This window comes from Sceloporus occidentalis, unplaced genomic scaffold (assembly GCF_023333645.1).
Source record: "Sceloporus occidentalis isolate IW3139 unplaced genomic scaffold, rSceOcc1.0.p SCAF_39, whole genome shotgun sequence".
NCBI classification, from domain to species: Eukaryota; Metazoa; Chordata; class Lepidosauria; order Squamata; family Phrynosomatidae; genus Sceloporus; species Sceloporus occidentalis.
The window spans coordinates 5,045,622-5,106,569 of NW_028317019.1; the positions used below are offsets into that span (position 1 = coordinate 5,045,622).

A 60,948-nucleotide genomic window follows, 5' to 3' on the forward strand; every position below is an offset into this window, starting at 1 on the left:
CTTATAAAAAATGGAAAATCAAGGTCTGATATTTGAAATTTATACTTTTTTTAACATTTTCAAACCATGTATGCTTTGAATCTGTGTATAAAATAATCCCTGTATAAGAAGCGCCGACTGTACCTTAAATACAAGGGCATACTAAAATAGTGTCCCTTAAATAAAATAAAAGGAGTTACTTTTTGGAACTGATACATTTTGAAAATATTTTCAAGGTCTGGATGCTTGAATCCATGGACAAACATCCGTGGAAATTAGCTGGGAAACAAAGCAGTTCCAGATTGTAAGCAGACCTCTAGAGATTCCCTCCACAGCTGGTCCAGAAACATTCTAATTTTATGTTATCTAAGCAGAAAGGCAGACTAGTCCATCTTCTGGGATTAAGCTGGAGCCACGTCTAGCCAGCAAGAAAGGTCTGAAAGAGAAACAGCGTGGTGCCATGGACTGAGGGCTGGACTAGGACCGGGAGACCAGTATTCGAATCCTCACTCAGCCTTGGAAATCCATGGGTGAGCTTGCATATATCGCACTCTCTCAGCCTCAAAGGAAGGCTCTTCTGAATAAATATGGACATAAAAGAGACCCCTACGACTAAGTATTATACAGTGGTTTGAGTATTGGCCTAGTACTCTGAGAAACCAAAGTTTAAATCCTCACTCGGCCATAGAAACTCAATGGCTGCCCTTGGGCAAGTTACACTTTCTCAGTCTCAGAAGAAGGCAATGGTAGCAAGGATTTTACCAGAGGACCTCAATGTGTGGGGCGGATTGTATGGGAGAAGGCGATCCTGTAAGTAAGGTTATAACCAAGACATTGTACTGTGCCCTGAAATTAATAGGCAGTCAATTAAGAGATTTTAATATAGGTGTGATAAGGTCATCTCTAGATCTTCCAGTGACCACTCTGGCAGCCATATTTTGGATTAGATGAATTTTCCAGACTTGGTACAAGGGTAGCTTAGGTAGAGCGCATTACAGAAGTCGTGAAGTTAACAGAGCATGCATGATAGTTTTCGGGTCTACAGGTTCCAGGAAGGGGCGCAGTTGGCATATCAACCAAAGCTGATAACAGGCACTCCTGGCCATCGCATCTATCTGAACTCACATCTGGAGCAACGGATTCAGGAGCACCCCCAAACTGCAAACACAGTCCTTTAGGGGGAAGTGTGACCCCATCCAGGACCGGTTGACAAACCTCCATACCTAGATTAGGATCTCCATCAAGTACCTCGGTCTTATCTGGATTCAGTTTTAATCTGTTTCTCCTCATCCAGCACATTACTGCCCCAAGACATTCATTCCTTAGTTGATGCAGAGGTCTGGGGCATAAAGAGATATAGTTGGGTGTCATCAGCATACTGATAGCACTCCACTCCATGTCTCCAGATGATCTCTCCCAGCAGTTTCATGTAGAAGTTAAACAGCATTAGTGACAGGATGATGCCCTGAGGAACACCAAATTTAAACTCCCTTTTAAAGGAACAACTGTCCCCAAGCATCTCTTTCTGGAATCTGCTTGAGAGATAGGACCAGACCCATTGCAGTGCATTGCCCCCGATCCCCAATTCCCTCAGGCTTTCCAGAACGATACCATGGTTGATGGTATTGAAAGCCACTGAGAGATCCAAAAGCTTCAACAGGGTCACACTTCATCTGTCGGTGTTCAAGCAAAGATCATCTACTAAGGCAACTATAGCATTCTCGGCTCCGTATCCCGTCTTGAAGTCAGTTTGAAATGGGTCTAGATAATCTGATTCTTCCAAGAATGCTTGGAGTTGAAAAGCAACTTCATTCTCAATCACCTTGCTTAGAAATGGAAGATGGATCTGTAATTGTTCATGTCAAGGGATCTAGTGAGGGCTTTTCCAGAAGACGCTGAACCACCGCTTCTTTTAAGCAAGATGGAAAATAGCCCTCCCTAAGAGATGCATCTATGATACATCTCAGGTGAGTCCTAAGTGCATCTCCTCCTTGGAACACTAGCCATGAAGGGCAAGGGTTGAGAGGGCAAGTTGTCTTCTTCACACTTCCAAGGAGCTTGTCCACATCCTCAGTACTCACAGATTCAAATTGATCCAGTATGATCTTATTCACTGAGTTACTGGGCACCTCACCTACAGCCTCTACGATAATGTCTGCCTCTGGAAGAAGGGAAGGAGTACACCCTTTCTTCCTTCCTTCCATCTTTCCTTCCGGAATGGAGCCCAAGCTGCAGAACTGGACTCAGGAGAGAAAGGCTGGATAGACTCTGCTTTGTACATATAGCTCTTTCTCTCTCAGTATATGTGTGTGTGTGTGTGTGTGTGTGTGTGTGTGTGTATGTGTTTGCCTCTGCTGTTCTTATGGCTGTGAATGGAGGTGAGGACTGGGGAGAGAAGAAAGTGTCAATTTTGTGCAAATGCAGAACTTCTGTGCATCAAAGAGTCCAGTGTGTTGAAATAGCAAAGAACTTTATTGAGAACACATAGAAGGAATTCAGTGTTTAAGCCCACTCCAAGCCAAACTATACATTAAAACCCCAAACCTAAAACGCCACCCTCTTCCCAACCTTGCCCCCACCTCCAATTCCTACAGTCTATGCCCCACAGGTAACAAGACCTCCTTTGCCACCCCCAGAAACTAACCCCCTTTCTGTTAATATCATTCCAATAACTATTTGAGCCAGCTGCAACAAATCCCACCCCTCTATTTCGCTAATCTATACTACAATCTCCAGTAAAATTTATAAACTATGATCTATACTAACAGCAATGAAAACCTAAACTTAACAAAATATAACTTTAAAACATAAACAGACTTATCCACAGACAAACCACAGAGATATGGATAGACAACGCTTACAAACAAAATCATAAGGGCCTTTTCACTGCTGGATTGAAAATATATTTTCTATATTAATTCTTGAAAAAATAATGTTAGTTCACTTCTGGGATTTGTGTGGCTTCTCTCCTGTATGGACTCTCTGATGTGTAACTAGGACTGACTTCTGAGCAAAACACTGTCCACAATGCTGGCATTTGTATGGCTTCTCTCCAGTGTGGACTCTCTGATGTGTCACTAGGTATGAATTCCGAGAAAAACATTTCCCACAATGCTGGCATTTGTATGGCTTCTGTCCGGTGTGGATTCTCTGGTGTCTCACTAGGTGTGATTTCAGAGAAAAACATTTCTCACAATGCTGGCATTTGTGTGGCTTCTCTCCAGTGTGGACTCTCTGATGTGTCACTAGGTTTGACTTGAAAGAAAAACATTTCCCACAATGTTGGCATTTGTATGGCTTTGCTCCAGTGTGGACTCTCTGATGTTTCACTAGGCTTGGCTTCTGAGAAAAACATTTCCCACAGTGCTGGCATTTGTATGGCTTCTCTCCGGTGTGGACTCTCTGATGTCCCACAAGGTTTGACTTCAAAGAAAAACATTTCCCACAATGCTGGCATTTGTATGGCTTCTCTCCTGTGTGAACTCTCTGATGTCTCACTAGGTCAGACTTCCAAGAAAAACATTTTCCACAATGCTGGCATTTGTATGGCTTCTCTCCTGTGTGGACTCTCTCATGACTGACATGTTCTTCTGTAAACAAGGACAATGACAGACAAGACAATCTCAGCGTTAAGAGAGGAAGGTGTTACCCCAAGATTTAGCTCTACATTCACCCCTCCCTATTTCAGGTTAAATTAATAAAGTTGGTGTGAGTGACTCGAGCATGACACTGTTCTGGATGCCCCCAAATCCATATAATGATTGTATCCTTACTCATAGGAGCTAGCAAAGAAGAGATTGTAGGGGAAGTGCCATGAGGAAATCAGTGGAAGCAGATATCAGGCCATTGAAAAATATTCCATTAAATTTGTGTAAAAATATTTTGATTGAAAAGTGGCATCATTTCCTGTGAGACTGCCATAGAGTGTTTAGTCAGAGCACATGGCATGATGCAAGCTAACTGCAGAGGATGCTTAATGCTGTGTGGCACTAAATGACTCACAACCAACACAGTAGACAGCTAAAAGGGCCAATGTCATTCTAGGTTGCATCAATACAAGTAAAGTTTCGAGATCAAGGGATGTAATAGTGCTACTCTATTCTGCTTTAGTCAGAATAATCCTGTGTCCAGTTCAGGGCCCCACAATTTAAAAAGGATGTTGTCAAGTTGGAACATGCCCAGAGGAAGGCAGCCAAAGTGGTGAAGGATCTTGAAACCATCAAGCCCTTTGAGGAACAACAGTAAGACCTCTTTGACAGTGCAACTCCCTTAGTTTCTTGGAGTCCTCTTCCTTGGTGGTCTTTAAATAGAGGCTGGATGGTGTTTGGAAATGATTCTATAATTCTAGTGGAATCATAACACCAGGATAATTAAGCATAAAAGGGACCTCAGTCTTCATAGAAAGGAGAATGGAGTCAGGTTCCTTACCCACAGAAGCCACATTCTCATAATTCTCCATCATTACACAATTGTACATAAGTCTCTGCTTCTTCGTCAACAGTTTCCATTCATCCTCAGTGAAATATACTGCCACATCCGCAAAGGTCACCTGCAACAGAAAACAGCCTTCATCCAGAGAGTGACTAAGGAAAAGGGGAGGAAATCGCATGGTGCATCCCAAATATTATTTCATCATTTCAGAATTCAGTGCAGGAAATAAACTTTAAATTATGTTAGCAAGCAAAAACCTGCTGCCTTTAAATCTAGTTTGTCTCGAATCCTTTCAATATAATATACTTAGGGAGCTGGACATGTTTAGCCTGGAGAAGGCAAGGTTAAGAGGTGATATAATAGCCCTGTTTAAATACTTGAAGGGATGTCATATTGAGGAGGGAGCAAGCTTGTTTTCTGCTGCTCCAGAGACTAGAACATGGAACAATGGATGCAAACTGCAGGAAAAGAGATTCCACCTGAACATTAGGAGGAATGTCCTGACAGTAAGTGCTGTTCGACAGTGGAACACGGCTTCCTTGGAATGCAGTGGCGTCTCCTTCCTTGGAGGTCTTTAAGATGAGGCTCGATGGCCATCTGATGTGTATGCTTTGATTGAGAGTTCCTGCATGGCAGGGGGTTGGACTGGATGGCCCTTGTGGTCTCTTCCAACTCTATGATTCTAATATCATAAACAATATTATTTAGGCCATTGCTGGGATATTGAGGATGTATTAGGATACTCACTATCCCAACACATACAGAACATTTAGCCAACAAAGAATTATTGTGCATTTAGACATTTCTTGCCACATTTCAGAGGCAAACATCATTTTTAATAATAGTTTTGGGGAGCACAGTGGGATTGAGGGCCACTGGGGCTACCCCATGTTTAGATCCAGAGAAGTTCCCCCATATCCTCCAACATTGCACAGATGGGAAAAGCAAGACACATGTGGACAAGCAATCCAGAAGGCAGTGAAGATGGCCAAAGTTGTTGATGAGGAAGGTCACACATATGGGGAAGGGCACAGCAGTTTGCTTTTGCTTCAGTCTCCTGGGAAGGGCAATATCCTGCCTCCTTCTTTCCTCTCTTCTCCCCACTTTTGAGTTGATGGGGGGCAAACTGAATGGCACTCAGGAACTGAAGTGAGCTGAGAAGGGGGAAAGTGGGAGGAGGAGAGAGCAACCGGGACATTTTTTAAAGCCCCCGAAAAAGTGGGGTGACAGAGGGTTAATCAGGACTGTCTCTGCCATATTGGGAGAATATGTTCTCCGCTTGCTTTCATGTTGTTGTGGGTTAAGGATTGGGTAACTCTAGAGGATGAAAGGCTTCTGGAATTGGAAGGGGATGGGTTGAAATTTGGTTGGCATGCTTACTTGGCATATGGGAAATCCCAACAAAATAAAAATTTTATGGATCATTGTATTAGGAAACCCCTGTTAAAAATTTGGAACTGTTACAAAGATAGAATCCTACCTAAATTGAACGGATGGGTCTCCCCTCATGAAGCCTTCTTTAGAAAGGAAATGGCCAAAGACTCAAAATGGTATAATTATAATGATTTGTTGGGATTTCAGAAAAGAAATTGGGTAATTAAAACGAGAAAAACCACTGGAAGAAGGATGGAAAGGAACAGACAGATCTATGAACGATTTAGGTTAGATGAGAAAACATATGGTTTTTTAAGAAAGGAGGATGCCCCTCATTTAGGAAAGATTTTGGCCCTTGAAGAAAATAAATTAATTAGCAAAACCTATAAAACACTATTACAGTATGGCACAGAAGAGGAGGTGGTAAAACACCAGATGATTAAATGGGCAAGGAGTGTTGGCCACCCTATATTACTTTCGTAATGGGAAAGAGTTTGGAAAAACGGATTTAGATATTAAGCTTCTCAAAACGAGGGAGAATTTTTACAAAATGTTTTATCAATGGTATCTCTCACCAGACAAACTAGTAAACATCTATAAAAAGAATAGCAACAGATGCTGGAAATGTAAAAAGAATATTGGTGGTGGACGTGTGATTGGGCTAAAAAATTTTGGGCAATGATTAAGGATTGCATCAGCGAAATTTTAAATATCAATTTACATTTAAAACCCGAATGTTATCTTTTGGGTATATTTGGAGATGAAATTCCCTCTAAATATGAAAAAATTGTTTTTTATATGGCTTCTCTTGCCCGGATATGTTATGCTCAAAAATGGAAATGTAGTGATATTCCAACAAATGAGGACTGGATGATAAAATTGTATGATGGAATAGAAATGGACAAATTAACTCAGACATTGAGGAATGAAAATAAGGGGAAATTAATGGAAGAATGGAGTGTGGTTATCAAATTTTTGAAAGAGAATTTGGGGAATTTAGCAGCTATTAATATAGCTTGATTTGGTAAGATAGAACCCATACTTCCTTCCTGTTAAATTTTAAGAAAGTCAATTAATCAAGTTAGTACATACTGGTAAGAAGGAAGCCAATTAGCGTGTAAGAATGAAGTGAGAATGAGATTTTGAAGAAGAGTGGAAGATAAGAACAGTATAATTTGAAAGCCTAGAATTTTAGTTTAGAGAGTGCTTAGAGTAAGAAATTGGGATCATAACGAAGGGAAGAAGAATCTATGGGTTGGGGAAGAAGGAGAGAAAGATTTAGATTAGTGTAGAAGAAGTGAAGAAGAGTTAAGTAAATTTAGGGTTAGATAGATAAGTTGATAGATAGATGGAATGGGGAGTTTTTACAAATATATAGCACAATTTTATAATGAGTATCTTTATTATGTAATATGATCTATGTAAAGGTATAAATGGATAGGTGTGAATGTTGTTTGTATGTTTATATATTTTGTATTGTTTTAATTTTAATAAATAAATAATAATTATAAAAAAAAGAAATAAATAGTCAAGAACTTCAACTCACCAAAGAATTCTTGTACCTCCGCAGCCTCTTTCTTTTGGAGCCCAACTCCTTCCGCTTGGCCTCTGTGTTGGCCATCAGGTGGGCAGGGGTCCTGGTGGTCTTGCACTTGGGTCACTTCCAGCAAGAGAGGCCCCAAAGCCGTGTACAAGGAAGCAGAGATGAGGTTCCTGAGAAAAGGGGCCAGGGTTAGGATTGACTTGGCAAGAAACCCTGCAGCACTCAAAGACACAGAGAACAGCATCCTCCTGGTGACATATGCCTCCTTTGGGCCAATACAGAGGTGGGCATCCCCTTGCTACCTTTGCTCCAACCAAAGCCTCCTGGACCTAGCATAGATTCATTGCAGCTCTCCTACACAACAGTTACTCCATGCCCTATTAGAGTGGTGAAGGATGAGGGGATGGGGAATTGGAAAGGGCCCTGGTTATGCCCCTGTAGCTAGATGTGAACTGACTGCATCATAAATAAATCATCTGCTGAAACCTCCAGAGGTCCCCAGTGCTTACCCCCAGCACCATCCCCTTTCCAAAGAAGGCTGCATCCACACGGCAGAAATAAGACACTTTGACACCGCTTTAACCGCACAGTGCTATGGAATCCTGGGATTTTACCTATGAGACACTTAGCCTTACCTGCCAGAGAGCCCTGGTGCCACAACGAACTACAAATCCCAGGATTCCACAGGACGGAGCCAGGAGAGTTAAAGTGGTTTTGAACTGGATTATTTCTGTAGAGCAGATACAGCATAAATCGGTTGTAAAAGGATAGAAGCACCCAAGTCTTGTTTTTACTCTCCAAATAATGGTTTTCCTTTAAAAAAATAAGTAGTTTGTTTTAGTCTGTAATCCTCATTTTTGTTGTTCTTGTTTCTTTCTATTTTTATTTGGTCATTTGAGATGGCTTCCTTCTTGAGTGAAAATCTCTTAATAAGAAACTGGGGAGACTTTAAAACCTCCCAAAGGGGCTACTTTTGGCCTTTTTTGAGGGACAAGCCTCCTCTTAGAAGCCAAAGCCCAATGTTTGTGAAGAAGAAGAATAAGGCTTATATTAAAACTATCCTCCCTATTTCTGATCCTTTTTAAAACCCAGGTTCCCCAGAACGAGCAGAGCTGTGTAAGAAAACCCTCTCAGAAAAGAGACACAAAAGACACACAAAGAGAAACCCTTCCTTCCTTTTGGCCCAAGGAGCCTGGCCTCCTTCTGACTCTGGAGCCTCAGGAGAGAAAGAGGAGCCTCGGTTCAACTGAGGCCTCAGAGAAAGTTCTGGAACATTATTCCCCACAGTCACAAGCAGCACAAAATGGCTGCCAGAACACAAAATGGCTGCCTCCGTCTCAGAGCTTGGCAGATGGCAGTCTGAGGCCTTCAGGGAACCCAAAATGGAGGACGAAAGAACCCCAACCAGGATTTCCAAACTTTAACAACACCTAAAATGTCAAACCAAAAGAACATTCCCAGGGTTCCATAGCACTGAGCCATGGCCATTATAGTGGTGCAGAGCAAGAAGGCCCAGCGATGGTGGCATTAATGATGATTAAGGTCTGGCAGCACCTCCATCCTCCCCCAAGGCCTGACATCATCATCATCATCATCATCATCATCATCATCATCGCTACAGCATGAAAGCCACCATTAATAGCATTGAAATCCCCTTTGGGGAGTCATACTCTCCCTCCTTCAGAGAGAGTGGGCCTTGCCTAGAAGGACTGCTGGGCCTCCTTCCTCCCCACCTTAATGGCAGTGGCCAAAGAGAAGCAGCACCAGCAGTAGACCCAAGCCAGGCCCAGGCAGCCCTCAGGGCAGCAGTGAAGCCTAGTGGTTCCAGGCCTTGTCTCTCTGCTGTAGCTTCACTCCCCCCCTCTCTTTCCTGTCTGTCTGTCTCCTTCTCCCTCTAAAACCCTGCTCCTTTCTCCTTACTCTCTCTTCTGTGCGCAGAGCTAAATAGAGAAGCAGAAGCTCCCCCTCTTTTTGAGGCTGGCTAATGGGGGCAGAGCAGCTGGAAGACCCCACACCCCTGCCCCAGACTTACATTTTGTGTTCCACCCTCTTCCAAACCTAGCCCCCACCTCCAATTCCCACAGTCTATGCCCCACAGGTAACAATCCCTCTGAGGCTGAGAGAGTGTGACTTGCCAAGGGTCACCTAAGTCCAAAACACACTGCAACAATAATCCAATCTGAGACCGCTTTAATTGAACTGGCTCAATGATAGGGAATTCTGGGAAATATAGTTTTGTGAGACATTGAGCCTTCTCTGTCAGAGGGCTCTGGTGCCACAATAAACTCCATTTCCCAGGATTCCCTAGCACTGGGCCAGGGCAGTTAAAGCGCTCTCAGACTGGACTATTGCTGCCGTGTCTTTTGGACCTTTCTTGGCCACAAACAGTCCATAGCCAGCAATGCATCTCCTAATTCTGTTGGCAGTCCCTCCCTCCCAACACTTTCTCATTTCCCCCTAAAACCAGCACAAAGCTGGCAGATGGAAAGAGGTTTCAAAGCAGCATTTAAATCTGCCATATTTGTTTTTAAAAGACTAAATGTCCCAAATGCTATTATCAGTTTTGTAGCTATTATTACAGAAAGACGTAGAGTGCAAACTCCTCAAGTACCTTTGTTTTCTGGAGTGAGATGGGCTTTTCCAACTGACTCTCTGTGATGATCTCCCGTGGTCCAAGCAGCCAAACTGCGACCCTGGAATAACAACAACAACAACAACAACAACAATAGTTTTATCCCCCTCTCTTCAGCCAAAAGGCTACCAGAGTGTCTTACAAATTGTTAATTAGACATTTAGACATTATGGCTCTTAGCCCAGAAGACCCTTAAACTCCTCAAATCTCGCTGCCATCATCCAGTGAATTATAAAAGGACTTCCCTTAACCTTCACTGGGACCAGTTAAGGAAACTTATTTTTACTTCTTTACTGATCTTCCCAAGCGTCAACCGAGCAAAAACACGTGTAAAAGGAGCGTCGAGTTGTAAATACTCCAAGGAGATATCTATTATAAATGACAAAATATAACTGAAATATAAGTCTTACAAGATATTAAGAATCTTGCAGGTACAATATTTGTAAGTATATAATATTCAATTCATACAAGCTGTTAAAATAATAAATAGACCTAAACGTCCAATTCTGAGACTAACTTCCAAGATCCGCTCTTTAACTCTCTCTCTCGATCTCCAACCGACACAATTCCCCCAACTGTCTCTTGGTCTCTCAGGCCTTATATCTCCTTCTCATGGAAGCTTCCAGAAGGACCTTCATCTTGCTCTCTGATTGGTCAAGAGAGCCTTCCGTAGCAGTGATGTCACTCTGCATTTGCATAAACCTCCCTTTTCTGCCTGAAGAAGACCTCCATTGACTGGAGCCCAGTCATTACACAAATACTTCAAGGGTTTCTGCCTAACTACGACTAAACCGCTTCTAAACTGCGTACAAACCGCTCCTAGTCTCCTGGACGCTCAGAAACGCCTCACAAACGAAGCCGGAAGTGGCGTACCGTAAGTGGAGAGACAAGATGCATGGCTTAAGGAAAGCTATAGCGTCGGGCAACAGCACCATAATGGAGTCAATGAGCGCTAGCTGTGAAGACAAAGAATGAGAAGCAATTTTGGGGCGATCTATTCTGCCTCATTTGGATTCTACTATTCTTTCAGAAATGCTTTTTCCTTTTTAATTTCCTGTCTGATTTTAACTCTTAAGGTTCCTCCTTTTTCCCTGGCAGCAATGAAGTTTGGGGCTAGATATATTGCCGATATTGCTGTTGATTGCTTTCAGGACGCCCTCATTTAGTTACAGTTTTGTTGTCTATATTTTTACTGAATTGAATTTTAAACCTTTTACATGCAAGATCATTATGTAATTTACTTGTCTTGTACTTTTATTATGCTGTTCCTACAGCTGTATTGTATTTTAACATTTTGTATGCAAATGGCCTTTGGTCTAAGTATGAATAACTGATTGATTGCTAATGTTCTAACTGCAAGGCTTAATTGATTTGTTGCTTCGACTGGCAAAGATTGCAGGGGAATCACTCTCTACTCTGCATCCTCCATCTGGCTAGAAACAAGGAGGCTAAATTACATCTTCTTCATCCTGTCTCTCTAAGGAAGTGGAAAAGAATATTCTTCTCAGTTCCCAATGATCTGGGAATAGACTGTTAAAAATGTCCATCTTCATTTCCACACAGGAAATATATATATATATATATATATATATATATATATATATATATATATACACTGGTACCCCGGGATACGAAAGAACCGGGTTACGAATTTTTCGGGATACGAAAAATGCGGCTTGGAAAAAGCTGTCCCGGGTTGCGAAAGATTCTTCGGGTTACGCAATCCTTTTCGGCGCGAAATTCAAAAAATGCAAACTGCAGCGATAGGATTTAAAGGGCTAACGGCTAACCCAGGGGGCTGGGTTAGGCGCGATTTTTGAATTTCGTTAGCAGCAGTGATTGGCTTGAGAAATCAAGCCAATCAATTGCATTGGCTAACGAAATTGGGGGGGGTGGCTTGCCTTGCGAAATAAAAGCCGGCTTCCATTGATCGGCTCCTTTGTCTGGCCCTGTGGACTGTGTGAGGAAGAGTTGATATTTGAGCTCTGACTCTTGGGTTCACTTGCGGTTCGGACTTTTCCTGGCTTTGGACTTTTGCTGCCTTTGCCAGGTGTATCTTCGGATCAAGACCGGCATCGGGAATTTCTCTACCGGTAGGTTGATGAATTTTTACCTTCTTCTTGTGGGGTGGGTTGGGCTGAGACAGTGTGACCATGCTTTTGCTCTGGGGTGCTGGGGTGCTGTTAATTTTTTTTAATTTTTTTTAATTTTTTTTTAATTTTTTTTTAATTTTTATTTTTTTTATTTTTATTTTTTTGGTGTTTTCAAAGTGTGGATTGTGGGTTTTGCTACTGGCATGTTCAGATTTGTGGATGATGGGCTAGAGCTGCTGGGTTGCATTTTTGGGGGTTTTTTGCTGTTTGGGTAACATGCTCTGATGTGTGGATGATGGGTTAGAGCTGCTGGGTTGCTTTTTTTGGGGTTTCTTGCTGTTTGGGTAACATGCTCTGATGTGTGGATGATGGGCTAGAGCTGCTGGGTTGCTTTTTTTGGGGTTTCTTGCTGTTTGGGTAACATGCTCTGATGTGTGGATGATGGGCTAGAGCTGCTGGGTTGCTTTTTTTGGGGTTTCTTGCTGTTTGGGTAACATGCTCTGATGTGTGGATGATGGGCTAGAGCTGCTGGGTTGCTTTTTTTGGGGTTTCTTGCTGTTTGGGTAACATGCTCTGATGTGTGGATGATGGGCTAGAGCTGCTGGGTTGCATTTTTGGGGGTTTTTTGCTGTTTGGGTAACATGCTCTGATGTGTGGATGATGGGCTAGAGCTGCTGGGTTGCTTTTTTTGGGGTTTCTTGCTGTTTGGGTAACATGCTCTGATGTGTGGATGATGGGCTAGAGCTGCTGGGTTGCATTTTTGGGGGTTTTTTGCTGTTTGGGTAACATGCTCTGATGTGTGGATGATGGGCTAGAGCTGCTGGGTTGCTTTTTTTGGGGTTTCTTGCTGTTTGGGTAACCTGCTCTGATGTGTGGATGATGGGCTAGAGCTGCTGGGTTGCTTTTTTGGGGTTTCTTGCTGTTTGGGTAACATGCTCTGATGTGTGGATGATGGGTTAGAGCTGCTGGGTTGCTTTTTTGGGGGTTTCTTGCTGTTTGGGTAACCTGCTCTGATGTGTGGATGATGGGCTAGAGCTGCTGGGTTGCTTTTTTGGGGGTTTCTTGCTGTTTGGGTAACATGCTCTGATGTGTGGATGATGGGTTAGAGCTGCTGGGTTGCTTTTTTTGGGGTTTCTTGCTGTTTGGGTAACATGCTCTGATGTGTGGATGATGGGCTAGAGCTGCTGGGTTGCTTTTTTTGGGGTTTCTTGCTGTTAGTGTGGCATGCTCTGATGTGTGGATGATGGGTTAGAGCTGCTGGGTTGCATTTTTGGGGGTTTTTTGCTGTTTGGGTAACATGCTCTGATGTGTGGATGATGGGCTAGAGCTGCTGGGTTGCTTTTTTGGGGGTTTCTTGCTGTTTGGGTAACCTGCTCTGATGTGTGGATGATGGGCTAGAGCTGCTGGGTTGCTTTTTTGGGGGTTTCTTGCTGTTTGGGTAACATGCTCTGATGTGTGGATGATGGGTTAGAGCTGCTGGGTTGCTTTTTTTGGGGTTTCTTGCTGTTTGGGTAACATGCTCTGATGTGTGGATGATGGGCTAGAGCTGCTGGGTTGCTTTTTTGGGGTTTCTTGCTGTTAGTGTGGCATGCTCTGATGTGTGGATGATGGGTTAGAGCTGCTGGGTTGCATTTTTGGGGGTTTTTTGCTGTTTGGGTAACATGCTCTGATGTGTGGATGATGGGCTAGAGCTGCTGGGTTGCTTTTTTTGGGGTTTCTTGCTGTTTGGGTAACATGCTCTGATGTGTGGATGATGGGCTAGAGCTGCTGGGTTGCATTTTTGGGGGTTTTTTGCTGTTTGGGTAACATGCTCTGATGTGTGGATGATGGGTTAGAGCTGCTGGGTTGCATTTTTGGGGTTTTTTTGCTGTTTGGGTAACATGCTCTGATGTGTGGATGATGGGCTAGAGCTGCTGGGTTGCTTTTTTTGGGGTTTCTTGCTGTTTGGGTAACATGCTCTGATGTGTGGATGATGGGTTAGAGCTGCTGGGTTGCATTTTTGGGGGTTTTTTGCTGTTTGGGTAACATGCTCTGATGTGTGGATGATGGGCTAGAGCTGCTGGGTTGCTTTTTTTGGGGTTTCTTGCTGTTTGGGTAACATGCTCTGATGTGTGGATGATGGGCTAGAGCTGCTGGGTTGCTTTTTTTGGGGTTTCTTGCTGTTAGTGTGGCATGCTCTGATGTGTGGATGATGGGTTAGAGCTGCTGGGTTGCATTTTTGGGGGTTTCTTGCTGTTAGTGTGGCATGCTCTGATGTGTGGATGATGGGTTAGAGCTGCTGGGTTGCTTTTTTGGGGGTTTCTTGCTGTTAGTGTGGCATGCTCTGATGTGTGGATGATGGGTTAGAGCTGCTGGGTTGCTTTTTTGGGGGTTTCTTGCTGTTTGGGTAACCTGCTCTGATGTGTGGATGATGGGCTAGAGCTGCTGGGTTGCTTTTTTGGGGGTTTCTTGCTGTTTGGGTAACCTGCTCTGATGTGTGGATGATGGGCTAGAGCTGCTGGGTTGCTTTTTTGGGGTTTCTTGCTGTTTGGGTAACATGCTCTGATGTGTGGATGATGGGTTAGAGCTGCTGGGTTGCTTTTTTGGGGGTTTCTTGCTGTTTGGGTAACCTGCTCTGATGTGTGGATGATGGGCTAGAGCTGCTGGGTTGCTTTTTTGGGGGTTTCTTGCTGTTTGGGTAACATGCTCTGATGTGTGGATGATGGGTTAGAGCTGCTGGGTTGCTTTTTTTGGGGTTTCTTGCTGTTTGGGTAACATGCTCTGATGTGTGGATGATGGGCTAGAGCTGCTGGGTTGCTTTTTTTGGGGTTTCTTGCTGTTAGTGTGGCATGCTCTGATGTGTGGATGATGGGTTAGAGCTGCTGGGTTGCATTTTTGGGGGTTTTTTGCTGTTTGGGTAACATGCTCTGATGTGTGGATGATGGGCTAGAGCTGCTGGGTTGCTTTTTTGGGGGTTTCTTGCTGTTTGGGTAACCTGCTCTGATGTGTGGATGATGGGCTAGAGCTGCTGGGTTGCTTTTTTGGGGGTTTCTTGCTGTTTGGGTAACATGCTCTGATGTGTGGATGATGGGTTAGAGCTGCTGGGTTGCTTTTTTTGGGGTTTCTTGCTGTTTGGGTAACATGCTCTGATGTGTGGATGATGGGCTAGAGCTGCTGGGTTGCTTTTTTGGGGTTTCTTGCTGTTAGTGTGGCATGCTCTGATGTGTGGATGATGGGTTAGAGCTGCTGGGTTGCATTTTTGGGGGTTTTTTGCTGTTTGGGTAACATGCTCTGATGTGTGGATGATGGGCTAGAGCTGCTGGGTTGCTTTTTTTGGGGTTTCTTGCTGTTTGGGTAACATGCTCTGATGTGTGGATGATGGGCTAGAGCTGCTGGGTTGCTTTTTTTGGGGTTTCTTGCTGTTAGTGTGGCATGCTCTGATGTGTGGATGATGGGCTAGAGCTGCTGGGTTGCTTTTTTGGGGTTTCTTGCTGTTTGGGTAACATGCTCTGATGTGTGGATGATGGGCTAGAGCTGCTGGGTTGCTTTTTTTGGGGTTTCTTGCTGTTAGTGTGGCATGCTCTGATGTGTGGATGATGGGTTAGAGCTGCTGGGTTGCATTTTTGGGGGTTTTTTGCTGTTTGGGTAACATGCTCTGATGTGTGGATGATGGGCTAGAGCTGCTGGGTTGCTTTTTTTGGGGTTTCTTGCTGTTAGTGTGGCATGCTCTGATGTGTGGATGATGGGTTAGAGCTGCTGGGTTGCTTTTTTGGGGGTTTCTTGCTGTTAGTGTGGCATGCTCTGATGTGTGGATGATGGGTTAGAGCTGCTGGGTTGCTTTTTTGGGGGTTTCTTGCTGTTAGTGTGGCATGCTCTGATGTGTGGATGATGGGCTTCATTTGCTGCTTTGATTTCTTCATGGCTGTGCTGTTTTCAAAGTGTGGTGTGAGACTTTTAACACTTTGGCTATGGTCACATGTGGCCAGAGACTCTCACCATAGGGTGGCATTTTCTGATTTGGGGGTTTTGGCCTTATGGGCTTGTGTTCTTGTGTGCTTTGGCCATGCCTGTGATGATTTGAGAGTGTGGGGTGGGACTTTTGCAAGTTTGGGCCAGAGAGTGTGACCATGGGGGTGGGGGTGGTTTCCAATTGTGGCTTTTGCTCATTGCCTGTGCCTTTTGTCCTTTTTAGGCTTGAGCTATGGCTCCCAAGCCAAGCGGTGAGAAGAAGAAGAGGGCTCCCTTGTCCTTGGAGGACAAGAAGGACATCATTGCCAAGCACGAGAGGGGCGTGCGCTTGGTGGACATTGCCAAGGAGTATGGACGCAACCCATCGACGATTGGCACTGTCCTCAAGCAGAAGGAGGCCATCAGAGCTGTTGTGGCTCCAGCGAAAGGCGTGACGACCATCGCCAAGCAGAGGACACCGAAGCATGAGGAGATGGAGCGCCTGCTTCTCCTCTGGATCAAGGAAAAGGAGCGAGTCGGGGACACTGTGACCACCTCGGTCATCTGCGAGAAGGCCACCGCCATCTACGAAGACCTGGCCAGCAAGGAGGCAGGCGAAGGAACTTCTTCGCAGGAGGAGCCAGCCACCCCGGACTTCAAAGCATCACGTGGCTGGTTCGACAGGTTCAAGAGGAGGACCGGGATCCACTCTGTCGTCCGTCACGGCGAGGCGTCCAGCGCAGACCACCAGGCCGCTGAAGCATTCGTCGTCGCGTTCAAGGCCATGGTGGAGGAGGAAGGCTACGTCCCGCAGCAAGTCTTCAACTGCGACGAGACGGGCCTCTTCTGGAAGAAGATGCCTCGCCGCACCTACATCACCCAGGAGGAGAGGAGACAGCCAGGCCACAAGCCAATGAAGGACCGCTTCACACTTGCGTTGTGTGCCAATGCCAGCGGGGACTGTAAGGTCAAGCCCCTGTTGGTGTACCACTCCGAGAATCCCAGGGCGTTCAAGGCACACAACATCCAGAAGGACAGGTTGCCAGTGATGTGGCGCTCCAATGGCCGCGCATGGGTGACACGCCTCCTTTTCGTCGAGTGGATCAACAGTGTCTTCGCCCCGACAGTGAAGCGGTACCTGGAGGAAGAAGATTTGCCCCTGAAGTGCCTCCTCCTCTTGGACAATGCTCCTGCGCACCCGCATGGCCTGGAGAAGGACATCCTCGCGGAGTTCTCCTTCATCAAGGTCCAGTTTCTGCCACCCAACACGACCTCCCTCTTGCAACCCATGGACCAGCAGGTGATCGCCAACTTCAAGAAGCTGTACACCAAGCACCTCTTCAAGCGTTGCTTCGATGTGACCGAGAGCACACAGCTGACCCTTCGTGAGTTCTGGAAGCAGCATTTTGACATCGTGGTGTGCATAAAGATGGTGGACTTGGCCTGGCAGGCGATCACCAGGCGCAACCTGATTGCTGCATGGAGGAAGCTGTGGCCTGATGCTTCTTCCTTGGAAGGGTCACAGTCCGAGGGTGCTGAGCCAGGTGAAGAGGAAGAGGTGCACGAGATCGTCTCCATCGCGAGGTCCCTGGGACTCGACGTGGACAACGAGGACGTGGAGGAACTCCTCGAGGAGCACAACGAGGACCTGACAACAGAGGACCTGAAGGCCTTGGCGGCGATGCAACACTCGGCCGTGGACGAGGACGTGCTCCACTTCGACAGGGGCCAGCAGGAGGAGGCTGCGGGGGCATCTTTGCCAACGGCAGACATTAAAGACATTCTGAGGCAATTCCACAATGTGGCTTCCTTTGTGGAGAAGCACCACCCTGAGCAGGTGCTCACCAGCCATGCCATTGCCCATTTTGATAATGTCTGCCTTAGCCATTTTAAGAACCTGCTTAAGGGCCGGCAAAAGCAGACATCCTTGGACCAGTTCTTCCCTAGAGCGGGAGAACCGTCTTCCAAGAAGGCAAAAGGTGACCCTTAAAAAAAAGGTGACCCTTAAAAAAAACACCAAATTCTTTTTTAAAAAATGGTTAACTTTGTTAAATTGGTGGCATTGGCTAAATTGGCTGAATTGGTTAAATTGCTTGAATTGGCTAAATTGGCTGAAGTGGTTAAATTGCTTGAATTGGCTGAAGTGGTTAAATTGCTTGAATTGGTTTAAATTTGGCTTTTTGGGCTGCCCCTCTCCTCCTCCTCCTCCTCCTGCCTCACTCCGAGATGCCAGGACCAGATGCCAAGACCAGCAAAGATAAGAAAAACACTTTTGTACTGTATGGTCATGGCTGTGATGTTTTCAAAGTGTGAGATGTGTTTGGCCTTGATTTGATGTGGGCCAGAGAGTGTGACCATGGGGTTGCTTTTTTAGATTTGGGGTTGCTTTGGTCATGGCTATGATGATTTGAGAGCTCCTCCTCCTCCTTCTCCTGCCTCACTCTGATGCCAAGACCAGCAAAGATAAGAAAAACACTTTTTTTCCTTTATCCTTTAGAATGGGCCTGACCTTGGGGTGGCATGTTCAGATTTGGGGTTTCTGGCCTTTGAGTTTGGGTTCTGGGGTGGCTTGGTCATGGCTGTGATGTTTTCAAAGTGTGAGATGTGTTTGGCCTTGATTTGATGTGGGCCAGAGAGTGTGACCTTGGGGTGGCATGTTCAGATTTGGGGTTTCTGGCCTTTGAGTTTGGGTTCTGGGGTGGCATGGTCATGGCTGTGATGTTTTCAAAGTGTGAGATGTGTTTGGCCTTGATTTGATGTGGGCCAGAGAGTGTGACCTTGGGGTGGCATGTTCAGATTTGGGGTTTCTGGCCTTTGAGTTTGGGTTCTGGGGTGGCATGGTCATGGCTGTGATGTTTTCAAAGTGTGAGATGTGAGGTTTGCATGTTTGGCCTTGATTTGATGTGGGCCAGAGAGTGTGACCTTGGGGTGGCATGTTCAGATTTGGGGTTTCTGGCCTTTGAGTTTGGGTTCTGGGGTGGCTTGGTCATGGCTGTGATGTTTTCAAAGTGTGAGATGTGTTTGGCCTTGATTTGATGTGGGCCAGAGAGTGTGACCTTGGGGTGGCATGTTCAGATTTGGGGTTTCTGGCCTTTGAGTTTGGGTTCTGGGGTGGCTTGGTCATGGCTGTGATGTTTCAAAGTGTGAGATGTGAGGTTTGCATGTTTGGCCTTGATTTGATGTGGGCCAGAGAGTGTGACCTTGGGGTGGCATGTTCAGATTTGGGGTTTCTGGCCTTTGAGTTTGGGTTCTGGGGTGGCATGGTCATGGCTGTGATGTTTTCAAAGTGTGAGATGTGTTTGGCCTTGATTTGATGTGGGCCAGAGAGTGTGACCTTGGGGTGGCATGTTCAGATTTGGGGTTTCTGGCCTTTGAGTTTGGGTTCTGGGGTGGCATGGTCATGGCTGTGATGTTTTCAAAGTGTGAGATGTGAGGTTTGCATGTTTGGCCTTGATTTGATGTGGGCCAGAGAGTGTGACCTTGGGGTGGCATGTTCAGATTTGGGGTTTCTGGCCTTTGAGTTTGGGTTCTGGGGTGGCATGGTCATGGCTGTGATGTTTTCAAAGTGTGAGATGTGTTTGGCCTTGATTTGATGTGGGCCAGAGAGTGTGACCTTGGGGTGGCATGTTCAGATTTGGGGTTTCTGGCCTTTGAGTTTGGGTTCTGGGGTGGCATGGTCATGGCTGTGATGTTTTCAAAGTGTGAGATGTGTTTGGCCTTGATTTGATGTGGGCCAGAGAGTGTGACCTTGGGGTGGCATGTTCAGATTTGGGGTTTCTGGCCTTTGAGTTTGGGTTCTGGGGTGGCATGGTCATGGCTGTGATGTTTTCAAAGTGTGAGATGTGAGGTTTGCATGTTTGGCCTTGATTTGATGTGGGCCAGAGAGTGTGACCTTGGGGTGGCATGTTCAGATTTGGGGTTTCTGGCCTTTGAGTTTGGGTTCTGGGGTGGCATGGTCATGGCTGTGATGTTTTCAAAGTGTGAGATGTGTTTGGCCTTGATTTGATGTGGGCCAGAGAGTGTGACCTTGGGGTGGCATGTTCAGATTTGGGGTTTCTGGCCTTTGAGTTTGGGTTCTGGGGTGGCATGGTCATGGCTGTGATGTTTTCAAAGTGTGAGATGTGAGGTTTGCATGTTTGGCCTTGATTTGATGTGGGCCAGAGAGTGTGACCTTGGGGTGGCATGTTCAGATTTGGGGTTTCTGGCCTTTGAGTTTGGGTTCTGGGGTGGCTTGGTCATGGCTGTGATGTTTTCAAAGTGTGAGATGTGTTTGGCCTTGATTTGATGTGGGCCAGAGAGTGTGACCTTGGGGTGGCATGTTCAGATTTGGGGTTTCTGGCCTTTGAGTTTGGGTTCTGGGGTGGCATGGTCATGGCTGTGATGTTTTCAAAGTGTGAGATGTGTTTGGCCTTGATTTGATGTGGGCCAGAGAGTGTGACCTTGGGGTGGCATGTTCAGATTTGGGGTTTCTGGCCTTTGAGTTTGGGTTCTGGGGTGGCATGGTCATGGCTGTGATGTTTTCAAAGTGTGAGATGTGAGGTTTGCATGTTTGGCCTTGATTTGATGTGGGCCAGAGAGTGTGACCTTGGGGTGGCATGTTCAGATTTGGGGTTTCTGGCCTTTGAGTTTGGGTTCTGGGGTGGCTTGGTCATGGCTGTGATGTTTTCAAAGTGTGAGATGTGTTTGGCCTTGATTTGATGTGGGCCAGAGAGTGTGACCTTGGGGTGGCATGTTCAGATTTGGGGTTTCTGGCCTTTGAGTTTGGGTTCTGGGGTGGCATGGTCATGGCTGTGATGTTTTCAAAGTGTGAGATGTGTTTGGCCTTGATTTGATGTGGGCCAGAGAGTGTGACCTTGGGGTGGCATGTTCAGATTTGGGGTTTCTGGCCTTTGAGTTTGGGTTCTGGGGTGGCATGGTCATGGCTGTGATGTTTTCAAAGTGTGAGATGTGAGGTTTGCATGTTTGGCCTTGATTTGATGTGGGCCAGAGAGTGTGACTTTGGGGTGGCATTTTCAGATTTTGGGTTTCTGGCCTATGGGCTTGAGTTCTTGTGTGCTTTGGCCATGGCTGTGATGATTTGAGAGTGTGGGGTGGGACTTTTGCACGTTTGGGCCAGAGAGTGTGACCATGGGGTTGCTTTTTTAGATTTGGGGTGCTTTGGTCATGGGTGTGATGATTTGAGAGCTCATCCTCCTCCTCCTGCCTGACTCTGAGATGCCAGAACCATCAAAGAGAGAAAAAAACTTTTTTTCTTTATCCTTTAGAAAGTTTAGAATGGACCTGTCAGTCATTGTTAAGATCATTAGAAAGTTTAGAATGGACCTGTCAGTCATTGTTAAGATCCTTAGAAAGTTTAGAATGGACCTGCCAGTCATTGTTAAGCTCTTTAGTGCCTCAGGCAACTTTGTATTACATTGTATTGTAGGGTACTTAGCTTAATAGGCCTCTATTGTGACTTTGTTTTGACTTGCAGGTTCAGTCTGAGGTCATGGAACGCATTAGTTATTTTCAATGGGAAAAGCGCTTCGGGTTACGAAATTTTCGGCTTACGAAAGGAATAGCGGAACGAATTAATTTCGTAACCCGGGGTACCAGTGTATATATATATAAAATAATGTTTATTAAAATTTTAAAACATATAAAAACAACATTTGACGATCATCCATAATATATCATAACACAAAACTACTACCTGTCATGTTTATGTTCTCAAACATTACTTCCTTACCCTCTGACTATATCTTTATCCCATCCTTTTCTAGTTTAAATGATCTATTAAACAATAATAATTATGCTTGTTCTAATTATGCTTGTTCCTACAATTACATTTCCCCCATCGTCTTCATTTCATATGTATAATTATCATAACGAGTCCTCTCTAAATTACATATCATTAGAGTTAACCAATATACGCATATACATTCTGTCAGCTGTTATCACCCTGAGAAACAAAACCTTTACTTCCACTTGAACTTAATCTCTACCCAGAACAGCATTTCCCCCCATTTATTTTGGAGAAAGAGCATAATGTCATTCCAATCTTCTTTATATACATTCTTGGATCCATTCCTGATTGCTCTTGAGAGCTTGTCCATCTCCATCGTGTCTAATAACTTGAACATCCAGTCATCCTTAGTATCGATTTCTTTCAGCTTCCATTTCTGGGCGTAGACTATTCTTGTCGCTGATAACATATAAATAATATTTTACCATATTTACTCTCTAAATGAAGATCAGTTATATTTAACACAAAGACTTCAAGTGAGAACTTCAGAGTTATGGCAGTTATTTTCTTGACTTCAAAGAAGATTGATTTCCAAGGTTTACATGCTTCCTGACAAGTCCACCGCATGTGAGAGATTCCGCCTTGCTCTTTCCCACATTTCCAACACAGATTGGGACAATTACTATACATTTTGCTGATCTTAAGGGGAGTTAGGTACCATCGGAAGTAGACTTTGCAATAGTTTTCTCTAAGGTTCTGGCTATAGGTATATTTCAGTCGCTTTATCCACCTATATTCCCATTGGTCCAAATCAATAGAAAAACCAAAGTTTTGGGACCACTTAATCATATTGTCTTTGACAACTTCTTCTTCCATATACATTTTAAGAATACATTTATACAGTCTTGACAATAAGGCATCTTTATTTAGCATTAACTCCTGCTCTAACTCAGAATCTACTTTACCAATCTCATACTGTTTTTGTCCATAAGAAACCGTTCCCTTAGCTGTCTGTAAAAGAACCACGATATTTGATGCCCTTCTTCAGTAAGGTTTCCCCATGTCTTTATCTCATATCCATTATTATTTATCACCATCAAATCTTCATAGATAATCCAACTCTCTTTCTTAGGGTTATATTTAAAAAGGGCTTCATGGGCAGATGCCCAAACAGGGATTTTAAGACATATTAGTTTTTGGTATTTTTTCCAAGTTCTGAGTAGAGCGTGTCTCACAATGTGATTATTAAAGTCCCGATTTACTTTATCCTTGTCATAAAGTAGGTAGGAGTGCCAGACAAATCTCAAATTCACGCTTTCCAGATTTAATAAATCCTCCTCTTTTAGAATGATCCAATCTTTTAACCACGAAAGACAGGCTGCATAGTAATATACTTTGAGATTTGGCATGGCAAGTCTCTCTTTTGAATCCTGAAGGTATTTCATTTTCACTCTTGCTTTCTTGCCCTTCCAGATAAACTTAGACAAGCCCTTTTGCCATTCTACAAATGGATTTTCATTTGCAATAATTGGGATAGATTGAAATAAAGAAAGAAATCTTGGCAATGTATTCATTTTGACCACAGCAATTCTTCCCAACAGTGATAGATTCAAGTTTTTCCAATTTCCTAAATCCTTTTTAACACTGGACCACAATCTTTCATATTTATTCAGGAATAAATCAGAGTTCTTACTTGAGACCCAAATTCCTAGATATTTAGTTCTTTTACTTGAGTTAAAACCTGTAATTGATTCTAACTCTTTTACTTCTGATATCGTCATATTTTTAGTTAGTATCGTTGTTTTATCTTTATTTAATTTCAGTCCTGAAATTAATTCAAAATCCTTGAATACCTTTATTAGTGCTTTAGAGTCATTAATAGGATCACGAATAGTTACCATGAGGTCATCTGCAAATTCCCGGGTTTTGTGTTCGGTTCCTTTAATCTTTATTCCCTTAATCTTCAAGTTATTCTTACATTTTGTCACAGCACTTCCATAATCAGCACAAAAAGCAAAGGGACAAAGGGCATCCCTGCCTGGTACCTTTGTAGATGTTTCAGATCTACATTTCAGATCTCTCTCCGTTCACATTAAGTCTTGCATGTTGTTTTTGATATATGGCTTGTACCCAACTTAAAATCCTATCCCCCAGTTCCAACTTTTGCATGACACCAAATAACAAATTCCATGAAACGTAATCAAAAGCCTTTTCAATATCAAAAAAAGGCAGCCAATTTCTTATCAATATTAATCTCGTGATACTCAATCAAATCTCTAAAATGCCTAATGTTATCTTTAATATATCTTTTGAGGATGAACCCTCTTTGATCTCTATGTATCACTAATGGTACTATTTCTTTAATTCTCTCTGCCAAGATACTTGCATACAGCTTATAGTCATTACTGAGTAGAGAAATCGGCCTATAGTTCTTTAGTTGTGTTGGGTCTCTTTCGTCTTTGGATATCAAGGAAATTACCGCTTCTTTCCAGGTTGGTGGAAAAGTGTCTTCTCTTATACTGTTCATCATGTTTCTTAGTGGATCTATTAGTTCTAACTGAAATGTCTTATAGTACAATGCAGGGAAACCCTCCGAACCAGGAGCACTGCCTGGTTTACTGCATTTAATAGCGTTTAGGACTTCGGTCGTGGTTACTGGTTGGTTCAAAAGGTTTCTTTGTTCTGTAGTTATTTTAGGCAATTCAGTGTTTTGTAAATAGGAATTCATCTTGTCCAAATCTTCTTCCTCTTGGTTATACAATTTCCCATAAAACTTATGAAAGGCCTTTTTTATTTTGCTTTGTTCTGTGACCATCCTCTTTCCAACTTGAATCTTCGTTATCATCTTCCTTTCTTTCTTTTCCCTAAGTTTATAAGATAACCGCTTCCCCGGTTTATTAGACTGTTGGAAATTATTTAATTTGAGATGTTTAAGCTTGTTCTCCATCTCTTCAATTAGCATAATAGAGAATTGTTTTTGTAGGAGTTAATCTCTTTATTTGTCTTTACATCAGTTGGGGTTTTTTGGAGAGCCTCTTCCTTCTTCTTCAGCTCTTCATGAATTTTCTGAGTCTTTTCTTGGCTTTTTCTCTTGTATTCCACATTAAGTTTTATTAAAAACCTCTTAACACGGCTTTCGATGCAATTTATTATATGATCAGTATCTTTCCCCATGTTTTCTTCAAAATACCATTTAAGAGTCTGTTTTGCTTTTGCTACATTTTTAGGAAACTGTAATAGTTTTTCATTCAGTGACCAATTAAATGACGTTTTAGCTTTCTTAACTTTCATGGTTATAGGATTTTGGTAAAATTTCCATTTCCAAAATTTGCCCAGCTAATGTTTTAGTAGCTAAAAGAAAGTCAATCCTAGAAAAAGTCTTATGTCTGTCAGAAAAAGGTGTAATCTTTGCCCCAAATAGAGATGTCCCCAAACATCTACTAGTTTTGGGTTGTCCATCAGTTTAAAAAAGGACATGGGGAGTTTTCCTTGGTTCTTTTTCCTGGCTTTACTACAAGATCTGTCCAGTAAAGGGTTAATTACAGCGTTCCAGTCCCCCATCATTATTATTTCTCTATAATCTAAGTCTGACATCAAATTATATATTGATTGAAAAGAATTATCTTTTTTCCCTGGGGGCCATATATTCCAACCAATAATACTTTTTTGCCCTGAAGGTTCACTTCAACCCCAAGATAATGGCCATTTACATCATTGAACACTTCCTTTGCTGTAATAGTCCCTTTTTTACATACATCACAATCCCCTTTTTCTTTTTTGTTGATTCCCTAATTTCTTGTTCTTTAATAATCTAACATCCTTTTGCCTTTTGTGGGTTTCTTTCTTAAGTTTCCCTGAATAGTGATATATTTTCTTTCTCTTTATAGGTGAGTTTACTCCTTTTATATTCCATGATAAAATGTCCATATTCAGATTTGGCTATTTGTTGGGGTTTCTAGTTTCCCTTCTTTTTCCCTTTATTAGGTCTAATATTATCATATTTACCTTTAACTCCTCTTCTATTCGTTCTCCCTCCTCTGTCGCATTCCTCATCATCTTTTATTTCTTCCTCTAGATTTGGATTAACGTCCTGTTCATCTTCTTCACTGTCAATCTGTCCTGGTTCCATGTAATCATTTAGATTCCCATTTTGTCCATTGTTTTGGTCTATATCATCACTTCTTTTGTCATTTCTTCTTCGAGGTCCTTTTTCAATCCTCTTGCCATATTTAATCCAGAAATCTTTCGCTTTTTGAACCGTGTTCAGTTTGAACCATTTTTGGTTCCACTTTACTGAGATTCCCTCCAGCTTTTCCCATTTATAAAGAATTTTATATTTATTCAGGTTCATTGTTATGAATTTGTAATTCCCCCTTTTTTGAAGAACTCTTTTTGGGATGTCTTTAAAGATTTTTATCGCACAACCTTCTGTTTCCAAAGGGCTTTCATAGCTCAAAAATAAAAGTTCATCCCGTATTTTTTCCTCACAAAAGAAATGACAATGTCCCTGGAGAGGCTTTTGCCTTTTGCAATCTGAGAGTTAATCCTGAAAGTTTTGTTGACATCGTTAATGAAATCCTGATAGGGGATCTCCATATAATCAGCTAACGCTGGAACAAGATATTCATAGAGGTTTTCATGTTGGATTTCCTTTAGTCCTCTTATTTTCAATGAGTTTCCCTTTGCTTTAAATCATCCAATGCTTTAGCATCCAGTTGCATTTCCTGTTGTTGCATTAAAAAAGCAGATTTTTCTTCTAATATTTGAGACTTTTCTTCCAATTTGTCAATTCTTGTGGTAACTTGACTTATTTCTTTAGCGACTTCCTCCAGAAATAGTTTGATTTCTCTTAATTCTGTCTTCAATTCAGATTTCACATCCTGTTTCAGATCTCTCCTTAAACTATGAGTCTATGGCCCGTTACAGACCGCCCAAAAGGGGCGGTCTTGGGCTGCTGCCGGTTGCAGTGCGGAGGAGCCGCAGCAGCCAAACCGCGCGACTCCTCCGCACTGCAAAAAAGGAGTGCAGAAATCGCACTCCTTCCAGCAACCCGGAAGAGCCGCCGCAAGTGCCAAAGCACGCACTCGCAACGGCTCTTCCAGGTTTAGACATCCGGACGCTGCGCGTCTGTTACGTCAAGATGGCCGCGCCCGTCTGTATAGGGCGCCGCCATCTTGCCGTACAGAATATGCGCGAGGGGCAAGGCGCGTCCGGAAGCGCTGCCCCTCGTGCGTATTCCTGGAGCAACGACGGCACCGCTTAGGCCCGTCTGTAAGGCGCCTATGATTCTGAGATCATAATAGGACAGTCTCAATGCTTCTGGTAAGGAAAACAATAGTCCTGTCTCAATCCTTCAGGTAAAGAGCCTGAACTCATAATAGTCCTGTCTCAATCCTTCAGGTAAAGAGCACCAGCCTGAACTCATAATAGTCCCATCACAATCTTTCAGGAAAGGCACCTCAGGCTGAGATCACAATGGGACAGTCTCAGTGCTTCAGGCAATGATCATAACTCTGAGGTTGCTATGGGCCAGGCTCAATCCTTCAGGTAAGGAACACCTGCCTGAAGTCAATAAGCCCATCTTAATCCTTCAGGGATGGAACATCAGCCCGAAGTCACAATGGGACAGTCTCAGTGCTTCAGGTAAGGGGCATCAGCCTGAGATCACAATAGTCCTCTCTGAATCCTTGAGGTAAAGAGCATGAGCCTGAAGTCATAATAGTCCCATCTCAGTCTTTCAGGCAAGGAACCTCAGGGGGAAATTGCAATAGTCCTCTCTCAATCCTTCAGGTAAGGAACACCTGCCTGAACTCAATAAGTCCATCTTAATCCTTCAGGGAAGGAACATCAGCCCAAAGTCACAATGAGTTAGTGTCAATGCTTCAGATAAGGAGCATCAGTCTGAGATCGCAATGGGCCCGTCTCAATCTCAGGCAACAAGAATCAGCCTGAGGTCACAATGAGCCATTTCCAGTCTTTCAGGAAAGAAGCATCAGCCTGAAGTCACAATAGTCCTTTCTCAATCTATCAGAAAAGGAGCAACAGCCTGAAGTCACATTGCGCCAGTCTCAATCTCTCTGGCAATGAGCATCAGCCTGAGGTCATAATGGACCAGTATCAATCCTCCAGGTCTGAAGTAACAATAGTCCCATCTCATTCCTGCACGTAAGGAACATCAGACTGAGATCACAATGGGCCAGTCTCAATGCTTCAGGTAAAGAGCATGAGCCTGAAGTCATAATAGTCCCATCTCAGTCTTTCAGGCAAGGAACCTCAGGGTGAGATCACAACAGTCCTGTCTCAATCCTTCAGGTAAGGAGCAGCAGACGGAGGTCACAATGGGACAGTCTCAATCTCTCAGGCAATGGGCATCAGCCTGCAGTTGCAATGTAAGATTGCAATGTCCTGTGCTCAAAAAAAACAAACTCATTTGAAACAAAAGAAGCTTTATTGATGAATCCAGGCAGAAACATCCATTATCATGTTTTTGCAAAGTATGAAGTCCAAAGGAACTTGCTCAACCCCTCCCTAAGCCAGTCCCCAATTCCCAAGCTAAAGCAACACAGGCGGAGGTTGCATAGATACCAAGATTGTCTATACTTCCCTTCCCTTCTCCCAGACAGCCTCACCTTGAAGAGCCAGCTTCACTCCTCCTTGATAACCAGTCTCCAGCTGCAACCTCAGCCCCTCTCCAAACGCCCCCCTTATCCTAAAAGCCACTCCATCTGTCTTTCTAACATTTCCCACTACATGCTTTCTATAACCCATCACTCTACACTACCTACTATGAACTACAACTATAACTCCTACTTGAGCCCTAATAACCAAACCCTAATATTTTTACTCTTTATGACAGAACCCTTATACACTGTTTCTGACACGCAATGGGCCAGTCCCAATCCTTCAGGTATACAGCACCAGTCTGAAGTGACAATACTCCCGTCTCAACCTTTCAGGCAAGGAGCATCAAACTGAGGTTGCAATGGCCCAGTCTCAATTCTTCGGGTAAAGAGCACCACCCTGAAGTCACAATATCTGATGAATCTCTTTATTCATGCATTTATTCATTTATTCATTTGAAATGAAATGCTGTTACAAGTATGCAACCTGTCCATCTCTGATGCAGTAACTAAGGATAGTGTCTCTCCTCTGAATGCCTGCCTTAATGAGGTAATGGAGTGGATGAGGGAAAACAAACTCCAATTGAATCCAGGTAAAATGGAGGTACTTGTAAAAGGGACCCCTAATCCAGGAATAGAGTTAATGTCAGCCAGTTCTGGATGGGATCACACTTCCCCTGAAAGACTCTGTCCACAGTTTGGGAGTCTCCTGGATTCATCGCTTCATCTGACGGCTCAGGTGGATGCAAAGATCAGGAGCACTTGTTATCAGCTTCGGCTGATAGGCCAACTGCACCACTTCCTAGAGCAGGGAGACCTTGAAACAGTAGTACATGTGCTGGTCACCTCTCGGCTTGACTTCTGTAACGCACTCTACATGGGGCTACCCTCGTGTCAAGTTTGGAAACTTCATTTGGTACAGAATATGGCAGCCAGGTTGGTTATGGGCTCATCTAGAACTGCCCACATTACAACGGTTCTTAAATCCCTCCACTGGCTGCCCATTAATTTCCAGGCAAGATACAAGGTGTTGGTTTTAACCTTTAAAGCCCTACATGACTTGGGTCCTGACTACTTGAGGGAGCGTCTCCTCCCATACAATCCACCCGCAGACTCAGGTCCTCTGGTAAGAACCTGCTACAACTCAAGAAGACAAGACTTTCATCATTGACCCAGAGGTCCTTCTCATCATCTGCTCCCAGTCTCTGGAACGATGAGATCCGTCATATTTCCACCATGGAAGCCTTTAGAAAGGCTATTAAGATGGATCTCTTCCGGCAGGCCTTTCCAGACTAGATTAGATCTATTGACTTGCCTCTCCCTCTCCCTCCCCCTGACCCTTACCCTTGCCATCATTCCTGTTATGGAAATTGTTATTCATGTGTTGTTCCTGCCCTCCCCTCTCACCTTCAGAAAACTACCCATTTCTTGCCCGAAAAAACTCTTTTACTGTATTGTGTTTTGGATGTTTAAAATGTTCTTGCTGTTTAATAACTTTTTAAGGGTTGATTAATGTTTTTATAATTGGGAGGAGGGTTGGGGTTTTTGAAATATTATTTGTATTTCTTAAAATGTATGTTATTTTATTACTGTAATCCGCTTTGATTCCTTTGAGAAAAGGCGGAATATAAATAAATATCATCATCATTATTATAATTATTATTATTATTATTATTATTAATCCCTTCAAGGGGGTCCAAAGCCCTTTCAGTATGCTCCCAGAAACGGGGCAGGGGATGTTTCTGGGGCTGTGGGTCTCTCTGTTGGTCCTCCTCTGCAGGGTTGTTGTGAAGGAAAGGGTAAGTATTTGAGGGAAGTGCCTAATGCGGATCCTGTGGGCCTCTAAGCCTAGTTCCCAGGTCCCTCCGTCTACCTCCTCTTGGCTTTGGCCTAGATTTTGGCTCTTCTCTCCCTTCCAGAGCCCTCTCCCCCAGGACTCCAGAGAACCCCCCCCAAAAAAAAATGTTGCTTCCAATGCTATTGAACCCTATCCTGTGTGATGCTTTCTATTTGGCACTAAACCCTTTCCCAAATGAGGTATCAGAAGGGAGGGTCTCTCCTCTGCCCCACTTTCCAAGAGGGAGGGGGCTCCTCAAACCCTTTTTACCTTTGGTTCCCCCTCCCCTCCATGGCCATGCCTCTCTCCAAGGGTCTCTCTGCCCTCTTTTCTCATAATAACCCCCCAAGTACATGGGACGCAAGGAATCCCCCAAGGAGGGGGCAGGGAAGGAAAGAGGGAAAGGAGGCCTGGCAGGACCCCTGCCTTTCTTTGGGGGGAGAAGAGGGGCTTCCTTCCTTCTTATAACCCCACAAAGACCCCCCAGAAGACCCTCCAGCCATTCCTCTGAATGAACGAGGGCTCTCCCCACTTCCCTCCCTCCTCAGAACAGACTGTGAGGGCAGCAATGGCTTCAGGGGCTGAGACTATGCATGCATAGATCCCCCTAAAGGCCCCTCCTCAGCATGCGCAGGGATTGCCGGTCCTAGATGCTGCTGCTTATTCCGCTGGGGGCCTTTGGGGAAAAGGAAGGTATGTGCCGGGGGTTCAGCAGCCTCCCCTTCCTTCCCTCATTTCTTCCTTTGAGGAGATCGCAATGGAGTCCAAGGTGCAGAGCTGGACCAGGAGGGAAAGGCAGGAAAGGAAGGCTCTAGTTTGGAAATATAGCTGTCCCTGTGTATCCTGTGTGTTTGCCTCTGCTGTTCTTATGGCTGGGAATGGAGCTGAGGACTGAGGAGAGAAGAAAGGGTCAGTTTTGGGCAAATTCAGAACTTCTGTGCATCAAAGAGTCCAATATGTTGAAAAAGCAAAGATCTTTATTGAGAACAAAAAGAAATTCAGTGTTTAAGCCAGAACTGCCCACTCCAATCCAAACAATGCATCAAAATCCCCAAACCTAAAACTCCACCCTCTTCCAAACCTAGCCCCACCTCCAATTCCCACAGTCTATGCCCCACAGGTAGCAAGGACCCCTTTGCCATTGCCACAAACTAGCCCTTTCTGTCAATACCGGCACCCAACTTTCTTCAGCCAACATCCCAAATATTCCAAAAGCTATCATTGCCATAACTATTCTAGACAGCTGCAACAAATCCCAGCTCCACATCTAGCTAACCTATACCACGACCCACAATCCCCAGCCAAATTTACAACCCAAGGCAATAATCTGTACTATTAGCAATTAAAACCTAAACTTAACAAAACACAACCTTAAAACATAAACAGACATATTGACAGACAAATCTCACAAACAAAATCACAAGGGCCTCTTCTTTGCACTGCTGGATTGAAAATATGCTTTTTGAATTCGTTATTGACAAATATAATGTTAGTTCATTTCTGGGATTTGTGTGGCTTCTCTCCAGTGTGGACTCTCTGATGTCTTTCTAGGTTTGACTTCTGAGAAAAACCTTTCCCACAATGCTGACATTTGTATGGCTTCTCTCCTGTGTGGACTCTCTGATGTCTCACTAGGTCTGACTTTGAAGAAAAACCTTTCCCACAATGCTGGCATTTGTATGGCTTCTCTCCTGTGTGGACTCTCTGATGTCTCAGTAGATGTGACTTCGAATAAAAACATTTCCCACAATGCTGGCATTTGTATGGCTTCTCTCCTGTGTGGATTCTGCGATGTTCCAAAAGTTGTGACTTCTGAGAAAAACATTTCCCACAATGCTGGCATTTGTATGGCTTCTGCCCGGTGTGGACCCTCCAATGCGTGGCAAGGATTGACTTGTAAGCAAAACGTTTCCCACAATGCTGACATTTGTATGGCTTCTCTCCTGTGTGGACTCTCTGATGTGTCACTAGATTTGACTTCCGAGAAAAACCTTTACCACAATGCTGGCATTTGTATGGCTTCTCTCCTGTGTGGATTCTCTGATGTTTCACTAGGTCTGACTTCTGAGAAAAACATTTCCCACAATGCTGGCATTTGTATGGCTTCTCTCCTGTGTGGATTCTCTGATGTGTCACTAGGACTGACTTCCGAGAAAAACCTTTCCCACAATGCTGGCATTTGTATGGCTTCTTTCCTGTGTGGACTCTCTCATGACTCAAATGTTTTTCTGTAAAGAAGGACAATGACAGATAAGACTGAAAATCAGAGTTAAGAGTGGAGGGTGTTACCCCATGATTTAGCCCTCATTAACCCCTTCTTATTAGAGATTAAATTAAGAAAGTTTCTGTGAGTAACCCAAGCATGGCCCTGCTGCTTATGGCCCTAAATCCATGGAACGAGCGTATCCTTACTTATAGGAGCTAGCAAAGAATGGGGACTGCCTTGAGGGAATCAGTGGAAGCAGATAGTAAAAGGACTGTTGAAAAAAGTATTCCAATAAACATGTGCAAAAATACTTTGATTGACAGGTGGCATGATATCCTGTGAGACTGCCACTGAATGCTGAGTCAGAGCCCAAGGCATGATGCAAGCTAACTGCAGAGGATGCTTCATGCTGTTTGGCACCAGGAGATGACTCACAACCAATACAGTATACTGCTCACATGCAGATTGGTGTGGATTGGATTGGAACTGTGTGTACAAGAGATGGTGAAGTTGATGGAAGTCAGAGAGGAGAGTTTGCAAATATTTGTATTATTTTGCAACTCAAGAGAGAGAATCTCCAAGGATTTTGATGAAATCAACTGTGTCTGTGACTTATTTTTAAGTGTGAAAAGTGGTCAGTGCATTGCCAATATCTATATCTGGATATTTGCTTCCGTACTCTGCTATGTTATTATTGATCCAAGAAGGACCTGAGAGCCAGTGTGCTAATCCTGTTTGTCTGAGATATTTGCCCCAAGCACCCATTGCATTCAATTTGGTTTCAGACCATTCTTCCACCCAGGAAACATTCTAAAGCAATTTAAACCTTTTTGACCACTCGGTTTCTGCCCGCAAGTAACAATTACAGTATAAATATCTGCCCTGGGTGGCTGTTCCTTGATGTCAGTCCAATTACATATAGACAGTCTTTGGGTTTACATGGCTAAGCACCTCAATGCAGTCGCCAACCCCACTATTCGCAGGAGCTCCTGACTTCTCTTCCCATTTCGAACCCTCAGCAATTGGAATCAAGATCCACCTAGGTAAAGTATTACCATTATGAAAGTCTTACATCTCTTGACCACTCTCACTTGTTATCTAATTCTTGTGCATGTGTGTGAACACTTACGTGTGTGTGTGTTTTGCTTTTCAATATACAAATAACTCATGGGGAAAGGCAGAGCAAGGGGGATTGGGACCTGGACTCCAATTTTGGTGAGGTTCAAGTGCCAGAGAGCAGCCTTAAAACAGCCTTAAGACATCTCTAAGGCAGGGATGGGCTACTGTTGTTGATGGAGAGGGTCACATTGCCCCTCAGGAGATCTCTGGGGCACCCCCACATTGTATTCCCTGGGAGGGGGATAAATAATATTCCCCCCCCCTCAATATCTGACAGCATCCCTTTGGGGAAGTGGTGTCCATTTTGCCACTGTTATCTGAACCACTGCAGGGCCAAGGGAGTTTATCAGACATGGGAAATTGGAAGTATAAGCCAATGGCAATCCGAACGCAATTATGGGGTTTCACATTAATGCATGATAGCCTACTACATGAGAATTTGGGCAATGGGAAGTCAGTCCAAGTGCAATTTTGGGGTTTCACTTTATTGCATGATAGACTGCCACATGCAAATTCGGGCGATGGCATGCTATTTTCGGGCAGTGGGAAGCCAGTTTGAACACAATTCGCATTCACGTAAATTCGCTGAGCTAGCGAATTTCCGTGAATGTGTTCTGGCCCCTCTTTCTTTTCATTCAAAATTAAGAGAAATTCCTCACGTGTGATAAAGTCCATTGCACCCAAGAAGCCTCTCCAGAGTCTCAAAAGGCTGGAAGAGGGGCCAAAAAAGCCAGGAAACTTGGTCAGGGATAGGCTGAGGAGTATTTGGAGCCAAAAAGCATTTCTTTCCATGGTTCCTTCCCACAAAATCCTATAATTGACAGTTTAGGATATGATATTTAAAATCCCTAGAAAGTGGAGCGCAATAGTGCCTCACTAAACTACAACTTCAAATATTCTACAGGATGTTGCTATAACAATTAAACTACGCTTGAAAGGGATCTAGGACTCTTAGTAGACCACAAGTTGAACATGGGCCAACTGTGTGATGCAGCAGCTCTAAAGGCCAATGTGATCCTAGTCCACATCAATGCGAGTATAGTGTTATGGCGGGGGGTTGGACTGGATGGCCCTTCACATTTCTTTCAACTGTAGGATTTATGTTGTTGATTAAGGGAAGTAATAGTGCAACTCTATTTTGTTTTCATCAGGCCCTCACTTGGAATACTGTGTCCACTTCTGGTCACTACAATTCAAAACGGATGTTGAGAAGCTAGAGTGAATCCAAAGGTGAGCAATGAAAATGGTGAAGGGTCTGGAAACCATCAAGCCCTATGTGGAGTGCTTTAGGAAGCTGAGTATGTTTAGCCTGGAGAAGAAAAAGTTAAGAGTGGATATGATAGCCCTGTTCAAATATTTGAAGAGATGTCATATTGAGGAGGGAGCAAGCTTGTTTTCTGCTGCTCCAGAGACTAGGACCCGGAGCAATGGATGCAAGCTAGAGGAAAACAGATTCAACCTTAACATTAGGAAGAATTTCCTGAGAGTAAGGGCTGCTCGACAGTGGAACAAACTCCCTTGGAGTGTGGTGGAGTCTCCTTCCTTAGAGATCTTTAAGCAGAGGCTGGATGGCAATCTGTCTGGGTTGCTTTGATTTAGATTTCCTGCATGGCAGGTGGTTGGACTGGATGGCCCTTGCGGTCTCTTCCAACTCTAAGATTCTATGATTCTATGATTCTAAAGTGGAATCATAGTGCAATGATAATGTAGTATGAAAGGGCCCTCAGTCTTTATAGGAAGGGCAATGAATTCAGCTTCCTTACCCACATAGGCCACATTCTCGTAATTCTCCATCATGACATAATTGTACATAAATCTCTGCTTCTTTGTCAACATTTTCCATTCGTGCTCAGTGAAATATACTGCCACATCTGCAAAGGTCACCTACAATACAAAATAGCCCTCATTCAGAGAATGACTAATAATAAAAAAAGGGGGGGGGGCACATGATGCATCCTAAAAATTATTTGATCATCTCAAAATTTAGTCCAGGAAATAAACTTTAAATTCTGTTAGCAAGAAAAAAAGCTACTGCCTTTGAAATCCATTTTGTCTCAAATTCTTTTAATATAATATACAATATAATAATCAATATAATTTAGGCTGGGATACTGATGATGAATTAGGATACTGAATATCCTGACATGTATAGTACATTTAGCCTCCAAAGATTATAGTGGATTTAGCCATTTATTGCCAAATTTCAGAAGCAAATGTCATTTTAAAAAAGCAATTCTGGGGAGCACTGTGTCCAGAGACATTCTAGCATATCACCCAATGTTTCACAGTTGGGAAAAGCAACACACATGTGGACAAGCAACCCAAAAGGCAGTGAAGATGACCAAAGTTGTTTATGATGAAGATCACACATGCTAGGAAGGGCACAGAAGTTTGCTTTTGCTTCAGCCTCCTGGGAAGGTCATATACCCCTTCTTTCCTCTCCTCTCCCCACTTTTCAGATGATGGGGTGCAAACTCCTTTGCACTCCTTATGCAGAAATTGAAGTGAGAAGGGGAAAAGTGGGAGGAGGAGAGAGAAACCAGGACATTTTAATAGCCCCTGAAATAATGGGATGACAAGAGGATTAACCAGGACTGATTCTGCTAAACTCGGACGGTATTTTATTTACTGCCTTTCATAAATTGGCCCAGCAGTGACACCGATGAAGGTATTAGGATAGTGACTCACCAAAGAGCTGTTGTACCTTGGTAGCCTCTTTCTGTTGGACCCCAGCTCCCTCCGCTTGGCCTCTGTCTCGGCCATCAGGTGGACAGGGGCTTCTGTTGGCCCTGCACTTGGGTCACTTCCAGCAAGAGGGGCCCCAAAGGCGTGTACAAGGAGGCTGAGATGAAGTTCCTGAGAAAAGGGACCAGGGTTAGGATTGGCTTGGCAAAAAACACTGCAGCACTCAAAGACACAAAGAACAGCATCCTGCTGGTGACATACGCAGGTGACGAAAGCCTCCTTTGAGCCGATGGAGAGGTGGGCATCCCCTTCCTCCCTCTGCACCAAACAAAGCTCCCTAGACCTAGCACAGGTTCACTGCAGCTCCCCTACACAATAGATAATCCATGCATTCTTAGAGTGGTGGGGGATTAGGGGATGAGGAATTGGAGAGGGCCCTGGTTATGTTCCCATAGCTAGATGTGAAATGAGTGCATCGTTTGTTGAAACCTCCTCACCTCCCTAGTGGCCCTCAGAGAAAGATGTCTTCATTTTGCTTCTGGCTACATAAACACAGCTTCTCCAATACCTCCCACCCAATACTCTCACCAGGCATGGAATGGCCATACGGGATAGCTTCCACAACTCTATGGGAGGACCTGTGTCAGTGAATGGCCAGTTGTAGCCTTATTCCACCTGGAGCAACACTGGAGCATAAATGGTTCTGTTGTCAGGCTTTCTGGCCTGGTGGTCTCTCATTCTCCCAGTGGCCAAACTAGTTGCCCCCCATCCCCCAGGCAAGCAGAGCAGGAAAGGAGCGTTCTCTTCTCTGGCTGCCCCCCTTCCATGGGATCCAGCCCTCCTCCCAGGATCGGGGAGCACCAGAGGATTGAGCTGATGGCAAGAGAGCACCCAATTGCCATGGCAGCCTTCTGCATGCAGAGAAGTCATAATCCTGAGAGTCCCTCTTCCCATGTGACCATAAGTGACTGGTGAGTCAATCTATAGTTAAATCCAACTGATTCAGTGATTGTCATCTGATCAGGACTAAGAATAGGATAGGATAAGGCTAGGATTTAGGCCTGCATGTGGCTAGAACAAGAAATTCCCAAGCAAAGATGGACAGGTAACAGAGTGGAAAATAGGCACTCTCCACATAAAATCATAGATTTGTAAAGTTTGAAGAGACCACAAATGCCACCCAGTCCAACCCCCTGCCAAATTATCCCCAACGAATGGCCCCCTCCCCATTTAGACACTGGTCAAAATAATTATTTCATTTTTGCAAATGAGACTATTTCTCTAAGCTTAACTGCTGTGTTTGTATGTGCGTCATAGCAGGAGCAAGAAGTGTGCACCTCCTCCCTCTGCTTGCTAATGCCATACAGATATTGACGCATGTACATTTGTGTGCATTATTTCTGAATGGATCTATTGTCAAAATCACATTCATCTTAACTTCTCCTTGCGTATTTTTTTAAAGCATGCACACCGCTGAATGTGTTGCACTTGATACAAGTTTATAAATGTATAGGTTTATGCGTGAAGATTACTCCCTGGATTATACTCATTTTTGGGAAGTGAAGACGTAAGCAAATTCATTTTATAAACCCAGTGAAACAAATACCTCACAAAGTTCTAGTAAACACCACATACACACACAGTCCCCACACAAAGGACTCACTGGTGCATTGTGTGTCTGGGTCTGGAAATCTCACTTCCACCTTCTGGGAAGACAATGCTGCTAGAGACGGAATTGGGGACTTTATGCCTGCAAAGCATGGGATCACTCTCTCAGCTGCAACCTTTCCACACAATCCTGGACGGAAACATTTAAACCACGGTCCTCTTTCAGCTCCAGGAATAAAGGCCTACCTTCAATACTTATAGCCCCAGAAAGGGCTCTTCTGCAGTTCTTTATGGCCAGAGTTTCCCCAGGTCATCGGCCGTCTCCTGGGTCATAGAGAAGGGTTGCTCTGAGTGCGAAGGAGGAGGAGGTCCACAGGGCTGAGGGAGAGAAGGCAATGGGGAAAGGGTCAGTGCCAATGGCCATGGAGGGCAGAAGGTGACAATTGCCTAGGAAACTCCTCTGAGTCCCAGCCCTAGGAATGACTGGCAGGAGTGAGTCCAGGGGGCTGAGGGGGTCTCCTTTCCCAAAGGGGGAGGCAAGGACTGGTGGGACCCTCCCCAGCTAGGGCCCAAAGGGAGCGTCTCTTTCCCCACCTCTTTCTCCCAGCCCCCAAAGCCCAGCCTCCCCACTGGCCCTGAGTCCCTGCCTCCCCTTCCTCAGACCCCACAGGCCCCTTCCTTCCTTCCTTTTGGCCCAAGGAGCCTGGCCTCCTTCTCGCTCTGGAGCCTCAGGGAGAGAAAGAGGAGCCTCTCGGTTCAACTGAGGAGGCTTCAAAGAAGGTTATGGAGCATTATTCCCCAAAGTCACAAGCAGCACAAAATGGCCACTGGGACACAAAATGGCCGTTGGTATACAAAATGTCCGCCTCTACCTCAGCGCTTGGCAGTTGGCAGTTTGAGGCCTTCAGAGAACCCATAATGGAGGATGAAAGGGCCCCAAAGGCAGAAGGGATCCCAAAGAGGATTTCTAAACCTTAACAACACAGAAAGGTTTTCCTGATGCTTCTATGTAGACACCTGACCCCCCTCCCTTAATAGTGAAAAATATTGATGTTTTCTCCATTCAAACCACTCCCTTCAACACCTAGGCAGCACAGAATCAAAATAAAATGAGCAGATCAATATCTATGGGACTGACAGGAGTAGATTGGGTCCCTACTACAGCCCTACTACAGAGTCCTGACCGTTGAGGAACAACCTTGAGCAACTGGGGAACTGAGAGAGATACGGTTCCAGCTGCAGGACTGTTGGAGACTGCAGTTCCCAGAATGAGATGCATCTTTTTTGGTACAATTTATGTACAAGAGCTGATTGAAGGGAAATAAACTGAAGGCTCTATTGTTGACTGTTAAAATACACACTAAATAAAGTCATGGGGATATTAATAGTGTACATGCTAATATCTAGTCATCTATAGCGTCGCATTGCAAGCTTATAACTGTTGGGATCCTATGGATAAAGTTGCTCTTTCTTTGGTCCCAGGCAGACTGCCTTGTCCTGAGTCCTGGGGGGATGCCAAGGCTCCCCTGGAGCAGGAGAGTGGGGCTCCATAGGGGTCTGAGGGATGCTCTGGTGGGGGATGCTGGGAACTGCAGTCCAACAATCTCTGCAGGGCCTTGCTTTGCCTACTCCTCCTGAGCCAAACCGAAAGAGGAAATCTTGCTGGAGGACTTTGTGGAGCAGGAGAGGTGTTTTCAGGGGCAAGCAGAGAAGGCAGATTATATGCAGGGAGGTCCTTGAGGGCAGGTGGAGCAGATGTCCTCCTTTCCCAGGACATGTCCTACATTTCAGCCTTCTGTCCAGGAGGAGTTCCAAAAGGTCATCCATTTTGAGCATGACTAAGAAGCATGAATGTACATTTCTCTATGTGTTTTTAGCTCCATTTTCCTTGAACATCTTCCACTTTGCAGTGCCTTGTCCACCTTTGTGGGGAGGACATCTGGTCACCCTCCTCGAGGCTCTCTCCCCCGATAGAGCCATGGGTCCAGAGGGACGGCCAGCCGTGACTCTCCAGGGCTAGTTTAGGGTCAGGAGAAGGGAGAGGCTGGGATGCCAAAACCTCAGAGTTCCTCCATGCAAAGCAGCTGCTCCAACCACTGAGCTATATTCCCTTCCCAATGGGTGCAGGAGTACAAAGCGGCTGCTGGCATTTTGTCTCTTGAATCCCCCTGAATTAGTCTCCTCTCTTCTGGCACAGCCCCACTCCTTTCCCACCACAGTCTTACAGAGAGGGCCCAGTTCAAGGGAAATGGCAATGGAGGGCAGAAGGTGACAATGCCTAGGAAACTCCTCTGAGTCCCAGCCATTCTAGGAATGAGTGGCAGGAGTGAGTCCAGGGGGCTGAGGGGGTCTCCTTTCCCAAAGTGGGGTGGAAAGAACAGGTTCCCATGGGACTGTGGGCCCCATGACCTCTTAGCAAATCTATGGGAGACTCTGCCTCCAAGAGCATTGGAGGAGTCTCTGTCTGGATGTCCATCTCTTTGGAGGACTTGAAGGGCAGAATGGGGCTGACTGTTTGGCCTTGGGGCTCCCTTCCAGCCCCAGGAGCCTATGAAGCCTACCTTACAAGGCTGTTGTGGGAGTTAATCACAAGACAACTCCTACACAAGAATGGCCACCTTTTAGCAGCTTACAATAAAAAATACCCATACAATACAATAAAACCATGCTTCATGATCTCCTAAACCCTAACACTCCCATCCAAAATAAAATACCATTAAATTACTGGACAGTTATTAAAACAATTGTTAAAAACAGGGATAAGAGCCAAAACCCAATGTTTGTGAAGAATAAGAATAAGGCTTGTATTAAAACTATCTTCCCCATTTCTGATCCCTTTTAAAACCCATGTTCCCCAGAAGGAGCAGAGCTGTGTAATATAAAAACCCTCTCAGAAAAGAGACACAAAAGACACACAAAGAGACACCCTTCCTTCCTTTTGGCCCAAGGAGCCTGGCCTCCTTCTGACTCTGGAGCCTCAGGAGAGAAAGAGAAGCCTCTGTTCAACTGAGGCTCAGAGAAGGTTCTGGAACATTATTCCCCACAGTCACAAGCAGCACAAAATGGCTGCCAGAACACAAAATGGAATTCTGGGAAATGTAGTTTTGTGAGACATTGAGCCTTCTCTGTCAGAGAGCTCTGGTGCCACAACAAACTCCAATTCCCAGGATTCCCTAGCACTGGGCCAGGGCAGTTAAAGCGCTCTCAAAATGGACTATTGCTGCCGTGTCTTTTGGACCTTTCTTGGCCACAAACAGTCCATAGCCTGCAATGCATCTCCTAATTCTGTTGGCAGTCCCTCCCTCCCAACACTTTCTCATTTCCCCCCAAAACCAGCGCAAAGCTGGCAGATGGAAAGAGGTTTTGAAGCAGCATTTAAATCTGCCATATTTGTTTTTAAAAGACTAAATGTCCCAAATGCTATTATCAGTTTTGTAGCTATTATTACAGAAAGACGTAGAGTGCAAACTCCTGAAGTACCTTTATTTTCTGGAGTGAGATGCGTTTTTGCAGCCAAACTGCGGCCCTGATATAATAATAATAATAATAATAATAATAATAATAATAATAATAATATTTTTATACCCCTCACTTCAGCCAAAAGGCTATCAGAGTGTCTTACAAATTGTTAATTAGACATTTAGACATTATGGCTCTTAGCCCAGAAGACCCTTAACTTCCTTAAATCACGCTGCCTCCATCCAGTGAATTATAAAAGGGTTTCCCTTAACCTACACTGGGACCAGTTAAGGAACCTTATTTCCACTTCTTTACTGATCTTCCCAAGCATCAACCAATGCAAGACACATGTAAAAGGAGCGTCGAGTAGTAGATACTCCAAGGAGGTATTTATTATAGTTAACAAAATATAAGTAAAACATAAGTCACACAAGATATTAAGAATCTTGCAGGTACAATATTTGTAAGTATATAATATTCAATTCATACAAGCTATTAAAGAAATAAATAAACCTAAGCATCCAATTCTGAGACTAACTTCCAAGATCCGCTCTTTAACTCTCTCTCTCGATCTCCAACCGACACAATTCCCCCAACTGTCTCTTGGTCTCTCAGGCCTTATATCTCCTTCTCACGGAAGCTTCCAGAAGAACCTTCATCTTGCTCTCTGATTGGTCAAGAGAGCCTTCCGTAGCAGTGATGTCATTCTGCATTTGCATAAACCTCCCTTTTCTGCCTGAAGAAGACCTCCATTGACTGGAGCTCAGTCATTACAACAACAACAACAACAACCCCTCTTTTCCTTGGAAGAGATTCACAACTATTCCTTGTTTCCTGGCTGGGAAGAATAAGAGAGTTCCAGAAGTTCCCATTTCCACTAAGATTAGGAGCTCCCAAATTCCCATGGAACAGGTTTCCTAAGGCATGTGCCAGGACAGAGCAGGGAATGGGGGTTCCTCATGGGCGGATTACCGTTTGTCAGCTGAACTTGAGGCTCAGTGTCCCTAAGAAGAGGAGGTGACCAGCCCCCCCAGAATCCCCTCTGAGCCTCCAGGAGAGCAAGGCTCAGGGAAGGGACAGTCTTCGAGGGGCTGACAGCCGTTTGGACTAAACCTTGAGGGCCCTTTCCCAAAAGCTGGCCAAGATTGGTTTCAGGGGCTGGCATTTTCCTCTCAGAGGACCATCAGGATCTCAAAGACCACTCCCCATTTTGGATTTTGTTTTTTGACTGTGCTGCCCTCAGTGGAGACTTGCTTACTCCTAAGGTGCCATGGAGGTGAGCATGGAACGTATAGGGAAGATGGCTTTTGCAATCTTTTCCACCATTGAACTTACCTTGTGTTGTCTTCAAGCCTTTCAAAAGAGAGCTGGAAAGTAATCGGGGGGAGAAAGCAAAGTCCCACATTTGCTCCCATAAGCTCCCCTGAAGCTTTTCCCAGCATGCCCTAGTCCTCCGTCTCCCTCCCAGGTTCCAGCCTTTCCTAGAGAGATGGAAACCTTCAAGGGAGAGTCCTTGGGGGTCAAGCCAAGCTCTCCTCTGCTTCCCCAAGGCCTCCTTCTCCATCCACTGCTGGCCTTTGGAAGGGAGACCTAGACTGCTCTTGGGAAAGTTACTTTTGGAGGGACAGGGACTCCCAAAACCTTTCAGTCTGGCTCTAACATTAAGTATGTCAAATATCTGCAATGAACTGGGCCAGGTCTTAGGCCAGGAGTTGGGATCCTGTGACCCTCGCTCTGTATCCCCATTAAGAAAAAGACTGAATCTCCATGACTGGTGCTATGTTTCATACTCTTGGGATGGGCAGCCAGGAAAACAGAATGCTTGAAAGAATTCAAAGGTTTATTAGATGGAGATAGAAGTGCAAGATGTCTTAAAATCATATGTTCTGAATCAAAAACAGCATGAAAGGGGCTCTAATAGTTTTACAGGACTGAATCTGGAAAGACACTTCCTCCACACAAAAAGTATTTCACACTTCCACTTTCTCTCCATTCTGGAAATGCTGATGCCTCAAGGGCTGGATCTTAAGCAAAATGAGATATAAGGTTTGGACTGCTATGCAATTCAGAGATCAAGGTTTGTATATGGTTTTTGATACAATTTACTAATTTCAAGGTGCAACCTATATAAAAGGTTTAATTTTTTTCAAAAACATAATGTTAATCCCTTTGCATTGTTTTGAATTTGTACTGTATTAAATTTCCTGTTAGCCACCCTGAGTCCCTATATTGGGAGAAAGGATGGATGTATATAAATAAAATAAATAAACTGGAGATCCCTTGAAGATCCATGGGTTTCTTGGTGTAAATAGCCCTCCACCAATAGAGACAGAGACTGAATGAATCTGTCCAGAATTGCTAGGGGTCATTTTTGGCACCTGGGTTGTATCTCCATTGCCCAAACCTAGCACTTTGACACCATGAAACTTCCAGGACTCTGTCCAACAGAATCCTGGGATTTCATCTTTCAGGTACTTAGAATTATATAGCAACTCTCATGAAGGACTGCACTGGGGCTCTCTACCAAGCATCCAGTTCTAAGCACCCCATTCCCAGGTTTCTCTGGGGTGGATTCACAACCGTTAACATGGCACCAAACTGGTACAGTTGGATAATATGCATAGGACTTTGGTTGCCTACTTTCTGGTGTCCCTCCATCTCTCTTATAGGGCTGTGAATTCAGGTCCTGAGGTTTGTGAGCTAAAACGTAGGACCTGGGGCAGGGCCTCTAGCGATCTCATTCAGCCTAATGCATAAATTACAAACCACAGTCGCTCACAGTTTGTCATTCAAATCTACTCAATATACTTTCCTGTGTAGAAATGAAGAGAGAAAATTTTAAAGGTCTGTTCCCAGATCAAGGGGAAATGAGAGCATTATTCTTTCTCACTTGCTTGGAGAGACAGGATAAAAAGCGTGAAGTCGAAGGCTTTCATGGCTGGCTTCCATAGCTTTTTGTGGGTTTTTTGGGCTATGTGGCCACGTTCTAGAAGAGTTTCTTCTGACGTTTCGCCAGCATCTGTGTCTGGCATCTTCAGAGATGCCAGCCACAAATGTTGACGAAACGTCGGGAAGAAACTCTTCTAGAATATGGCCACATAGTCCCCAAAAATCCACAAAAAACTAAGGATAAAAGGCATTTAATTTAGCCTCCTTCTTTCTAGCCAGATGGCGAATGCAGAGTATAGTAGTGAGCCCTTGTACCACCACAACTGAGAGAAAGCAAGAAACTAAACCAATCCATAGACCCCTGCAATTTTTCTAGTTGAAGAAACCAATGAATTAAACCTTGCAAATTATAATAAGCTACTGCTCTCACATCTGATCTGGATGTTTGCACAGAGCCCTTTCCTCTTTCCTGGAATTGGGCTCCCTCCAAAATGGAGAAGAGGCAGCCTCATCTCCTGTCTGAAGATCATGCATGAAAACTGGAAGCTCAATGCCAGGCCCTGCTGTATCGTATCTTTACTGCCACGTGTAAAAAGGGCAAGGAAAAACACCTGTTACAGGAGAAGATAGCAAATAAAACCTGATCCTTTCTGGTCCAGGTTTAGGTCCTGGGCAAAAGAAGGGAAACCAGGATTTGACTTGGGAGTTAGCGAATGTTGTGTGGCCTGCCCTGCCTGCCCTGGGGCCTCCCTGGGGACCAAATCCATCACCCTTCTCTTCCCCCTCAGTCAGCATTCTCACAAAGGAACCAAATTTAGAGGTCTCCCATTGGCATCTTGAGGCACCCACCTTTCCTTTCCTTTCCTGCCAAGGAAACCCAGAAGGAGCCCTTCTTCCTAAGCAGCCAACGACCAAAGCCACCAGCCTTCTAGAACCCTATTCAGGCTCCAAGCCAACCGCTAACAATGGTCCAAGTTCAGGGCTGCTTTAACTGTCTGGCTGAATGCTAGGGAATTCTGGGAACTGTAGTTTTGGGAGATATTTAGTCTTCTCTGTCAGACAACTCAGATGCCATAATAAACTAAAATTCCCAGGATTCCTGAGTACTGAACTAGGGCAGTTGAAGTGGTTTATTTCTGCAAACTGGATTATTTCTGCAATGTGTTTTTGACCTCTGTTACTACTTGAGCGTCCACAAGGCTCTGTGGGTTTGAAGGGAAGATTCATCATCATCATCATCATCATCATCATCATCATCATAATTTCTGCAGTGTTTTTGAACCAAATTTGAGAGAGCCCTGCAGCCTGGATCTGACCAAATCCCAAATATTACCCTCTCAGCAAAGTCTGGAGATATTAACCTTTAAGGACCAGAACTCCTCAAAGGCTGACTTTCCCAATCTCTCCTGAGAGACCCTCCTGGACCTAGAGCAGCCTCAAAGAAAGGGGTCCCATTGAATGGAGGGCCCATGTCTTTCTGAGTCTGTGGGTCCAGAGGAAGAGGACTGTTTTCCAGGACCCTCTTCCTAATCCACAAGGCATCTCTTAGCATTTGCCCAACACTGCTCTTGAACATGCAAAGATCAGGCAAGCAAGATCTACTTTGCTGTTTGCAAAAAAAGATGGAAAAACAATGGGCCCTTGGTATCCTTTGGGATTTGGTTTGGATAGCAAAATCCATGGGTGCTCAAGACCCATTATATAAAATGGGTGACCTTGGGTAAGTCACACTCTCTCAGCCTCAGAGGAAGACCAATGGCCAACTGGAAGGCGGACAACACACACACACATCTACATGATGGGAAATGGCATTCATTCTGGGCCATGAAACCCACTGCAGAGGAACCTTGGGCAGCAGACACTCTCTCAGCCTCAGAGGAAGACAAAGGGCAAAGTGGAAGGCAAAATTGAACCCAAAGAAAGCCTAGGAATAGGGTCACTAGACAAGAGTTCAAGGCACGCAGCACACCCCCAGCCCCCAAGGCACACTCTCTCAGCCTCAAACGATGACAATGGTAAACACACTTTGACAAAACCTACAAAGAGACTCCTGTGACAGTGTTGCCTTAGGATCCCCAGAAAGGAATTGAAGGCACACAATTTTCCCCCAAAGTCTGGGAGGAAAAGAGGAGGAAGGCTTAGAGGAAGGGCCTGAGGAAGAGGAGGAGGAGGAGGAGGAGGAGGAGGAGGAGGAGGAGGAGGGCTTAGAGGAAGGGCTGGAGGAGGAGGAAGGCTTAGAGGAAGAGGATGAGGAGGAAGGCTTAGAGGAAAGGCCTAAGGAGGAGGAGGAGGAGGAGGAGGAGGAGGAGGAGGAGGAAGAAGGCTTAGAGGAAGGGCATGTGGAGGAGGAGGAGGAGGAGGAAGAGGAAGGGCTTGGGGCTTACAGGAAGGGTCTGCGGAAGAGGAGGAGGAAGAGCAGGAAGGCTTAGAAGAAGGACCCGAGGAGGAAGAGGAGGAGGAGAAAGGCTTAGAGGAAGGGCCTGAGGAGGAGGAGGAGAGGAGGAGGAAGAGGAAGGGCTTACAGGAAGGGTCTGAGGAAGAGGAGGAGGAAGACGAAGTCTTAGAAGGACCTGAGGAGGAGGAAGGCTTAGAGGAAGAGCCTAAGGAGGAGGAGGAGCAGAGAGGCGTCTGGAGGATTCTGTAGAGGAAGAAGAAGGGGAAGAAGAAGGAGCTCCTGAGCATACGCAGAGGCCTCTGGGGGAGAAGCCACAGGGAGAAATCTCCTGGTTGTAACTTATTATTACTATTATTAGTAGTAGCATTAGTATTATTTTATTTATTTATAAAGACATGGAAAGACGTATTTATAAACAGTATCTCAGTGAGTCTCTATATTATAGCATCAGGAAAGATTTTAGGTGTTGTTAAGGGTTGGAAATGCTGTTTGGGGTCCCTTCTGACTTTGGGGCCCTTTCATCCTCCATTTTGGGTTCCCTGAAGGCCTCAAACTGCCAACTGCCAAGCACTGAGACAGAGGCAGCCATTTTGAGTTCTGGCAGCCATTTTGTGCTGCTTGTAACTGTTGGGAATAATGTTCCAGAACCTTCTCTGAGGCCTCAGTTGAACAGAGGCTTCTCTTTCTCTCCTGAGGCTCCAGAGTCAGAAGGAGGCCAGGCTCCTTGGGCCAAAAGGAAGGAAGTGTGTGTCTTTTCTGAGAGGGTTTTCTTATTACACAGCTCTGCTCCTTCTGGGGAACATGGGTTTTAAAAGGGATCTGAAATGGGAGGATAGTTTTAATACAAGCCTTATTATTATTATTATTATTATTCACAAACATTGGGCTTTGGCTTCTAAGAGGAGGCTAGTCCCCCAAAAAAGGCCAAAAGTGGCTCCTTTGGGAGGTTTTAAAAGTCTCCCCAGTTTCCTTATTAATAGATTTTCAGGCAAGAAGGAAGGAGACAGACCAGAATAACTCATATTACCAAGAATGAAACAAACAAACATAGAAACAAACAAACAACAAGAAGAATAACAATTAGAGACTAAAACAAACTACTTATTTTTTTAAAGGAAAACCATTATTAGGAGGGTAAAAACAAGACATGAGTGCTTCTACCCTTTTACGACCAACTCAGGCTGTATCTGCACTGCGGAAATAATCCAGTTCTAAAGTCTGTTAACTCTCCTATTTCCATCCTATGGAATCCTGGGATTTGTAGTTTGTTGTGGCATGAGAGCTCTCTGGCAGAGAAGGCTAAGTGTCCCAAAGTTAAAATCCCAGGATTCCATAGCACTGAGCAGTTAAAGCGGTGTCAAAGTGCCTTATTTCTATAGTGCAGATGCAGCCTTCTTGGGAAAGGGGCTGATGATGGGAGAAAGCACTGGGGATCTCTGGAGGTTTCAGCAGGTTATTTATTTGTTTAATTATTTACGATGCACTCATTTCACATCTATCTATGGGGACATAACCAGGGCCCTCTCCAATTCCCCATCCCCTAATCACCCCTCCACTCTAAGAAGGCATGGAGTATCTGTTGTGTAGGGAAGCTGCAGTGAGTCTATGCTAGGTCCAGGGGCTTTGTTTGGTGCAGAGGGAGGAAGGGGGTGCCCACTTCTGCATAGGCCCAAAGGAGGAATATGGCACCTGCGTATGTCACCAGCAAGATGCTGTTCTCTGTGTCTTTGACTGCTGCAGGGTTTCTTGCCAAGCCAATTCTAACCCTGGTCCCTTTTCTCAGGAACTCCATCTCGGCCTCCTTGTACACGGCTTTGGGGCCTTTCTTGCTGGAAGTGACCAAGTGCAGGGCCACCAGGACCCCTGCCCACCTGATGGCCAACACAGAGGCCAAGCGGAGGGAGTTGGGCTCCAACAGAAAGAGGCTGCCAAGGTACAACAGCTCTTCGGTGAGTCACTATCCTAATAGCTTCATCTGTGTCACTGCTGGGCCAATTTATGAAAGGAAGTAAATAAAATAATGTTCAATTTTGGCAGAGACAGTCCGGGTTAATCCTCTGTCACCCCATTATTTCGGGGGCTTTTAAAAAGTCTTGGTTTCTTTCTCTTCCACCCACTTTCCCCCTTCAGCTCACTTCAGTTTCTGCATAATGAGTGCCAAGGAGTTTGCACCCCATCAACTCTTCCCATCAAGTGGGAAGAGGAGAAGAAAGAAGGGGGCAGGGACTTTCCTTTGCTAGGAGTCTGAGGCAAAAGCAAACTGCTGTGCCCTTTCCCACTTGTGTGATCTTCCTCATAAACAACTTTGACCATCTTCACCACTTTCTGGTGTTGCTTGCCCACATGTGTCTTGTTTTTCCCAGCTGTGAAACATTGGGTGATATGGGAGAACATCTCTGGATATAAAGTGGGGGTGGCCCTGTGGGTCTCAAACCCACAGTGCTCCCGAGATCTGCTTTTTAAAAATGACATTTGCCTCTGAAATTTGGCAACAAATGGCTACATGCACTATAATCTTTGGAGGCTCAATGTACAAAAGTGTCAGGATAGTCAATATCCTAATCCATCATCAATATCCCACCTATGGCCTAAATTATATTGTTTATTATATTGTATGTTATAGTGAAAGAATTTGAGACAAACTGGATTTCAACAGCAATAGCTTTTTTTCTTGCTAACAGAATTTAAAGTTTCTTTCCTGGACTAAATTCTGAGGTGATCAAATGATTTTGGGATGCATCATGCCCCCCCCCCTTTTTTTTTGTTAGTCATTCTGTGAATGAAGGCTATTTTATTTTGCAGGTGACCTTTGCGGATGTGGCGGTATATTTCACTGAAGATGAATGGAAAATGTTGACAAAGAAGCAGACATTTATGTACAATTATGTGATGATGGAGAATTACGAGAATGTGGCCTCTGTGGGTAAGGAAGCTGAATTCATTGCCCTTACTATGAAGACTGAGGGCCCTTTCATTCTACATTATCATGGCACTATGATTCCACTTTAGAATTAGAGAATCATAGAGCTGGAATAGAATCATAGAATCTTAGAGTTGGAAGAGACCATAAGGGACATCCACTCCAACCATCTGCCATGTAGGAAATCTAAATCAAAGCATCCCCGACAGATGGCCATCCAGCCATTTTAGTTGCCCTCATTTGGACGTGTTCCAGTTTCTCAACATACGTTTTGAATTGTGGTGCCCAAAACTGGACACGGTATTCCAGGTGAGGCCTGACCAAAGCAGAATAGAGTTACACTATTACTTCCCTTGATCTAGACACTATACTTCTATTGATGCAGCCTAAAATTGCATTGGCCTTGTTAGCTGCCGCATCGCACTGTTAACTCATGTTCAACTTGTGGTCTACTGGGACTCCTATATACCTTTCACAAGTAGTTTCATTCAGCCAGGTTTCCCCCATCCTATATCTATGCATTTCATATTTCCGCCCTACGTACAATAACTTATTTTTCTCCGTATTGAATTTCATTTTGTTAGCTTTGGCCCAGCTTTCTAGTCTATTCAAGTCATTTTGAATTATGATCCTGTCCTCTGGGGTATTAGCTAGGTATCCAGGCTAAACATTCCCAGCTCCCTATACCACTCCTCATAGGGCTTGATGGTTTCCAGACCCTTCACCATTTTCATTGCTCTCCTTTGGATACACTCCAGCTTATCAACATCCGTTTTGAATTGTGGTGACCAGAAGTGGACACAGTATTCCAAGTGAGGGCCTGAAGAAAGCAGAATAGAGTTGCACTATTACTTCCCTTAATCAATAACATAGAATCTTAGAGTTGAAAGAAACTAGAAGAGCTATCCAGTCCAACCCACTGACATAACACTATACTAGTATTGATGTCGCCTAGGATCACATTGGTTTTTTTAGTTGCTGCATCACACTGTTGACCCATGTTTGAATTGTGGTCTACCAGGACTCCTACATCCCTTTCACACATAGTTTAACTGTCATAGCAACTTTTTGTGAAATCTTGGAATTTGTAATTTAGAGAGACACTATTGCTCTCCACTATCTAAGGAATCTAAATATCCTAATTTAAACTGTCAATTCTAGGATTTTATGGGAAGGAACCATGGAGAGAAATGCTTCTTGGCTCCAAATGCTCCTTAGCCTATCCCTGACCAAGTTGCCTCGCTTTTTTGGCCCCTATTCCAGCCTTTTGAGACTCTGGAGAGGCTTCTTGGGTAAAATGCCTCCTTTGGCCCTGCAGTGGCTGAGAGAACAGTGGCAAAATGGATACCAGTTCCCCAAAGGAATGCTGTCGGATATTGAGGGGCAAAATATTATTTATCCCCCCCTCAAGGAAATACCATGTGGGGGTGCCCTGAGATCCCCTGGGGTCCAATATGACCACTTCCCCCCATCAACAACAGTAGTCCATCCCTGTCTTAGGAATTTATCAGACAAGGGGAATTGGAAGTATATTCCGATGGCAATCTGAATGCAATCATGTGGTTTCACGTTATTGCATGATAGACTGCCACACGCAAATTCGGGCCATGGCATGCTATTTTCGGGCAACGGGGAGCCAGTTCGAACGCAATGCACATTCACATAATTGCGCTAAACTAGCAACTTGATGTGAATGCGTTCTGGCCCTACTTTCTTTTCATTCGAAATTAAGAGAAATTCCTCATGTTCAATAAACTCCTTAGAGATGTCTTAAGGCTGTTTTATGGCTGCTCTCTGGCACTTGACCCTCACCAAAATTGGAGTCCAGGTCCCAATCCTCCTTGTTCTGCTTTTCCCAATGAGTTATTTGTATATTGATTATCCTGCCTTTCTCAACGAACGGGCCTCAAAGTGTCCCTTTTATGCATCACACACACTCTATGGGTGTGTTTCTGTCTGTGATAGAGAGATGGAGGGAATGTGAAAAAATAGAAAGGCAGGGAAGAGATGCTGAAGGTGAAATGGTAAAGCAGTGCAGATGGGCAAGAGGGAAGGTTGGGGAGCGGAGGGAGAAAGGGAAGGGGATCTGGGAGCCAGGAGGGGAAGGCAGGAGCAAAGCCAGGATCGCCTAGCTCTGTGCGGAGAGGAAGGGACCCTGGGAAGGGCCAGGAGAGAGGCCTTGGGGATTGGGAGGCAGCCATCAACCTGACAGATTTTAAGAACTGGATTGAGTGAACTGGTGAGAACACGGCTCAGGCTCTTGTTTTCAGGGATATTAAGGGGCCCCATATAGCAATTATCAGCAATGTCTATCAAGAGAGGAAAGGTGACACAAAAATTCCCTTTTCTCTAATGTTTTTCTCCAACCTGAGTTTGTTTAGCTCCATGGTTGATTCCAGAGGCCCTTTGTTATCCAAAATGCTGGAGTTTGGGAAGGACACTTGCAAGTGTGATGCTTTTAGGGGAATTTGGTACTTAGCTGAAAAGAGAGATATAGGCCTGTTACAGACAGCCAAAATAAAGCTGCTTCGAGTCACAGTGGAGGTATGGTGTTTCAATGATGCATGGGTCCTAAGAGTCCAGAAGTTGCACCAAAGCCACGCTCCAGCCCTAAGGACTGGAGCGTGGCTTTGGTGTGGCTTCTGGACTCTTAGGACGCATGCATCATTGAAACACCATACTTCCACTGTGACTCGAATCAGCTTTATTTTGGCTGTCTGTAACAGGCCATAGTTTGGTTGGGGCAATAGTGACCTCGGGATTCAAGCCCAACTATACTAGGCCCAGAAGCACACAGAACTCCAAAGGCATTTGAAATAGGTTTTTTGTTTTATTCAGGGGAAAAGCAAAACACACACACACATAAGGGTTCACACATGGACAACAACTAGATATCAGGTGGGAGTGGTCAAGAGATGTAAGACTTTCATAATGGTAATACTTTACCTAGGCGGATCTGGATTCCAATTGCTGAGGGTTCGAAATGGGAAGAGAAGTCAGGAGCTCCTGCGACAAATGGGGTTGGCGAGTGCATTGAGGTGCTTAGCCATGTAAACCGACAGACTGTCTGTCTGTAATTGGACTGACGTCAAAGAACAGCTATCCAGGACAGATATTTATACTGTAATTGTTGCTTGGGGGAAGAAACTGAGTGTTCAACAAGGATTAAATCGCTTCAGAATGTTTCCTGGGGGGAAGAATGGTCTGAAACCAAATTCAATGCAATGGGTGCTTGGTGCAAATATCACAGACAAAGGATTAGCACACTGGCTCTCAGGTGCATCTTGGCTCTGAATTCCAGTCGCGTTGAAAAACCAATATACAGCACAATCTGAGGGTGATACTCCCAGATGCGGCACAATAATAACATAGCAGAGTACAGAAGCAGATATCCAGATATAGATATTGGCAATGCACTGACCACTTTCCACAGTGAAAAATAAGTGACAGACACAGTTGATTTCATCAAAATCCTTGGAGGTTCTCTCTCTTGAGTTGCAAAATGATACAACTATTTGCAAGCTCTCCTCTCCGACTTCCATCAACTTCACCATCTCTTGTACACAGAACTCCAATCCACACCAATCTGCATGTGAGCTGCATACTATATTGGTTGTGAGTCATCTCCTGGTGCCAAACAGCATGAAATGACCTCTGCAGTTAGCTTCCATCATGCCTTGGGCTCTGACTCAGGACTCTATGGGAGTCTCACAGGATATGATTTCACCTGTCAATCAAAGTATTTTTGCACATGGTTAATGGAATATTTTTTTCAACAGTCCTTTGACTACCTGCTTCCACTGATTCCCTCAAGGCAGTCCCCATTCTTTGCTAGCTCCTATACGTAAGGATACAATCATACCATGGATTTAGGGACATAAGTAGCAGGGTCATGCTTGGGTTACTCACATAAACTTTCTTACTTTAATCTCTAATAAGGACGGGTTAATGAGGGCAAATCATGGGGTAACACCCTCCTCTCTTAACTCTGATTTTCACTCTCATCTGTCATTGTCTTTCTTTACAGAAAAACATTTGAGTCATGAGAGAGTCCACACAGGAAAGAAGTCACATAAATGCCAGCATTGTGGAAAATGTTTTCCTTACAAGTCAATGCTTGACATGCATCAGAGAGTCCACACAGGAGAGAAGCCATACAAATGCCAGCATTGTGGGAAATGTTTTTCTTCTAAGTCAGACCTAGTGACACATCATAGAGTCCACACAGGAGAGAAGCCACACAAATGCCAGCATTGTGGGAAATGTTTTTCTTCTAAGTCATACCTAGTGAAACATCATAGAGTCCACACAGGAGAGAAGCCATACAAATGCCGGCATTGTGTGAAATGTTTTTCTTCAAAGTCAAACCTAGTGAGACATCAGAGAGTCCACACAGGAGAGAAGCCATACAAATGCCAGCATTGTGTGAAATGTTTTTCTTCTAAGTCAGACCTAGTGACACATCATAGAGTCCACACAGGAGAGAAGCCATACAAATGCCAGCATTGTGGGAAATGTTTTTCTTCTAAGTCATACCTAGTGAAACATCATAGAGTCCACACAGGAGAGAAACCATACAAATGCCAGCATTGTGGGAAATGTTTTTCTGACAAGTCAGCCCAAGTGAAACATGAGAGAGGCCACACAGGAGAGAAGCTACAGAAATCCCAGTAATGAACTAACATTATATTTGTCAAGAAGGAGTACAAAGAATATATTTTTAATCCTGTGGTAATAAGAAAAAGCCCTTATGATTTTGTTTATTAGCTTTGTCTGTCCATATGTCTGTTTATGTTTTAAAGTCATATTTTGTTAAGTTTAGGTTTTAATTGGTAATAGTATAGGTAATTGCTTTGGGTTGTATATTTGTTGTGGATTGTGGTATAGATTAGGTAGATGAGGGGTGGGATTTGTTGCAGCTGGATAGAATAGTTATGGGATTGCAAAGTGTGAGATGTTGTCTGAAGAAAATTTTTGGGTATTAACAGAAAGGGCTAGTTTGTGGGAATGGCAAAGGGGGCCTTTTTACCTGTGGGGCATAGACTGTGGGAATTGGGGGTGAGGCTAGGTTTGGAAGAGGGTGATGTTGAACGTTTGGGGTTTTAGTGTATTGTATGGATTGGAGTGGGCAGTTCTGGCTTAAACACTGGGTTTCTGTGTGTTCTCAATAAAGTTCTTTGCTATTTCAACACACTGGACTCTTTGATGCACAGAAGTTCTGAATTTGCCCAAAATTGAGCCTTTCTTCTCTCCTCAGTCCTCAGCTCCATTCCCAGCCATAAGAACAGAAGGGGCACACACACACATATGTGCACAGAAACACACAAACATACAGGATACACAGAGACAGCTATATTTCAAAACTAGTGCCTTCCTTTCCTGGCTTTCCCTCCTGAGTCCAGCTCTGCACTTTGGCCTCCATTGCGATCTCCTCAAAGGAAGAAATGAGGGAAGGAAGGGGAGGCTGCTGAACCCCTGGCGCATACCTTCCTTTCCCACAAAGGCCGCCAGCAGAATAAGCAGCAGCATCTAGGACCTGGCAATTGCTGCGCATGCTCAGGAGGGTGCCTTTTGGCGCATGTGTGCATGCACAGTCTCAGCCCCTGAAGCCATGGCTACCCTCACAGTCTGTTCTTATGGAGGGAGGGAAGTGGGGAGAGCCCTTGTTCATTCAGAGGAATGGCTGGAGGGTCTTCTGGGGGGCCCTTGGGGGGTTATAAGAAGGAAGGAAACCCCTCTTCTTTTCCCAAAGAAAAGCAGGGGGCCTGCCAGGTCTTCTCTCCCTCTTTCATTCCCTGCCCCCTACTAGGAGGATTCCTTGGGTCCCAGGTACTTGGGGGGTTATTATGAGAATAGACGCTGTGGGAACCATTGGAGAGAGGCATGGCCATGGAGGGGAGGGGGTTTTGGACTTCATCTCCCAGAAGCCTCAGCCAATCACCACACACATGCAAATTTCCTTCCTACCTCAGTAGTCTACAGTCAATCTGAATAGACTTACAGAGCCCTACAAAGGCTCCTCCTTCCTCTTTGTCCCTCAGCCAATCACCATCCACATGCAAATTTCCTTCCTACCTCATAATGCCCTCCCTGACAGCTTGGCCAATGATCTGAGATTCTGGGAGCTGAAGTCCAAAACATCTGGAGGGCCGGACTTTGAGGACCCCTGCTTTAAATGCTAAGACCTGACTTGGATGCCAGCATTATTGCAGAGGCCATAGGTCAGGTGTCCAGTGACTCTGTGAATGAGATCATACTGGATCAATTTGAATCTGTGAGTACTAAGGAAATGAGAAGAAGACAACTTGCCCTCTGGATCCTTGCCCTTCATGGCTGGTCCTCCAAGGAGGAGATGCACTTAGGACTCACCTGAGATATATCACAGATGCATCTCTTAGGGAGGGCTATTTTCCATCTTGCTTCAAAGAAGCGGTGTTACGGCTGTTTATGGAAAAGCCCTCCCTAGATCCCTTGGAGATGAACAATTACAGACCGGTCTCCCATCTTCTATTTCTAAACAACATGATTGAGAGGGCAGTTGCTCTTCAACTCCAAGCGGTCTTGGATGATACGGATTATCTGGACCCATTTCAAACTGGCTTCAGGGTGGGATATGGAGTGGAAACTGTTATGGCCACCTTAGTAGATGATCTTTGCTTGAGCATCGACATGTGAAGTGTGACCCTGTTGATGCTTTTGGATCTCACAGAGGCCTTCGATACCATCGACCATGGCATCCTTATGGAAAGCCTGAGGGAACTGGGGATCAAGGGCAATGTGTTGCAGTGGTTCTGGTCCTCTCTCTCAGGCAGATTCCAGATGGAGATGTTTGGGGACAGTTGCTCCTCTAAAAGGGAGCATAAATCTGGCGTTCCTCGGGGCGTCGTCCTGTCACTAATTCTGTTTTTTCTTAAACCTTAAAAACCAACTTAAAAAATTCAAGGTCAGATGGGATGTAAAAGGGCAACATTACATAAAAACAGGGATGGACTCAGAAGACAAAGATACCTTCTTTGCACCAGTTCAGTCCTCGAAAGGGAATCATATTACAAAGAAAGGCCCACTTCTGCTCCAATGTGGCTGAGATCAGATATAAGTGGGACCATCGTTCTTCAAAAGGCAGAGGAAGGGGGGGAGGAGCCACGAGCGATGGTGTGAGCAGCTAAGATCGACCGCTCCTGAAAGAAAAGCCTAAAAAGCTTAAAAAATCTCTCCTAATGAGAAAAAAAACTGTGAGTAACTGCAAATAAATATATTGGAAAGGGAAGAGAGCAGATTGGAACTGGTTAATTAAAGTTTAAAGGGAAGGAAGAGAAATAAACAGCAATCTTACATACGGCATTGCCGGCTAGAGGTTTGTCAGCCGAGCGGACGCTTGGATTGCTGGTAGATGTCTAAAAGCCAAAAGGAAAATAAGGAACTCAAACAAACAGTGATAAACTGGGGAAGAGAGTCTAAACAACACCCTTCCGATAAAGCTTATAGTCGTTTGCAAAGAATAAGTTCACAAGAGAAGCTTGGAACTTGTAATAAAGAAATGAAAAAGACAACGTCTATGGAGGCGGTGGGAAAAAATGGAGCTAGACCTAAAGAACATGGCGAAGTTCCGGGAACAGAGCCAAAACAAGAAGAAATAAAGATATGGTTAGAAAAAACTCTCACTGAAAACCAAAACAAAGGTTTTGAGACCATGAACGAGTTGATAATTAAAAATAATGCTATTTTAACAGAAACTATAACTAAGACAATTATGGGTGAAATGAACAAATCTTTTCAGATGATTACAAAAGAAATTGAACAAGTGGATAAAAAAGTCCAATTAATACAAAGTCAACAGAAAGATCAACAAAAAATAACTTTGGAACATTCAACCAGATTGGACCAGCTGGAAAGGAAAATTATTGACTTGCAGGATCGTAACTGAAGGAATAATATCCGCATTCGAGGCTTTCCTGAGTTGCCAAATGAAACATCCAGATCATTAAAAACAGAAATCCTTAAATGGCTACAAAGCATTGTCCCTCAGATGACTTGGGCAGAGGAGGAAGTGGAACGACTACACAGAGCATCAACAGTTAAAAGGGGCTTGACCCCTAGAGATGTAATCATGAAAATAACAAGTTTTTACAAGAAAGATCAGTTAATGAAAGAAATCAGGAAACTCTCCGGAGGACTGAAATATGGAACCACCACAATTGAAATTTACAATGATTTATGTCCAGAGACTATTAGTTGGAGAAGAAGCATTAAGCCTTGTATTGCAGTTCTGCAAAAAAAATGGAATAAGATACAGTTGGGGCTATCCTGTATTTTTGAAATTTCAATGGAAAGGAAAGCAGCACAAGATTTTCTCCATGGAGCAAGGATTGCAGCTGTTGGAGCAATTGGATCTGGCCAAGCAAGGAGGAGAGAGCGACAAGGGTGCAGCTGGAGGAGCCAAGGAATGATAGAAAACAAGGACAAGGACGTTGACTTTTTTGCTATTCTATAATTTTCTCTTTTTCTTCTTTTTCTTCACTTTCTTCTTTTTTTTTTAAAAGGACATGACAGGAGAGATTAATAATAAACAACCAGGAGGAAGAAATGGACCACACATCCGAGAGATGGCTTCTTTCTCCCCCCCCCCCTTCCTGGAGGGCTAATAGAAGCCATGGGCGAGGTCTAAGACCTTGGGGATGGAGGAGGGGAAGAAGGGATGGGTGGGTTAAATGGGGAAGGGGGGGAGGGACGGGAGGGAGAGGGAGGGAGGGGGGAAATGTTTGTAGGGGTAGTGCACTGAAGAGCCTAGATAGAAGATGTAGAATAGCAACATGGATAACAAAATAAGGATAGCAACATTAAACGTGAAAGGACTGGGATCTGTAATTAAAAGGAAAAGGATTGAATCATTAATGAAAAAACAGAAATCGGATATTTTTTTTATTCAGGAAACGCACCAAGCGAAATCAGGATCGTCGGAATTGAAGATGAACTGGGTTGCCACATATGAAAAAGCATATGGTACTTCTAAAGCAAGAGGAGTAGCAACCTTAATATCTAAGAAATGTGGGTTTGATATACTAAAAGTTAAGTCAGATGAAAAAGGAAGATTTGTATTGGTGCAAGGAACGATGGGGGGAGAAAAATACTTGTTGGTAAATGTGTATGCTCCAAATGAAAATCAAATGGAATTTTATGAAAAAGTATTTAAGGAAATGGAGGATATGCAGGGAGATTACACAATTATGGCAGGAGATTTCAATATGGTCATGGATACGGTTAAAGATAAATCAGACCCAACAATAAGGGACAGACTTAATAAGATTACACCTTTGAACAAGATAATGAATAGGAAAGAATTGAAAGATGTATGGAGATTGATTAAAGGAGATGAAAAGAACTATACTTACTATTCAGCGGTTCATAAAAATTATTCTAGAATAGATTTCATTTTTGTATCCAAAAATATGATGTCAAGGGTATTAAATAGTGAAATAGAAGGAATAAAAGTTACAGATCATGGGATAGTAAACATGGATTTCATAACTAAAAAAGATTATAGAGAAGCAAAAATATGGAGGTTAGATACTAGCATATTTAATAATAAAGAAATAGTGAATAAAATAGAGGAAGAATGGCAGGTTATATGGGATATTAATAACAAAGAGATTTCTCAAGCTTTATTATGGGATACTATGAAAGCAGTGGCAAGAGGGATTTGTATTAGGGAAACATGCAAGGTAAGGAGACAAAAGGAAGAGAGGAAAATCAAATTGGAAACGAAAATTGAAAAATTAAATAAGGATTATATAAAGAATAGAAGTAAAAAATATATATATATATAACTGCAAGCGAAAAGAAAGGAATTAGAGAAGATAGAAATAGATCAGATCCAGAAAAATTTGATATATTTACAGAGGGAGTTTTTTGAATATAGTAACAAAAATTCAAAAATGTTAGCAAGATTAACACAAAAAAAGAAAGAGAAAAATCTGATAGGGGTTATAAAGGATAAAACAGGGAAAATGTATGCTGATGAAAGAAAAGATAAGGATATTTGAAGAATACTACAAAGATTTATATACAGCAGGGGATAGTTCAATTGACAAAATTGAGGAATATATAGGGAAAAATTGGAGAACAAAGATAGAGGAAGAGGATAAAGAAATAATGGAACAACCAGTTTCGAAAAAAGAAATTGAAGAAGTGATAGATAAATTAAAAGGAGGGAAATCACCAGGAATGGATGGATTAGGACCAGAATATTATAAAACTTTTAAAAAGGTTTTAATACCTAAATTAGAAGTGTTATACAATAAAATTTTAAATGGAGAAAGGATCCCACCATCATGGGATCATTCAATGATAATACTGATTCCAAAACCAGATAAAGACTTGTTAGACCCAGGGTCATATAGACCTATATCCCTTATCAATCAGGATGCTAAAATATTAACAGCCATAATGGCAAAAAGAATGAATAAGTTTATATATAAATATATTCAAAATGATCAATGTGGATTTGTGCAAGGAAGACAAATGTCAAATTTAATAGGAAGAGTACTGAATAAAATAAATATAATAGAGAAAAGAAAGCAGAAAGCAGGAATAATGGCATTAGATATTTATAAAGCTTTTGATTGTGTGGAATGGCCAGCATTAAAAATAACGTCAAAGAAATTAGGTATGGGAGAAAAGTTTAGAGGACTGATAGATCAGTTATATTTAAATAATACAGCAGTAGTAATGATAAATGATGGAATAACAGAACACATTTCAATTTCTAGAGGAACAAGGCAAGGATGCCCTCTTTCCCCGGTTTTATTTGCAATAATTATTGAAATATTAGCAAATATTATTAGGGAGGATAAAAATCTGGAAGGAATTGGGATGAGAAAATTGAATAAGATAAGTTTATTTGCAGATGATACTCTATTAACAATTAGAGACCCCTTGGAAAAAATGAATAATGTGAAAAACCATTTAAAGGAGTTTGGACAAATGACAGGACTAAGAGTCAATTGGAATAAATCAGAGCTAATGTTGTTCAATTATCCAAAAACGGAAGAACAGGAATTTGTAAAGGATGGAAAGATAGATATAAAGGTAAAAGATACAATTAAATATCTAGGAATAAAAATTACAAAAAATCTACACAAATTAGAGGATCAGAACTATAAAAAATTAAGAATAGAAATTAAAAGGAAATTAGAAGAATATAAAAATATAAAATTATCATGGTTCGATAGAATCGCATTAATAAAAATGAAAATTCTGCCTAAGATTAATTTTTTGTTTAGGATGTTGCCAATACAAATATCAGAGGTTGAAATTAAAAATTGGCAAGTATTAGTGAATAACTATTGTAATGGGAATAAAAAAGCAAGGATTAATAAAAGATATTGGTATAAACCCCAAAAAGAAGGAGGTTTGGGTCTCCCAAATTTAAAATTGTACTATAATGCAAACCAAATAAGATATATTATAGATGGAATCATAGAGAAAGGGGAATTAGATTGGTTAGAGA

At 43.8% G+C, this 60,948-nt stretch overlaps 1 protein-coding gene across 2 annotated transcripts; it reads right to left on the bottom strand.

Moving 5' to 3' along the window:
• Positions 1 to 31,154: 31,154 nt before the first annotated feature.
• Positions 31,155 to 38,352, bottom strand: LOC149290457 (uncharacterized). 2 transcript variants are annotated; one of them, XM_089489227.1, is made up of 4 exons: positions 38,026 to 38,352; positions 36,191 to 36,342; positions 35,250 to 35,370; positions 31,155 to 32,389 (listed from the first exon to the last, which is right to left on the bottom strand). In XM_089489227.1, exons 3-4 carry the CDS (start codon positions 35,320 to 35,322, stop codon positions 31,656 to 31,658), a joined length of 807 nt encoding a protein of 268 aa, XP_089345353.1. In that variant the 5' UTR covers positions 35,323 to 35,370; positions 36,191 to 36,342; positions 38,026 to 38,352; the 3' UTR covers positions 31,155 to 31,655. The 2 variants fall into 2 exon arrangements, with proteins under 2 accessions (XP_089345353.1, XP_089345352.1); XM_089489226.1 differs by having other exon boundaries at positions 36,175 to 36,342.
• Between the last annotated feature and the right edge of the window lie 22,596 nt (positions 38,353 to 60,948).

What these genes read in the sequence shown, in the direction of transcription:
- LOC149290457 (XM_089489226.1), bottom strand. Translation starts at nt 36,249, where the DNA reads ATGGCCGAGACAGAGGCCAAGCGGAGGGAGCTGGGGTCCAACAGAAAG. An exon ending in CAAGGTACAACAGCTCTTTG is followed by an intron (nt 35,371 to 36,174) that starts GTGAGTCACTAT and finishes TTTGTATTGTAG; the next exon opens with GTGACCTTTGCAGATGTGGC. An exon ending in CGAGAATGTGGCCTATGTGG is followed by an intron (nt 32,390 to 35,249) that starts GTAAGGAAGCTG and finishes CCTTCTTTACAG; the next exon opens with AAAAACATTTGAGTCATGAG.